Consider the following 72,089-nt stretch of genomic DNA (forward strand, 5'->3'; position numbering starts at 1 on the left):
TAAAAAGTTGATTATTCTATTTTACTTGTATGTATGTGTGTCTGATTGCACAAATTTATGGGCACCACATGTGTACAGGTGCCCAGTGAGGACAGAAAAGCATCCTGGTTCCTTTGGAACTGGAGTTCCAGGTGACAGTGAGCCACCTAATGTGGTAAGAGCTGTAAGCACTCTTAACTACAAAATCAGCACTCCAGCCCCTCAACATACCCCTTGAAGATGTCATCTTGAGCATTTTATCAGCACATATTAATTATAGTAGATTTATATATAATAAATTATGATATTCATCCTCATTACCATCTCTTGTTCTTCCCCACTCCTGCTGATCCCCTTCCGTTACCAACTGCCCCTCTTCTTCTATCTTATCTTTTGTGAGGAGTGACCCAATGAGTTCCATTAGGGTTCCTCCCAAGGGCATGAGTGAGGAGTTATTTACAGAAGCATTCGCAACTTACCAGTGGCCACACTACTGAAGAGAACATTCTACTTCCTACAACCACTTACTGTCTATATGTCCTCAGGGAAGCCTGAGGCCTTCTGAGCTCCTTTGCTGTCCAATCTTATACAGGTCTCCTGTTGGTACTCACAACTTCATTGTGTTCCTGAGCAAAATGGTCACAGTATATCTTTTTCTGAATGTAAAGCTCAACCAACAATGGGCTAGTCAAAAATTTCTCCTTAGACATGTCAAGTTTCTCTAAACTGGGACGAACATCTGTTTTCTGGGACCATTGCTCTGAGGACATTGAAATATCTCTAAAATGGGATAAATAACTTGTGCAAGGTTTATGCATAGTAAAGAAAATTATGGTTGTAACAGCTTGAATAGGACATGTCACAGAGCTGAGTCTGATGTACTTCCTACAACCACTGCCTACAGGTCCTCAGGGAACATTAATGGATTCGTCTGAGTCACGGTCACAGGTAAGACCTTGTAACTTCTACAGGGAAACAAGCTTGGGAGAAGTTGATTTATTCAAGATTGTACAGCAAATTCCTAACAGCCATAAGAAGTTTCCCTAAGGTCTTACGCCAGAGTTCTTCCAGGGTTTTTTTTGTTTTGTTTTGTTTTGTTTGCCATGTCTTTAGTTAAGCCCATGTGCTCTCTGACAAGATGAAGCTTAAGTAGGGGCATAAAACCACCTCACAAGATGCTCCCCAAAGCAACAATATGCTCAGATGACAGCTCTGGAGACCAGAATAAAACAAGGAATCCCCAAAGCACTATTGCGTGGCAGTGTCGTAATGCTGTTGCGGACTATCAGGATCATAAACTTAAGTTTCTAACTTTCCCCAGTCGCCCACTTTTGGAAAAGAAAAAAAAAAAGAAATTTGAGCACATTTCATGTGGCTGGCAAGAGCTGGCTAGCAAGACGGGACCATTTTACTCTATCAGACTCAGCTCTGTGACATGTCCTATTCAAGCTGTTACAACCATAATTTTCTTTACTATGCATAAACCTTGCACAAGTTATTTATCCTTTTCCTGTTCTTATCCAGAACTGGGCCTCATTCAGGACATCCATGCTAAAGCCCTCATTGCTGCCTGAAGGTTCTCACTTCAGTCATTGCCTGAGATAACCTGCAAACTCTTCTTCCATCACTTACTTTCTGAAGGGGAAGTAGACCTCTCAGTTTCGATGATCAATTTGGACCATCAGGTAAGATCTCCTACATATCCCCAAGATGTCCTCGCCCTCCCAACATTCTCAGATTTGAATGACTTCCTATCAGGTCTTCAGTGAGAAAGGGTATAACTTTTTAGAAGCAAATACCAAATTCCTAATGCACTCAGATCACTGGTATGGACCACAGGGCTCAGGGCTGTGTTTTCTTACATTGTATATAGCTAAGACCACACCATGACTTTTGCCACATAAAATAAAAAGTTTACACATAGAAATTGTGCAAAATTAAGGATACCTTTTGATTTTACCTTCAGTGTTCTTTCCCATGTATTTTAGATATTCAGACTTATCTTTTTTGCCTGTAGTCTATGAAAATCAAAAAAGTACTGGCTGAATTTATGCATTTAAAACAATTGCCAGGTACTTACGCTGTGCTGTGTTCATGTTTCTGTTTCTAAACACATCAGCCATCGTTTAAGAGCCATCCAAGTTAGTCTGAAACATTTCTTATGATCTTACCTTCTCTTGGTTACTAGTCAATGAAACACAGACAAGTTATGTGAATATAGGAAGTACAGTCTGGAGTAAGGAACCAAGAAAATCAACAAGGCACTTCATGGGTATGTGTATCGGTTGGGGACCAAGGCAGCTGACTGTAACAGGAAGGTCAGTTCTTTGCCTTCAGGTGTGGATGTCTTGCAGTATTCTGAGAGATAGGCATCTGCAAATGTCGATCATAAATAAAAAAAATGTTTCAGACAGGGAGCATTCTTTAGAAAGCCAGAAGTGTTGAACTGCATGTGAATCCGTGGACAGCAAGCGGTTTGGATCACAAGATAAAACTTTCATTAGAATAGCAGGCGGTGTCCACAGGAGTCAACTGTCAGAGGAATCAGGCTAAGGGATGTGGACATTTCCCTGCAGCATTGACTTTGGGAAGGATGCCTCTGGCAGTACTTGAATCAGAGAATACCTGTGAAGGCCAGAAAATGGATAAAAACAGACATTTAGATCAATAATTCATATCTCAAAATGAATACATATCCCCAAAAGCTTGTGTGTTTATCATTAGGTAGCCTTCAACCAGAGTGCCATGAATCAGGATGGAAAATGAGTGACACCTCTAGCATATGATGCCAGGAAAATTATATTCAAATGCAAAAGAATGAACTTAGACTTTTATCTTATATCAAATCCAAATGGATTCCAGATTTAAGGCTGAAAGCATACAATTCATGTATTTAAATGTATGAGAAACTTTCTTGACTTTGATTATAGTAATGGCTTATTGGATGTGACCCTAGAAGCACAAAGCAAAAGAAAAAACAGCCAGGATAACATCAGACTGACAGCTTCTGAACAGCCAATGAAACAATCAATAAAATGAAAAGACTATATAATGGGAGAATCTTGCACGCGCCCAACTGGCCAGGAAGAATGACGCTGCAACAGGATCCTTCCGCACACATTTATTGGGAGAGCTTGATTGCAGAGGAGAAGTGACCCCAAGCCCAGAACTGGTGCTGCTTATATAGACCTAGGAGAGGCGTTCTCTCTCATCTGATTGGTTAACTTGTCTCTCATCTGATTGGTTAACTTGTCTCTTATCTGATTGGTTAACTTTGGTTAATTCTCAAAACCTCATCTTGGCAAAAGAACCTTTACTGCCTATGCATGTGTGGTGGCCAGCAGTAGCCAACTGCCACTCTGCAACTGCCACTCTGCAACTGCTACTCTGTAACTGCCACTCTGCAACGGCTTCCCACAGGAGAAATATTTACAAAAATATAAATAGATAATATTTTTAAAAAATCATCCAATTCAATAACAAAACCATAATAATATGATTAAGGATGAACAATGAACATCATTGGTATTTCTCTATGAAGGACATTCCATGGTCAAACTGGTGTCTAAAAAGGTCAGCTTCAATCATTGGGAAAAGGAAAGTCGTCTTTCTATTGCTGATCGTCTTACATCCGTCACACTTCTACTTGCCAGAATGACTTATTAAAAAGATGATAAAATAGCTAATATTGGTTAGGATGTGGGAAGAAAGATATATGTACAGTGTGGTGAGAATCTTAACCAACGAAGCATTATTCATAGTAGTATAGAAATGTCTGACAATCAGGTAGATTGCCATCTGACCTAGCAACCACACTTTGGTGTCCTTCAGATCCATTCGAATTGAATACTGCACTTCCATGCTCACAGCCCAATAAGTGAGACATAGAAGCATGTAGTCACCTGGGTGAGTGACTACATCAACCACACATGCAGAGATAATGGGAGATTATTCAGCACTAACAGAGAAGGCAAGTCTTGACTACTAACAAAGTGGATGAACCTGGAGGATACTTTGTTAAGCAAATTACACCAGAAACAGAAGGACATAGAGTATATGACATTATCTATTCAGTGCTTCTACAATAGTCAAACTTGTAGAGACATTAAATAGAGTGTTGATTGACAAGGACTATGGGACAGACAAACAAGGACACATTACCCAAAAGGTACCATATATAATGATAAAACTATACAAGTCTCAATGGTCTATTGTATAATATAGTGATTATCGTTAACGGTGTTGTATTATATACTTGAAATACTCTCAGAGGGCAGATTTTATGCTGTTGTTATTAAGCATGCTAATAATAAATAGGAAGGTAGGGGAGGGAATTTTGGATGTGATATCAGACATTTGTGATACTTCCAGGTAAATGCTTATCTCTAAGCATATCCACTTAGATGCACTAAAGATGTACAGCTGTTTGTCAACCCTGACTCAGTAAAGCGACCTTGCAAAGAGCTGTATAAGGAGACTTGTCAGTGTTTAGAAGAGCTGCATGAACCAGAACAACGGTGTTTTCTAGAAGACTGACTCGCGCTGTGATAAACCTGAACAGTTCTTTTCTATGGATTCAGATTTTTCAATACAGGAAAATCTTTAAGAAATTACTACTTGTCAACTTTTGATATAAATGAAAAGAAACATATTGACATGTGTGTGAAAAGGCTAGCAAAAACAGTTCTTCCTCCCCGCCCCAGCTCTGTATCTGCACTAGGCTAGCTCTGGCAGTTAAGACTACTTATTGGGGTGGGTTAAACAGTGAAGCACATAGGCTTCACCTGTCTTATTTCAAGTCAGGCAATAGACTGCAAAACTGCAAAGCACTCTTCACATTAACTTTTTATGAAGAAAAAGCAGGCTCTTTCATAAGAGCATGCTATTTATATTCACACTAATGTAAGGGATTCATTTGGTGTTATTTTAGAGAAATTGGTAAGTAAATACATTTAAAATTTGGCTTCACTTTCTAATGTCAAAGTACTGCCAACATCTTTTTTTTTTAATGTATTAGAAGCTTTAAACAATATTAAGACCTTAACGGCAACCTGACACTAAAATTTTTGAAATAACCAAGGTCAAGGCATTCAAACTTGTTAGTGAATTACCTTCCTGTCCTGACAAAATTGAGTTTAGAGGTTTTCTTCTCAGAAAAGTACACTGGAATATGAAGAGGGACAAGCCTTTTCTCCTATCCTGATACCAGGCCTTCTCATTCTTTATATTCAAGGGGACTCTAGGACATGCAGGTGAATGAATACACAGGCCATGTAGACAAGCATAGCTTCTTGCTGCAAACAGCTACCCAGCATCCACTATCTGCAGCTACCTAGCAGCCTCTCTCTGGACCTAATTTTATGCACCTTACAACAATGTTCCATTTCAGAGAGAACCACGGGGCCCTGGAGGCAGACTGAGGGCCCGCATCTTTTTTGTTTGTTTGTTTGTTTTTTGTTTTGTTTTGTTTTGGGTTTTTGGTTTGTTTTTTTTTTTTGATACAGGGTTTCTCTGTATAGCCCTGGCTTGAAACAGGGTTTCTCTGTATAGCCCTGGCTGTCCTGGAACTCACTCTGTAGACCAGGCTGGCCTCGAGCTCAGAAATCTGTCTGCCTCTGCCTCCCAAGTGCTGGGATTAAAGGTGTGTACCACCGCCCAGCTGAGTGCCCTCATCTTATACCAAGTATTTAAGTCTGTTTTGATTCTAATCCAAAGGAAGGTAGCAACAAGTGTTTACTGGGAAATGGAACCTAATTGAAAAGTGCAAAGCATTCCAGGAGAGTGATGGAGATCATTCCCTCCACCAGCAAACCAAAATGGAGAATGTGTTAAAACAACTCCTTCCAGTCTTTCCCTGTACTGATCCAAAGTTTGAAATATCAAGGAAGATATTTGCTTCCAACGTGCCCTCGCTGTTAGTCCTCTCTGTCTGCCGTATTTTCGTAAAAGAATGTAAAGAGGAATGGAGGTATCATCTGAAGGCTAATAAAATGGTACCAACCCCATTCATTTGGTCACCTATTCTATTCTGAAGTTTGTCACTGTTGCCAGGAAGTGATAAATTAATTACTTACTTAATTAATTCAGATGCAACTAAAAGCAATGGAATGCAATGTTCCTTTTTGCACATTTTCCTCTCTCCTTCCATGGACTCTTCCCCAATTCAGTCACCTAAAACAAAGGTAAACTCCCCTCTTCCCTCTCCTGGCTTGTTTGATTTTTATTAGCAGCACATATATAGTTCTTTCTATTATTTCTTGCATGACTTTCTCATCATTGAATTATTAACTAATAGGACAACAGCTGGTTTTATGCTTTGGATCCTCCATGCATTGGTGTGTAATGGATTTCCAGTGACTCTAGTAGTGACAGATGGATAGGAATAGTAGTGATGGGGACATCATTGTGTATGAAATGGCCTCAAATCACTGCTCTTGAAAATGTCCCTTACCTTTCCTGTTTGGCAAATACCTGTTCATCTTTCAGGACTCAGCTTAAGCCCTTTGTCTTCCTCTGGTGCCATTCTGTATCCTCCATACTCAGTGGCCCTGGGTGAGTTATGATACAATGATGCTTTATTCAAAAGCCTTTTGGAAAAAATACTTGAATTTGTATAATTAATTAGAAGTTACAGCTAGATTGTGTGTGTGTGTGTGTGTGTGTGTGTGTGTGTGTGTGTGTGTGTGTTTATGGTATGGTATATGTGAAGGAAATGCATGCATATGAATCCATGCACACCCATACAGAGGCCAGAGGAAGATGGAGGGTGTCAATTGTCTCCCTGGGGTTACAAGTATGTGGCACTATGTCTGGCCTTTTTGTGGTTCCTGGGTGACAAACTCATGTTCTCATGCTTTCTGGCCATGCCCTCTACCCGCTGAGCTCGTGAGCCTGGAACTTTCTTCTTTTTTACATTACTATGGAGTTGTTCTGTCTGCTATGAGAAGGCAAAGCTTTCTTGGTGCGTGCAGTTCCTTGATAATAACACATCCTAAAATGAAGATGTCTACATCTAAACTTCCATAATATGAACAACGGAGAATGCAGTGCCCCTGTTAGAGACAAGTCACAATATCAGGGAAGGAAAGATGATTCATGGTGCTCACTCATCCTCTGCCCTGGAGTGATGCTGTTGTGGAGCCGGCCCGTCTGTGTCACCACACCAGTTGGAAAGAATCACATTTCCTGAGAACCATAATAACTGTCGCTTACTGCATACCCACTATGCTCACGCGCTGTCCCAAGAATTTTAAATGTATTATCTCTACCTCTACTCACCATCTAGTCTCATAAATAATAGTTCCTCGTGTAAAGACACAACAACAACGAATCAGTGGTAAGGTTATAAACTGAACTATAAACTGCAGTAGACATTAATGTGCATATGAATCCGTATGTCCAGATGTCTGAGGAAGGGCACCCAGGGGATGAGCTGAGCACAAAGTCTTGGCATTTAAATTTTTGATGGTGCCTTCTGAATGAAGGGTTGTGTAAAGTCAACACACTCCAGTGAGTTGAGCTTGATTTTTTCCCACAGACCCTGTTAATATTGTGTATTGTGTCTAAATTGTATACTTCAGTGTTCCCAAGTAGACAGGGAAGATGATACCTGTACTGGCTGGATTTGTGTGTCAACTTGTGACAGGCTGGTGTTATCACAGAGAAAGGAGCTTCAATTGGGGAAGTGCCTCCATGCCATGAGATCCAGCTGTGAGGTATTTTCTCAATTAGTGATCAAGGGTGGGTGGGCCCCTTGTGGGTGGTGCCATCCCTGGGCTGGTAGTCTTGGGTTCTATAAGAGATCAGGCTGAGCAAGCCAGAGGAAGCAAACCAGTAAGTAACATCCCTCCATGGCCTCTGCATCAGCTCCTGGTTCCTGACCTGCTTGAGTTCCAGTACTGATTCCCTTTAGTGATGTACAGCAGTTTGGAGGTGTAAGCTAAATAAACCTTTTCCTCCCCACCTTGCTTCTTGGTTATGATGTTTTGTCCAGGAATAAAAACCCTGACTAAGTGTGATTGTCTGTATATTCTTGGACCAGGGAGTGGCACCATCTAAAGGTGTGGCCTTGTTGGAATAGGTGTGACCTGGTTGGAATAGGTGTGTCACTGTGTGTGTGGGCTTAAGACTCTCACCCCAGTTGCCTGGAAGTCAGTCTTCCACTAGCAGCCTTTGGATGAAAATGTAGAACTCTCAGCTCTGCCTGTGCCATGCCTGCCTGGATACTGCCATGCTCTCACCTTGATGATAATGGACTGAACCTCTGAACCTGTAAGCCAGCCCCAAGTAAATGTTGTTTTTTATAAGACTTGCCTTGGTCATGGTGTCTGTTCACAGCAGTAAAACCCTAACTAAGACACTAAGATAACACCCTATAAGGAGAATTTAATTTGCATTTCCTACATATGAGGTTTAGTTACTCCTTAGTGTACATTGAATATTTAGAATAATTTTTCTCTTGACGTCATTTTCATTTGAATTGTCTGTCAAAGAGAAACTGACTTTGTCAAGTACTTATAGGCTTATTTTTTTTAAAGCCAGCTGAAAGCAATCCAGGTTTCCATCAATAGGTTACAAGTTCAGAGCTTGCGGTCCACCCATACAATGAGATACCATGATCTGAGTGTTGGCAAAAGGAGACAAATTGCACAGTTTTGACAAGATGCCAAAGATACAGCAAGTGAAACAGCAAATGTTGCTATACACTTTCATCTTAGCAAGTTCATCGAATGTAATCAGACAATGCTTCAGATACACAAAAATGGCCTAGGGAAAAAGAGTTAAGTTTCACTTCTCAACAATGACCACGTATACAATGACGATGATGATGATGAACTTTACGTGATTGCATTGTTAAAGTAATTTGCTTCTTAGGAGACACAGTAATAGGCTAGTCAGACTCCATTTTCTACATCATGTAACCCCCTAGGCAAAAACAATACATTTTTCAGCAATATTAGATTTCCAAGGGCAGGCACTGACATTTTTCTGTCAAGGGGAAATCTCTGTCAAAGCCTCAGGATGGTGAAGTGGGAAGCTGAGCTGAGGAAATACCTGAGATCCACCTCCACATAAATCGAGGAAGCTGCCTTCGCTTCCGCTTACTAACAATGATAATACCAGCTTTCATCATCTGACTACACAGAGGCTTTCACCACCTTTTCAAAGCTAAGGTCAAGGTAACTCCAGCAGGGAAGAGCAGACCCATAGCAGAAGACAAATCCCCAGAAAGGAGACACTGCTGGGAGCAAAGAGAAGCCTTTGTGGGCAGATGATTCAGCAGACAATCACCCAGGGGAATGTCCCAACCACCAGAGGCTCCTGGCTGCGTAGGGAACAAGAGAGTTCAGAGAACCACTCCAGCGCCTCAAGAGGCAGGACTTGTGCTATGCCGACCTTGCCCTTGAAGAATCCCTATTGGAAAATGCACTTCCCTAGAAATTTAAGATCGTGTATTTGTTTAAAATTGACACACATTTTTTTTCTATTTTCTAACCCATCCGTGTTGCTCATATCTGAACGATCGTTTTTATTCCCTATATTTACAGTAATATCTGCTATGTCATTGGAAATGAACAGTATATGTCTTAAATGTTTTCAGTAGCTCCTGGGAAGAGAAGTATTCTTGTTGATGTTATTTAGTCTTTTCACTGGAACTTCCTTAGCTGGAAAAGAAAAATCATAATCCCATCACTTTGGAGTTGAGTGACAACTAAATGGGGCAGGGGCAGGAAGGTATGAAATGTATCCTGGTCCATGTGACATGATAAATGTTGATTTAAATGCTAAATTTCCTCCTTCAAAGCTGTTTTACAACATGGAAAAAAAAAACACTTCCAATTTTTAGTGAAAATTATTTTTCTTCTATATGCCAAAGGAAGCAAGACAGAGTTTTTCCAGAAATTTGAAGCATCAATGTTCAGGGCAGTTATGGAAACAAGTCTCTGAAAATTACTTGTTTCTGTTCTACCATCTTCACTACCTTGTTTCCTGTTCAAGCTTGCCAAATGATCCAGTATGGTGACTTTATGTTTTCTTTCCTGACGGCTACCATATTTAAAATTCAAGAAGAAGGGGAACACAGAGGGGAAGTGCTAAAGGCCAAATCTGGGGAAGATCTTTGTCTGAAGATGGTTCCGGAGGCTTCCTTGGTAGTCAATCTACCTTCAAAGTTGACTGCACTGTCTAAAGTTTCAGTTGAAAAATGATGTTAACATGAATATGAGGTACTGTTATAAGAGCACAAAGAATTAATCTTGAGTGGGCAACATAGTAATCTGCTCCAGATATCAACGTTAATATATTAATGTCCAGCCTTGGGGAGTGCACACTTCTGGGCTTATGATGTAGGTAGTATCTTGCCCATGATTAATCTTGATTGTCAAGATGACACTTTATAAAAAGTAGCATGAGCTTAAGAAATGTTCCTCTAACAAAGCTAAAATATCAACAGAGAAGGCCAGCAGTGAGCTGCCTCCTGTTTCCAAAAATAGAAACTCTCATACATCATTTTAGTACATTTTTAAATAGAATAAGAAAGGCGAAGTTGGAAAAAATGAAATGGTCAATGGTCTGACAGACTTGGGATCCCAGTAAATCTCGAGTCTGGAGACATCAGTTTGAGCTGAATTTTTACTGACTTTTTGGTTCATCAAAATATGAGCTTCAAACTTTTATATCACTGCTACTTTTCTCTTCAAAGATAAACTTCTGGCTTGAAGGCACATTATATATAATATAATATAATATAATATAATATAATATAATATAATATAATATAATATAATATAATATATCTATTTTTTATTATTACTATTATTCCTGGGTTGCCTACTTTGGGACAAAACTTGATTCTATTCAAAACTATAGAGACAAAAGATAGTAAATGTATTCTTACCCTCAAAGATGAAATTTGGAGCCATGGTTTATAAGCAATTCACCTGCAATGCAAAGCAAGAAATTCACTTTATATTACACATCACACTCCATGAACATACAACACATTCAAACTCCCACAAATCATTTCTAATTCTCACCATATATAATGCACTAGTATTTTCATTTGTCCTACAATTTATTAACTGCCTTTGAATGTTGAATGTCACCAATAAAATTATTTTAAGACATTAGTAAGTTGGTGTGCATAGCATTCATCTGTAAAAAGGAAAGGGCAATTAGATAGATAAAACCATTGTAATGTGGGATATGTTAAAAGTCACACAATGAGCTCTTTGGCCTCGAAGAAACAGACTAACTCTTTCTGGGAGATGTTGGCTTAGGCTACACTTGTGTGAACTATGACTTGGTCCTTGAGAGATGAGAAAGAAATCATCAGGCATGAAAACTGAAGAGCATTCTTAACAATGGAAAGAGCGTGTGTGCTGGCAAGGATGAGGGAGAATCGTCAGAAAGTCAAGCAAGACCTGCTTATCCCAGGGATGGGAGGGAAGCATCCAGTATTCATTGGGTGGAGAACTGCCATGCCATGAAATAAGCTAAGGACTCTTCCAAGTCTGGGAAAAGCTGGGTCACAGTGGTGAGTTTCCACATTTGCCAACAGTGGGCACAAGGTGCCTAATAGAAGATGCCTGTGGCCAATCTTGATTAACAACTGAGTGGATTGTAACATCCCAGGAGGTTAGTGAAGCACAAGTCTAGGTGTGTCTGTTAGGGGGTTCCAGAGATGACTAGCATTAGGAATCAATGCAAGGGCTTAACTCTCCTTAGAGTATGGGTAGCACCATTCCACAGCCCTGAGGTCTACATGGAACTTTAAAGCAGAAGGGGAGAACGGTTGGCGATTGGATCTTAGCATCTCCTGAGCAGCTGAGTCTACTTCTGCTACCTTTGTCTGCGGGCATTAGAGGGCAATTTCTTTAACCTTTCAATATGGATGTATTCCATCAACTCTCCAGGGAGCTTGCAAGTATTAGAGATGGAGCCAATGGTCCATCTTTACATTCCTACTGGTTTCCGTGGCTCTGTATCATGATGCTGGTCATTGTAGGAGTATACAACCTTCGCTTATCAAAGCTATTCTTATAAACACCAATTATGTATTTTAGACATACATATATAATTATGTTAGTTCTATTATTATTTAGAATCAGTGGATATTGGACTTAGTCCTTATATTCTGTGCCATGGTCACAGAAAAGAGATAGTCTTGGTGATGACTCTCGGAGAGTCAGTTTTAAGAGAGTAGACACAAATGACTTGATGCCATATGAGTAGTTGTGTAATGAATGGTGTCTGCACAATGCAGGTGGACAGAGGAAATAATGATGTGTCCTAGTTGTAGCGTCATGGGCATATTCAAGTGTGAGAAACATGTCAAAGAACAAATAGGATTTTAGCTTAAGGGTCAATGGTTGAGAGATGGACAGCAAGTTACAGGGCGGATGAGAGTCTCAGTTACTATGCTATGAAAATGAGGTTAGTCACATGCTTCCACAGACATAAAATGCACACTTGGATAAACACCTTCACTTATAGGAGGCTCTCTTAAATATCTGATGATTCAATGAGCCAAAGCACCATCCTGGTGGCTCTTCACATCTTGATGATGGTGCATTAATCAAATGCCAAGTATACCTAAAATTTATCTCAGTCTTAACTGTCTCTCTTAGACAAATGCTAACTGGTACCATCCAACCCAGTCTCAGCTGGCGCTGATATCACCCAGTGGGATGGTGTGTGTGCATTGCAGAAAAGCCTTTAGCTTCTTATGAGAGTTTAAGGAATGGGAAGAGAGGCACAAAAAGAAAAGAAAGAAATGCAACCATCTAGGAATTAGAATAATACAGGGTCAGTTTAATAAAATGCAAGAGAGCCAGAGCCGGTCATGTAAATGGCATACCAATAAAGATATGGCTAATACCAGAGAGAAGACTTCCAGAGGGTGTAGACATAGACATGAAAATCTTAAGGGGTTCTTATTGAAAATACCACAGGTAACATCTGGATATCAAAGTATAAAGATGAAACCTTCCTCCAAACCATGCAAAATATTGAATGGGATGATTCATTAATTGGTGTGTGTGTGGGGGGGGTTATGTTGTATGTGTCTGTATGCATATGTGATCACCTATGGACGTGTGCATAGAGGCACACATCTGGTGTCTTGTTCTGTCACTCTCTACCTTACTCTTTGAAGAAAAGTTTTTCACTGAGCTCGGAGCTGTTTCAGCAATGCTGGTGGGCTGATGAGCTTCTGGCATCCAGATGTTCCACCTCCCTAGCACTGAGATTACAGATGTGCACCACATGTTAGGCCCTGACTTTATCTACCAAGTCATCTCACCAGCTGCTCAAGTGATATATTCTCATAATACAACATTTGTGTCCATTGACTGTCATAGAATAGAAAAATGGGAAACTAGCATTTAAAAGTTGATATGTAGAATGATCCAGTGTTGAACAGAATATATTTATACTTAAGCAGGTGGGAAATTGTAAAAAAAAACCATAGAAAATATTAATAGTTGATGCAGAATATTTTAACTTTAATTTTTGTAGCTTTCATGTTGCATATGATTAATATCCTTTCTGAATTGAGACACTGTGCATGTGCACATATGTATCTTGTCTACAGGCTCATTGCTCTATGTAATCACATGTGGGGGCCAGAGATTATCTTTGGGATGTCGTTCCCAACCCTGTCCTCTCTTTTGGTTTTTTTTGAGAGAGGGTCTCCTCATGGCACCTGAAACTAACTGTATTGGCTAGGTGGATGGCCTGTGAGACTCAGTAGCCACCTGTCAAGCTATTAGCGCTGGAATTATAGGCATGTGGCACCATGCCCCTCTTTTATACAGGTGTTGAGAACCCATCCTCAGGCCCCATTGCTTGTATAAAAAACAGTTTATCAACAGAGATACCTCTCCAGGCTTGGCCACTTTGTTTGTTGAGAAAACATGCCTTGCAGGCTGGCATTAAGCTCACTATCCTGCCTCTACCTCCTAAGTGCTGGGATTACAAACGTACACTACTATGACTGGCAAGAAACTTGGTTTTTGTTTTGTTTTGTTTTGTTATTGTTTTTGTTTTTCTTTAAGTAATTGGTTAGACACGAGAACCTACTAAAATATGGAATTAGGACATAATTACAGTTTTTAGCATTCTAAAAATCCATTAGGCTTTGTAAATGTGTTTCACTATTGTGGAAACTGGTGCCCAGGGATCTGGCAAGATAATAACAATTATATGAAAATGGAGCATTGAAGCTTTGTTGTACAAAGTGTAGAATGTGTTATTTTAAAAAGGGTACTGCAGTTAAGTGATTATTTTATCCTTGTTATTCATGAGTAGTAGCATTTGGAAATCTTTTATGTTGATAGCCATCATTACAGCAACCACATTTCATAATAATAATAACAACAACAATAATAATTTGTTCCCACAGCAAACTCATGAGTTGAATAGTGTCCAAGTGTCAGATGGGAAACTTACTCTTGTGATAACAAAGGCAGGTCTGCAGATAGTTGATGAAGTCAGATTATAGGTCCACACTCATGTTTTGGCTCAGCTACGTCAGGGGAACTTCAGATCGTTTATAAGAAGAGAAAAGCAAATGCCTAGATCTAAGCAGATGGAGGCAAGGAGATGAACAGAGAAGTCAACCCTTCCCTCTTCTTGTGTTCTCTAGTGCCAGCTGAGCTGAGAAATCTACACTATAGAGGCATGTATAAGACGCACAAATTACCTTCTTACATTTTTCAATGGTATATTTTCCATTATCCCCACAGATGCTACAGGCATATTTTAGATGACCGTTTCAAACCTAATGGATTGAAATTTTAGTATATTATTTACCTTGGCAGGAGCCGTGCTAATCCCAGCCACCAGCCATACTGTCTTCAGATTTCCCAGCTCTAATCCCCAGGAGTCTGTGACATTTAGCTCTGGCCCACGTGGTGATTGGAGTATTTTTGGCCATGGAAAAGGGATAGAAAAGCATCCTTAGCTCACCAGCCAGAGCTACCATCCAGACAGATAAAGAGCACTTGGACATGACAGCCATTATCCTCTCCTCCTAAGTCCAAATGCTGAATCAAGTGGGGTTTATAAATTAGCCATGGATTTGTGGTTTCTTTTCCAGAATCCAACTGCTTTTCTAGGATGTTCTCCAAATACATCTTACATGGTTCAGGCTTCATGCTTTTCTTCAAGTACTTCCTAGTCACCAAGCCCTAGCTACTGTCCCCTTCCATCAGAAACCACCCACAAGAATTATGATAGGATTTGCATTACAAGTAAGAATTCCATATATATCAGCAACCTCAAAACATAACTCTTTCAACCTATGATCCTTGTTGATGTGCTAGCCTCGACTTCTTGAGCTTCTGGACTATAAGACCACCTGCCAAGATACCCACTATTCTGCTAGTGTGTCTCCCTGAGTGCTCCTGACCAGAACGCTTCTTACATTGATCTCTGAGTCCCTGCAAGATCATAAGAGCTAGTCTCCTTGAAGTATTGCTTTTCTCCTTCTGGTGTTTTAAAGAATTGAGTATGGCAAACTGGGGCAATGAGTTGGAGTTAAGGCATGGCCTTAAATTTCATCAAATATAATTTGAATTGTCACGATGTTCTAGACATTGTGACAAGTCTGTGGGAGTGGAAAATTATCCTGACATACTCTTACCCTAGTTGTATGGAGTTTATGGCTTTTGAGGAAGAAAAAAAAAGTGACTAACTGTAATTTTAAGACAAATTGAAATGAGATATATGGTAGACAGAGTGATGTGGTTTCGGGAAAGAAGAACACATCAAGAAGAATAATGTCCATGGCCATCAATAAGAATGTCAGGAAAGGAAAGGGGATGAGTGGAACTAGAAGAGATTCTACAGACAGATGGAGAAACACCTTCCAGACTCAGATAATGAGTGGGGTGATGTATTCAATAGTGTGTGATAGAGTAAAAGCTTAAGACTCTTAAGTATCTTAAGTATCTTAAGTTTGTTTCATGGTGATGGGGATTAAACTTGGGATTTCAGTGTATGCTAGGCAAGTAGTCTGCCTCTAAGCTATATCTTCAACCCTCTTTTTACTTTCTGAGAAAACTCACCTAAGTTGCCCAGGCTGGTCTTGAACTCACTGTGTATCACCAACATGGCTTGAACTTGTGATAATCCTGCCTCAGCTTCCAAAATAGTTGAGGTTATATTGGCCTGTGCTCTGAAGCCCAGCTGAAGATGAAGGGCTTACAGGGAAACTAAAAAGAAACACCTGGAAATTAGTTCTATGTGAAATCTTGAAGAACCATAGACATCATGGTAGGACACTGGAATTCATATTTCAGCAGAGTCCTTTTAGCTCTAGCACAAAGATGCTTGGAATTCTTGCCTGATTGTTTTCTGTAAGGCCTTTCTAACTCTACAGGTGTAGTCAAGTGACTTGGAGCAGTCAATAGACAGATGTGAGAGAAACTAGAAGTGGGGAGACCATCAAGAAACATGTTATAGTCATCACAGTAAGAGGGAGAGTGTCTACTGGGGAAGAGACAATGGGTTGACAGCTGCAGCCTTAGTGAACAAAGGAATCCCTGCTACCCCCTGCATTCTGAAGTCTGTTCTAGAAGATGCTTCTGTCTGTCTTCCACATAGCTGATTGTACTTATCCAACATCTGACAGGCAATCTCAAACCTAAGGCAGCTTCAATCTTTCAGTGGAACACTTCAGAGGGAGAGAAAACAAAGAAGAGAGAAAGGATATTTATTACTACCTTAAATGGATGACTTATTTTAAGCTATCAGACTAACTGACTTAACGTAGTATGAACTCGAGATAATATTTGGTGGATTTCATTCCAACGAATAGTCTAAGATAAATAATAATTTAATAGTTTCAGTTTTTAAAATGTTTGCTTTTAATGTCACTGAAGTTTGACTGTGAAGACTGTGAAATGGCAGTTTGGCATAAGCAGAGCCTGTTTAGTCCAGATGAGTGGTCCAGCCAATTTTAAGGTAGGGGCAGAAGATTGGAATGCTCTCCACAAAACTGAAACTTCCTAGGAGACATTTTGAGTAGATGAAAAGCCCACTAAAAGCAAAGCCCCACACATCTCTTGACAGCGTGAGAGGACACACCCCAGCCTTCATCCTAAAGATGAGGAAAATATGGACCCAAAGAAACTGTATCAGAAGATTTACTGTTTGTTTCTCTAGACGCAGAACCAGGGTGCAGGAGTCCTTTATTTCCTGATCATGCACAAGTCTGCCAGATGTCACTACACAACCTGCCTGAAGTTTCCCAGGGTCCAACAAACCAGAAAGATAAGAAGGCACACGCTATACAGTAATGCCCAATTGTCAGCAGGCTGAAATAGAAATATAGGCATTGGGGGGTAGGATGGAAAGACTTAAGGCTTCTCTAAACAGACACAATCTATAAATCACTCTTCAAAGTCCCCCTTCATCCACTCTTGTATGAAGACAAGAGATACCCCAAGACCTAATATTCCATAATATTCATATCTTAACTCTGTTTCTCCATTCTCTTCCTATCTTCCCATTAACTTCATGTTCAAATCCCACCCAAACAAGGCAGGCACAAAAAAAAGTCTTCCAATTTAAGAATAATTGCTTGCCTGGAAATTTCTAGAACTCTTCCCAGATTGATAGAGAGCTAAAGTAAGCATTGGGCTAAAGTCTATGTGTTGGCTTTGGAAAATAGTTTAGAGACAACGTAGCATGAAAAGGGAACACGATGACTAGATTTATACATTTTTCTTATGGTTTCATCATGAATTTCCCTACCATAAGTAGAGAGAGGCAACTTGGATATTAATAAAACAGACACACCCCTAATGGTTTTCTGTAGAGGCCATACCTCTGTATCAGTACTTGGTCTGGCACTTATGGTTTTTTGGTGGCTCCTTAGACTGACATCTATGTGAGTGGCCCCATAGTATCATTTTAGACCCCTGTTAAAGCATCTTAATCTGTAGTGATGACTGTCTCCAGTAACATGGTGGGTCACTCAAAAGGCCATGTATTTTCAAAGGTTCTAGCCACACTGCCTGGGTTCTGGACTGCTACTTCCTTCCCATAGCAACAGATTGGCAACTTCAAATATATTATGGGACCTATCCAAAAACAACTGAATTTTGACTTTAAAAGACAACCGTTATGCACGACCTTACATATGACATTCCCATTGAAATTTTGTGGCTTTCCCCTCACTAGATGTGATTAGTTAAATCTCGGGTGTTAAGAGTAAAAGACAAACATACAGGTTCTGGGCACAGCACTGAGTCCTTCCCTTCCACACTCTTCTCACTTTCTGTGCAGACAAGACTTCCTCCATATGAAATGCCTGAATGTGTCACAGGTCCACAGATCCAAAGGAACTGAACTTGAGGAGCCGTGATTAGGAAGCATCATCCACACCTCGACCTAATAGAGATGACATTTCCAGACTTCAAACTGCTGCTATGTGTGGATGAGACTTTCGAGAGAACTTAGGAGGGAGTTGCTGGTAGAAGGGCATAAATCACAGGGAGCTATGAGAGGATGATTTCAAGCCCTCACATATGCCTTTTTGCACAATGAGAATTTTAGAATCATCAGGATTGTGAGCGTATGGAAAGATGATGAAGCAAAGTCAACATGAAAGCTCTTAGTGCATTGGAGACCTGGCTTCCCACAGCTAAGTAGTCACATATTTAAAGCTGACCTTTGTACTGGTTGGTCGAACACCTCATGTTGCTGAAATTCATTCTTGGCATTGTGCTTTTCTTTGGGAAGTTGTTTTCTTACCAGACCTTAGAGATGTCTAATGTAGATGGTTCAGACAGAGGCTCTCTTTCTTCGTCCAGTTGCCAACCCACCCATATCATCCTCATAAGTGGGGAGATTCAAATCCATAACATGGAACTTTCACACACAGTGCTGGGCACCAACCTTACAGTGTTGTTTCTGTACTCTCCACCTTAGCTCAAAATCGCAAAGGAAACACCCATTTGAGCTAGCAGTACGACAGGAGGTCATCCGATTTTAAATAAAGATTTTTTGATTAAAGCAGAGCCTATTATAAAATAGAATTCTGAAAATCTTTCAGGATTTTCCTTTGTGGCTATACATTTTAATCTAATTTTGCCAAGGTTCTTAAAGATCCAAATTTATATATGGGAAAAAATGGAAATATTCAGAAGTAAATATTGTAACAATTATAGCTCCTGCTGTATGTAAAATTATATAAGAGACAGAGGTTGGGAAGGGCTGCTGTAAAACAGTGCTATCCAGACATGGCAGGGCTGTCATACATATGAACTCACAACATCTACAGTTTTCTACGTAAATCCTGCCTAAGATCAAGCCAGATAAAATTCGAGCATGAGTGTGTGTGTGTGTGTGTGTGTGTGTGTGTGTGTGTGTGTGTGTGTGTGTGTGTGTGTGTATAGTAGGGGAGGCTCATGAAACTTCACCCCTAGGAGAGGTATGATTGACAGCCAATGGCTACTGGAGGAAGAAGGGTCAGTTTTCTTCAGGGGTGTGGTCCATGCTAGGTTGTCAGTGCGCTAGTACAGTGGTTCTCAGCCTTCCTAGTGCTACGACCCTTTAATACAGTTCCTCAAGTCGTAGTGACCCACAACCATGCTACTTCTTAACTCTAATTTTGCTACTGTTAGGAATCAATGCAAATATATATTATGTGGGATATCTGAGAAGGGGTCCTGACCCATAGGTTGAGAACCACTGCTCCAGTTGCTTGTTCTGTGGTTCTGTATTCGGCCTCTCCTGGTAGAGAGCCTGGTGGCACACTGTGGCACACTGGCTTAGATAGGGAAAGGCAAAATGTGGAACCTGTGGAGTCTTCAGTCCACCCGTTCCCTCTGGAGTGTCAGACTTCGTTGTATGCCAGACCGAGGAAGGAGAAGTGGAGTCTGAGTCAAAGAGTTCCACAGGGCCCTGGTCTGGCTGGTAATGCCTGTAGTGTTACAGCTCTCAGAGAAGGAATAAAGAGGTTCTGGAGGTGAATGCAGGTCAGGTAGCCAGGATTCTTGTGGCTGTGGTGGCAGTGAAGATGTTGGCAGTCAATGCTCTGATATAACCTCTGTGAGAAATGGGAGCCTGACCAAGCAGGAAGGTCCCATGTCCAATGATGAGTGCTCTTCTCTTCAGGGGAGAAATCTTTCCCGCAAGTGTTATAGCTCAGTAAAAGAAGTCAGACTCAGATAATCCTTGGTGAAGTAACTTGTGTGGTTTATTCCATGTAGACAGGGACTGTATGAACCTTGGGGGGTGAGATGGGATGGTGGGGCAAGCTCTTTCTATTGGCTGAGGAGAAAATTCGGGTGCTGCTCTATTGGATGGGGAGGAATTCCAGGTGCTGTGCTACATGACTGACTGCCTGTGAGCACCTTAGTTGGGGCCAGTAGTTAAGTGCCCTAAAGCAGGTATGGAGGCAGGGAGGAAGTAGCTCTACTCCTGCCATCTCAGATTCTGAGATTTCCTGGCTATGAGCTTGCTCTACCACACCAGTCCCACACCCATTCCTTTGGTGACACAGTCCACATGTCCTACATTGCTCTATACTCTTATACATACAAGAAACATGTATTGAACTCTGTGGCTTGGAAAGTAGAAGACCCCAAGATGGGAGGGAAAGGAAGAGTGTGGTCTTGGAGAAATTGGAGGGAGAAGGTAGAGAGTGGTAGTTGGATCAACTACCAACTTGAGAAGGGAGAGATAGGAGGGGCCAGAGGAGGTAAAGGGAGGAACAGTGATACAATACTACTTCAATTAAAAATATAAAAATGTAGAAAGGAACTACAAAAGAAAAATACATTGTATACACATATAAAATTCTCAAAGAATAAATAAAAATATTTTAGAAGACTTTTTGTATTTCTGTTTTTTATTTTAACAGCAATGTATCTATTCTGGTGATATCTTGAAAAACTAATTTTTGAGAACTTCATACATGACCACTCCATCTATATCACTCCTACCCTTTCCCTCATCTTCAAATCCTCTCATTCCCCCTCCCCCCAATTCATTTTGTGATCTCTGTTTAAATTATTATTAACAGATACGCATATACAACTGACTGAGGCCATTTAATCCGTTAGGACAATTCATGTACATGTGTCCAGGGCTGACCAGTTGGGTTAGGATAATCTATGTGGACACTCACCCCTATAGAAAGCTCTTTTCCTCTCTTTTACCAGCTACTAAGCAGCTGTAGCTCTTTGTCTAAGGGTGAGCCACTGTAGAATTTCCACATTGGCTGATTAATTGGTATTGTCATTATGACAGTCTTGTCTAGTATTGTCTGGCATATTGAAGGAACACTAGCAGCAGGTATCCCAGACCTCTGGCTCTTACAAACATCAACCCCCATTTCCTGGAGGAGAAGCTATAGGGCTCCATTACAAATCTATCAATTGTAGTTGAGCACACTCCAGTCACTTGTTTTCTGTATTTTTGCCAGCTGAGGAGGGCAGAAGTTTTAATAATCTCCATCTGGTGCAAAAAGAAGCTTCTTTGATGAGAATCAAGGGCTACACTTACTTACCTGTGAGTATAAGAATTAAGAATAAATTTAGAAATTGTATTGGTTTAAGAAAATGGCAGTAGTGGGCCCTCTTCTAGGGTCTATAATATCTCAAACCACAGATAGTTAGCTAGGCATACAGTACTAGCCATAAACTCTCTTATTGCTCAGGCCTTAAGCCCAATCAGATCCCTGATAATTACCCTCAAAATACCCTCTTGAGCCATTCTGGAGAGCTTGCCAGTCATTGTTATATTTCACAACTTTACAGATCATAGGATTATTGATTGCTCCTTTCCCTTGACAGCCTGTACAGCAGCCTCAGATACTATGTCACCAAGTCCTTAGGAGGAGGCTTCCAAGTCAATTCTAGATCAATTCCTTCAAGTTTCATTTCTGACCTGTGTGATATCTTCAGCAATAGGGCCTCACCTTCAAATTCTAGAAGAAAACTGAGGGCAATTGTCACAGCCCATATTGTTTGGAAAAACTTTATCTATTGATAACAGGCAAGAAATGTGACTAAGATACTGTAAGCGGACAGTGATGTGGAACTTAATGACCCACCATTTAGTTGCCGGTGTCTGTAAACTTCAGAACTGAATGACGAATACTAGAGAATACAATGTATCAAGAACAGATAGTATCACTAGAAAATACAATGTACAGGAACACATTTGTACAATGAGTTTTGATCATATTCACTTCTCCTCCAACTCCTTTCATTGTACAAAAGTGTGCCCAGTTTCATGGGGTCATTTTCACACCCGATATTCCATTGTAGCCTCACCATATTGTCGCAAAGGTTGAGAGTAAAATTGTATGAGGACAATAACCAATGAGGTTAAGAAATGATCCTGAGATATTGCGGGAATATCTATACTGCATCCACTCCTCGACTAGCTCAGGGATCATTGCAAAAGACAGGGTAGAAAGACTGGGAGAGACAGAAACACTGAATGAATACAAGGAGACTGAATTCTGGACACAAGATTGCAGCAGCAATCTTGAATATGAATGAACATATGAATTCATAGTGATTACAAGAGCAACTACAAGCCCCATGCAAGATGAAACCAGTCCAAATTCCATCATGGAAGCAGGATAAGGGCATGAAGCCACACTTTATCCCATTCCCCAGATGAGGAGCTATTAGCAATTCATGGCTGCTGGGAGATGGAGTGATAAGAGTGATAGGTTGCCCTCTCTCCAATGGAAGGCCACACATCCATAAATATATGGAGAGCACAAATTGGACTTCATGGAGATAGGGGGCACAAAACATGAAGGGGGAGTGAAGTAGAAATTTCTAGTTCATTTGGAAACTCGGTTACATCATATGTTTTGCTGGGGCAAACAGGCGAAAGCATGTTTTGCTGAAGCAGTCACATGAGAGTACATGTGATATTTAGAAAGAGTATAAATATGACCCCGCAGAGAGTAGGAGGAGGCTCTGGCATTGGTTCACCTTGCTCTGCCTCAGTAGTCTTCGCTGACACACTCTTGTCTTGGTTCTCCTTGCATCATGTTGCTGATCTTCACTTACAGTGACTTTGTAGCGAGTTACTCAGCAAAGAACTTCTTGTGATATTCCAGTGGCTTTTTGACACTTCCACAGGCTCAGACTGATTGAAGGGGCCTCTTGGTTTCTTCTGCATTGAACTACCATTGCTGATTTGTGAGTGGTGACTGCCAGTGGACTGGACTATTGACAATGAGAGTTGGAAGATCCCCAAAGAACTATCTCTAAAGAGGTCCACCATACCCGTTTTTTATTAACCTTTATTTTCCACTACTTCTTGTGGGTGGTGGGCTAGAAGGTAGGTTGATGTGTTTAAGAGCCCTTATTAAAGTAGGTTTTGGAAAAAAATCTAAGCCTACAGGGGAGGGGATCTGATAGGAGTTGGAGGAGAAGTGAATATGATCAAAACTCATTGTACAAAATTCTCAAAGAAATAATAAAAATACATATATTTTTAAAGACTGGACTACTACATTTCAAAGAGGAAATTCAGTACTGTGTTTGACTGAAAATTTTCAAGTTTTTGTGTCCAGGCACTAGATCAAACTCTCGGGAAAGATTACAGTAGTAAAACATATTTAGAGATAGTGACATGGCTCTGGGTAGAGGCGCTTGATGCCAGCCCTGCTGACCTGAATTCAATCCCTGGAATCCACGTGGTAGAAGAAGAGAACCAACTCCAGCAGGTGTCCTCTGGTTGCCTCACATCACCATTACCTCTTCTACTTTCTCAAACATCCTCAAAAATCTCTTAGAGTAGAAGCCAACATTCTTCTGTGACTACCATCTTAAAGATGTCTACCTCAAACTGGTCTTGTTACTTAGACCATACCAGCTATCTTATTATTCCTACCACATATAATAAGATGAACTTATGTCCAGATATTCACATTCTTACTCTTTTTTGAAATTACTCCTCTTCCAGGTGTATCTAGATGATTCTTTCTCTTCTCTCTTTCTGAGTGCACAAGTGTGCACTCTTTAGTGGGGCCCACTCTGAACACCCAATTTGAGACTAAACTCTACCTTTTGCTGTTTTGTTGCCCTCTATTGTGTTTACAAAATACAGTTCATAGGGGTCCCAGCTGGGGCAGGTATTGGGATAAGGGTCTCACCTGTGTCCCTGGTTACAGTAGACCTCCTGGGAGACAGGCTGTCTCTGGACTGTGGGAGAGGGGCAGAAGAACCTGATCTGACGAGAAGGCATATTTCACCTTTAAAAAAAAAAGTTATCAACATTCAAGTCACTCAACTCCAATTTGATACAAGCCTCAAATCAAAGGGATTTCCATATGCATGTCCCCTCATGCATTCTTGGTGCATAGAATGTTTGGTATATGAGTGCTTAATAAACTTTTATTGGATGAATGAACTTTTAAAAACCACTTAATAGTGAATAAAAGTAAGCAGAAATGGTTAGGGAATACTCAACAGAGGCAGGAACCCATAGCCAGACATCTGTTGGATAATGTATATGGATTCTGTTGAAGCAGAAACATTCACTAAAAAATCATACAAGCAGGAAACCGCAAGGACAGCAGTACCAGAACTACTACAGTGTGTTCAGGATCAGGTGTTGAGTACCAAGCACCAGGGTGAGAATTGATGAAGAACTTTTGTGTATAAAATTAAGGTCTATTAATGTTCAGATTGGGGTACAGTGCTATCCAAGGATTTAAAGAAGAGTAGCATGATCTTATTAATCTATTATATCCTAAGAGGGTGATTTTTAAAAATATATTTTAATATGGCTTTCTAAAGTATACTAACAAATGAATAATAATATTGTTTAAAAATAAGGGAAACAACATACATTTTAGCTCTCATGCTATGAACTAGGGTGATGGCAGTGAAAATCCAAAAGGAAAAATTTAACTTGAAAGCCACTGAAGAGAAACAACATTGAGAAATCGGAACCAGGCACAGAGAAGTTCTCCGAAGATTCAGAAAAGAGATGCAGGCAATGCTTAGGTCTTAGAGATTGATACCCTGATGCCCGGATGACTTCATTCATTAGGATGGGAGTGGACAGGTGGGAGAAGAGGTCAGAATGCAAAACACTGAAAGTTCTTGAGGTAAATCCAGAACGGGAGTTAGGATAAAATGGGGGTAGGGCACAGCATTCTGATGAGTCAGCAATGTTCTGATACCCATCCAAGTGATGTCGATCCACTGACTCCCCCCCACCCCCCATTGATGATGGAGATTGAATCACTTGTATGTTTCTAAAAGAATTTTATTGGTTGTCGCTAACTGACTGTCCTTGGGCTGCTTGTAGAAGAACACTGATGTGTAGATCATGGTTTGAATCTATCCTTAATGAGTGCTGACATGATTCTGATGTTGGTAATCCACAGACTACTTGGGAAGTGCCAATTTAGCTAAAACTGAAATTATTAATGATGCCTCAACTCTGGCCATCATCGGGGTACTTTCTGAGTCTTCCCACCAGGGTATACAGCTTCATTTATAAACCCTTTCTGGCCCACTCTTCCTCAATCACAATTAGCATCAACTGATCCATGGAGTATACATTATCATATTGCATTTATTATCTTCCTTTATTCTGAAGTTAAAAGAACCAAGTTCAGAGATTTTCCTAGGATCTCCGATGTGGATCACTGAGATATGAAAATCATGTATTTCAGCTCACTCCATTTCCTCCGTGGAAGTTTTTGTTTAAATCTTATCCATTTTAAAATACCATTTTGGGGTGTTAGAATTCTTTGTATGTGTACTACTAGTGGGTGCAATCCAGGGCTCATGCCTACTGGGAAAGTGCTTTCCACTAAGCTACCTCTCAGATGATTATTTTCAGTCTGTCACCCCATCATGTGCCATCATATAGCCAATTGGTACATACAGAAATTGTGCCTTGATGCTAAATTCTACAGTCACAGGCCTATTCTTCATTTACCTATGCACCTCACAGTGCTTGGCACACATAAGGATGTATGCAGGGAGCTCAGCAAGAATTGTCTTCGATTTCCCCAAGGTGCTGGATGTTCTGAGGAGTGGCTGGACTTCCTGTGAGCTCTTAGGTGACTCACATAGTGCCATCAACTCCTCTTTTACAATGTAAAAATTGTTTTTTTTTTCTGGTACTTGAATCACAGAAGCTTCAGAAAGAACAATTACTGTGGCCAAACTACAATGAATTAAAGCATGGGTATTCATTTGTAAGTAGAATGTTAAATATGAAATATGTTCTTTTCAGAAAAATAGCTTTGTGAATCTCTTTGACAGAAAATTAGTATTCCAGCCTCCTCTAGAACAGTCTTTCTCAACCTGTGGGTCCCAACCTCTTTAGGAATTGACAATCCTTCTACAGGAGTGGTCTAAGACCTTAAGAAAGCACAGATATTTACTTCATGATTCATAACAGTAGCAAAATTATAGCTATGAAATAGCAATGAAAATAATTATAGGGTTGGGGGTCAGCACAGCATGAGGAGCTATATTACAGGGTCACAGCATTAAGAAGGTTGAGAGCCACTGCTCTGGGGAATATGTTACTTCCTTGGGACCAGGCTGGTGCCATATGCTAGAAACTTTTCCTACATAAGGATAGAGAAGGAAGCTGTGAAGAAAGTCCTAGATAACCTGGCAGCAATCTTGCAGGCCAGGATGCTGACACTTCGTTCCCTCTTAGCCATTCTAGGCAGAAGCTTGGAAGATGACATGTCCCATGAGAGATGAGACAAGTGTCACTACTGACATAACCATGAGTACCCATGACATTTTCACTGACGCTTAACAGGGGCCAGCTTCTCAGAAGGTGGTGAGATCAGGGACCAAGATGTTGAACAAGGTAATCTTTTATGAGGTAATCTCATAAAAATGTGTGTGGAAAGGTCAAGCAAATCAGAGAGTTACCATTTTATTTTACACATAAAGAAACAAAAGAGAAGAAAGACTTCTCACCTTTAATCAATCTGTTAAACAGAAAGAAAGATAAAGGCCGACAGACAGATGGCAAAATAAAGGTGAATAAGGTCTACAACACTTAGGCCAATCACACATTCTAGGCTTATGTCAAATGAGAAAGTTTCCCCAAGACCGTAATAAATTGGTAGCCTATATTTTATGGGGTAGTAAAAATAGCAAAGCTTTCTAAAAAAAATTGAATTAATGAGGACTAGCTTATCACAGATCATAGTTTGAGAGAGCCAGTCATGGTGGCACACGTCTGCAATGCCTGCCCTCATGAGATGGAATTCTAGGTCAACTTGAGTTAGCTAAACCTTGTCTCAAAAAAATAAAATAATCAGAATCAGAAGTATAGAAGCAAATAGCTATGTGCTGTGGAGGGTATAAATGTTCATTCATACAAGTGAGCAATTCAGGGCTGGCGAATGGGGAGCAAGATGACAAGGGGAGTTCACCACACCCATGACACAATAAAGCAGGGACTTTTCCTGACCCACAATACTCAAGATTTCTTTTTTTTTTTTAATTAGGTATTTATATCATTTACATTTCCAATGCTATCCCAAAATTCCCCCACATGCCCCCACCCACCCACTCCCATTTTTTGGCCCTGGCGTTCCCCTGTACTGAGGCATATAAAGTTTGCACAACCAATGGACCTCTCTTTCCACCAATGGCTCACTAGGCCATCTTCTGATACCTATGCACCTAGAGACACAAGATCCGGGGAATACTGGTTAGTTCATATTGCTGTTCCACCTATAGGGTTGCAGATCCCCCCAGCTCCTTGGGTACTTTCTCTAGCTCCTCCACTGGGGGCCCTGTGATCCATCCAATAGCTGACTATGAGCATCCACTTCTGTGTTTGCTAGGCCCCGGCATAGTTTCACAAGAGACAGTTATATCTGGGTCCTTTCAGCAAAATGTTGCTAGTGTATGCAATGGTGTCAGCGTTTGGAAGCTGATTATGGGATGGATCCGCAGGTATGGCAGTCTCTAGATGGTCTATCCTTTCATCACAGCTCTAAACTTTGTCTCTGTAACTCCTTCCATGGGTGTTTTGTTCCCAATTCTAAGAAGGGGCAAAGTGTCCACACTTTGGTCTTCGTTCTTCTTGCATTTCATGCGTTTAGCAAATTGTATCTTATATCTTGGGTATCCTAAGTTTCTGGGCTAATATCCACTTATCAGTGAGTACATATCATGTGAGTTCTTTTGTGATTGGATTACCTCACTCAGGATGATGCCCTCCAGGTCCATCCATTTGCCTAGGAATTTCATAAATTCGTTCTTTTTAATAGCTGAGTAGTACTCCATTGTGTAAATGTACCACATTTTTTGTATCCATTCCTCTGTTGAGGGACATCTGGGTTCTTTCCAGCTTCTGGATATTATAAATAAGGCTGCTATGAACATAGTGGAGCATGTGTCCTTCTTACCGGTTGGAACATCTTCTGGATATATGCCCAGGAGAGGTATTGCAGGATCCTCTGGTAGTAATATGTCCAATTTTCTGAGTAACTGCCAGACTGATTTCCAGAGTGGTTGTACAAGTTTGCAATCCCACCAACAATGGAGGAGTGTTCCTCTTTCTCCACATCCTCGCCAGCATCTGCTGTCACCTGAATTTTTGATCTTAGCCATTCTGACTGGTGTGAGGTGGAATCTCAGGGTTGTTTTGATTTGCATTTCCCTGATGACTAAGGATGCTGAACATTTTTTCAGGTGCTTCTCAGCCATTCGGTATTCCTCAGGTGAGAATTCTTTGTTTAGCTCTGAGCCCCATTTTAATGGGGTTATTTGATTTTCTGGAGCCCACCTTCTTGAGTTCTTTATATATATTGGATAATAGTCCCCTATCTGATTTAGGATAGGTAAAGATCCTTTCCCAATCTGTTGGTGGCCTTTTTGTCTTATTGACAGTGTCTTTTGCCTTACAGAAGCTTTGCAGTTTCATGAGGTCCCATTTGCCAATTCTCGATTTTACAGCACAAGCCATTGCTGTTCTATTCAGGAATGTCCCCCCTGTGTCCATATCTTTGAGGCTTTTCCCCACTTTCTCCTCTATAAGTTTCAATGTCTCTGGTTTTATGTGGAGTTCCTTAATCCACTTAGATTTGACCTTAGTACAAGGAGATAGGAATGGATCAATTCCCATTCTTCTACATGATAACCACCAGTTGTGCCAGCACCATTTGTTAAAAATGCTGTCTTTTTTTTTCCACTGGATGGTTTTAGCTCACTTGTCAAAGATCAAGTGACCATAGGTGTGTGGGTTCATTTCTGGGTCTTCAAATGTATTCCATTGGTCTACTTGTCGGTCACTATACCAGTACCATGCAGTTTTTTATCACAATTGCTCTATAGTATAGCTTTAGATCAGGCATGGTGATTCCACCAGAGGTTTGTTTTTTTGTTTTTTTTTTTTTGTTTTTTTTTTTTATCCTTGAGAAGAGTTTTTGCTACCCTAGGTTTTTTGTTATTCCAGATGAATTTGCAGATTGCCCTTTCTAATTCATTGAAGAATTGAGTTGGAATTTTGATGGGGATTGCACTGAATCTGTAGATTGCTTTTGGCAAGATAGCCATTTTTATTATATTGATCCTGCCAATCCATGAGCGTGGGAGATGTTTCCATCTTCTGAGATCTTCTTTAATTTCTTTCTTCAGAGACTTGAAGTTCTTATCATACAGATCTTTCACTTCCTTAGTTACAGTCACGCCAAGGTATTTTATTAATTTATGACTATTGTGAAGGGTATTGTTTCCCTAATTTCTTTCTCAGCCTGTTTATCCTTTGTGTAGAGAAAGGCCATTGGCTTGTTTGAGTTAATTTTATATCCAGCTACTTCATTGAAGCTGTTTATCAGGTTTAGGAGTTCTCTGGTAGCATTTTAGGGTCACTTATATATACTATCATATCATCTGCAAAAAGTGATCTTTTGACTTCTTCCTTTCCAATTTGTATCCCCTTGATCTCCTTTTGTTGTCAAATTGCTCTGGCTAGGAATTCAAGTACAATGTTGAATAGGTAGGGAGAAAGTGGGCAGCCTTCTCTAGTCCCTGATTTTAGTGGGATTGCTTCAAGCTTCTCACCATTTACTTTGATGTTGGCTACTGGTTTGCTGTAGACTGCTTTTATCATGTTTAGGTATGGGCCTTGAATTCCTAATATTTCCAAGAGTTTTATCGTGAATGGGTGTTGGATTTTGTCAAATGCTTTCTCCACATCTAACGTGATGATCATGTGTTTTTTGTCTTTGAGTTTGTTTATATAGTGGATTACGTTGATGGATTTCCATATATTAAACCATCCCTGCATTCCTGGAATGAAACCTACTTGGTCAGGATGGATGATTGTTCTGATGTGTTCTTGGATTCGGTTAGTGAGAATTTTATTGAGTATTTTTGGATCGATATTCATAAGGGAAATTGGTCTGAAGTTCTCTATCTTTGTTGGGTCTTTCTGTGCTTTAGTTATCAGAATGATTGTGGCTTCATAGAATGAGTTGGGTAGAGTACCTTCTGCTTCTATTCTGTGGAATAGTTTGTGAAGAACTGGAATTAGATCTTCTTTGAAGGTCTGATAGAACTCTGCACTAAACCCATCTGGTCCTGGGCTTTTTTTGGTCGAGAGACTCTTAAGGACTGCTTCTATTTCTTTAGTGGATATAGGACTGTTTAGATCAGTCCTATATCTTGATCTTGATTTAACTTTGGTGCCTGGTATCTGTCTAGAAACTTGTCCATTTCGTCCAGGTTTCCCAGTTTTGTTGAGTATAGCCTTTTGTAGAAGGATCTGATGGTGTTTGGGATTTCTTCAGGATCTGTTGTTATGTCTCCCTTTTCATTTCTGATTTTGTTAATTAGAATGCTGTCCCTGTGCCCTCTAGTGAGTCTGGTTAAGGGTTTGTCTATCTTGTTGGTTTTCTCAAAGAACCAGCTCCTCGTTTGGTTGATTCTTTGAATAGTTCTTGTTTCCACTTGGTTGATTTCGCCCCTGAGTTTGATTATTTCCTGCCGTCTACTCCTCTTGGGTGAATTTGCTTTCTTTTGTTCTAAAGCTTTTAGGTGTGTTGTCAAGCTGCTAGTGTGTGCTCTCTCTAGTTTCTTTTTTGGAGGCACTCAGAGCTATGAGTTTTCCTCTTAGAAATGCTTTTATTGTGTCCCATAAGTTTGGGTATGTTGTGGCTTCATTTTCATTAAACTCTAAAAAGTCCTTAATTTCTTTCTTTATTCCTTCCTGGACCAAGGTATCATTGAGAAGAGTGTTGTTCAGTTTCCACGTGAATGTTGACTTTCTATTATTTATGTTGTTATTGAAGATCAGCCTTAGTCCATAGTGATCTGATAGGATGCATGGGACAATTTCAATATTTTTATATCTGTTGAGGCCTGTTTTGTGACCAATTATATGGTCAATTTTGGAGAAGGTACCATGAGGTGCTGAGAAGAAGGTATATCCTTTTGTTTTAGGATAAAATGTTCTGTACATATCTGTTAGATCCATTTGTTTCATAACTTCTGTTAGTTTCACTGTGTCCCTGTTTAGTTTCTGTTTCCATGATCTGTCCATTGATGAAAGTGGTGTGTTGAAGTCTCCCACTATTATTGTGTGAGGTGCAATGTGTGCTTTGAGCTTTACTAAAGTTTCCTTAATGAATGTGGCTGCCCTTGTATTTGGGGCATAGATATTCAGAATTGAGAGTTCCTCTTGGAAGATTTTACCTTTGATGAGTGTGATGTGCCCCTCCTTGTCTTTTTTGATGACTTTGGGTTGGAAGTTGATTTTATTAGATATTAGAATGGCTACTCCAGCTTGTTTCTTCAGACCATTTGCTTGGAAAATTGTTTTCCAGCCTTTCATTCTGAGGTAGCGTTTGTTTTTTTCCCTGAGATGAGTTTCCTGTAAGCAGCAAAATGTTGGGTCATGTTTCTGTAGCCAGTCTCTTAGTCTATGTCTTTTTATTGGGGAGTTGAGTCCATTTGATAGTAAGAGATATAAAAATATGGAACGCTTCACGAATTTGCGTGTCATCCTTGTGCAGGGGCCATGCTAATCTTCTCTGTGTCATTCCAATTTTAGTATATGTGCTGCTGAAGTGAGCACCACTCAAGATTTCTGTTTGCAGTTCCTAAGCAGAGGCTCTGGGAAGTCGGCTCAATGGTAGAGTATTCAATTCCCAGCCCTATAAACTACCCATCTGCTTACCTACTACCTCCCTATGTATTAATCACCTTTATGTTGCTGTGATTAAACACACGACCAAAAGCAACTTACAGGAAAACAATTATTTTGATCTGGAGTTCTAAGAATCCCACGTGATTGGAGGCATGGCAGTAAATGGCAGGCATAGCAGCAGGAGCAGGAAACTGAGAGATCACATTTTGAACTTGAGACATGAAGCAGAGAGATGGACCTGGAGGTCAGATTAGGCAATCCACTCTCAAGGACCTTCCTCAGTGATGTATTTCTCCCATGAGGGCTGCCAACAACTGGAGACCAATTGCTCAAATACTTGAGCTTATGGGAGACATCTTGCATACAAACCACCACATTAACTATCTAACTAATAAATATGTAAGTAAATAGATAAATAAATTCAAAGCATAGTCCCATTTTGTACAATCTGGGGACTGTTGAATATGATTATATCTTAGTAAAACATCATTTAAGTTATTACATACTGTCTTTTCAAGGCTATTGCAAAATCATGAGTCTTAAGCATGGTAGACATAATCCTACTCATTTTTAAATGGAATTCCTGCGTATTGGTTCAGCCAATACATGTCACAGCCCATATTTTTTGAATAAGCACCTTTTTGTCTGGATGTGACCAAAGAAGCAAAGACATCAACCTTGTATATCAAATGAAAACTAATTTTCCTGTGACCAGAACACTAATCCAAGGGAATTAAAGAACATGAAACTCATTTATGTGTGGGATCTAAGCTAGCCAGGATCTAAGATAGTTCCCATGGTCCAGAGTTCTAAGCCTGCTTCATGCTCCAGCGTAGCCCATACTCAGATTTGTTCAAACCACCTCAGGTTTTCAGCCTGCCTCAATGTCAGGTAAGCAAAATCATCAAATTCAACAGCAAGTAAGATATTACATACCACTACCCAAAGTATGGTTTATGGAAAATAGTACACATCATATATACAAACATATAAATAGCATTCTACATTAATGAGGTGAGGACAAAAATAACAGATAATCTAATTAGGTGCAGAAGAAGCACTTGTCAAAATTTAACATCTTTTCATAATAAAAATTTATAACAGATTAGTTATAGGAAAAAAATCTCTTTTTAGCTATGTGCACCAGCACGTACAGGAGCACATGTGTGTCCAGGTGAGTGAGGATGAGTGTGTGCATGCATGAGGAAGGCACTGAGCACAAGTAAGTGCATGCAGGTGGAAGGCCGAGGATAAACTTGGCTCTTTTTCCTCAAGTGCTGTCCACCTCCTCTGAGCTTCTCTCCCCAGAGACCCTTCTGCCTCTGCCTCTGCCTCCCATACCTGGCTTTTAAAACATGGATCTAGAAAGTCGAACTCAAGTATTTACATTGGCAATGCAAGCATTGCACAGACTGAGCTATGCACCCAGCCTGAAAATAAGTTCCTTAACACAATAAATATCGGTGCTTGTTAGTTTTTACCAACTTGAGACAAGCTATAGTCATCCGGAGTGAGGGAACCTCAATTGAGACAATGTCTCCATCAGATTGGCCTGTAGGCAAGTCTACTGAGGAATTCTTTTGATTAATGATTGGTGTGAAAAGGTTTAGCCCACAGTAGGCTGTACAACCCAGGGCAGATGATTCTGGTAGGTATATGAAAGGTAAATGAGCAAGAGACTGGAAGCAAGTCAGCAAACATATTCTTCCATGGTTTCTGCTTCAGTTTCTGCCACCAGATTTCTGCCTGACATCCTTCACTGTTGGATTGCAATGTAGAGGCTATAAGCTAAGTTGGTTTTGGCCAGTATTTATCACAACAGCAGTAAGCAAGCGAATATGGAAATTAGTACAAGAAGTGGGATTTCGATGAAAGAGTTGACCACAGTGTTTTTGAGTGAACTGTGGAAGTATTTAGAACTTCGGGATGGGAGCCATTGAGTTCTTAGATCTTTGAGCTGGGAAGACTAAAATGCTGAGAGCAATACAGATGAGGGAGGCTTTGCTTGGGAAGTTTCAGATGGAAGTTTGAGGGTCACTCAAAGACTCTATCAAGGTCACTAAGAATTAGGTTTAATAATAATTGAAGAGATAAAAGCTGGGAATAATATATCTATATATCTATTCCTACACATATTTCCTCTATTCCAAATAGCTTACATTATTATAATATTTGAAATTTATATTTGTCATAATTAAAACACTGATACATTGTTAATCAACAACAGCCCACACTTTGCATTATACTTCCCTCTTAGTGTTGTACCCTCTATGGATTTTGACAAATGCATAATGGCATGTGTCTGTCCTAGTTTGGTGAATGGAAGTTTCTCTGCACTATAATCTTGTGTTCACCACCACCCCCCACACTGCTTGTCTCATCATTTCTCCCTTCTCCCCCATCTCTTTCAGTATTGGATCTGTTTACTTTCTTTAACCTTTTTTTCTTTTCCAAAATATCACTTAGTTGGAATCATATAGTGTGTAGCCATTTCTGACTAGCATCTTTGACTTATCAAGTTTCCCCCATGTTTTTACACAGCTTGTCAAACCATTCCCTTTTTTAGCTCTGAATGTATTCCACTGCGTAGCTTTATCAGCATCTGTATATCCATTCCCTAACAGGCACACAACTTGTTTCTAGTTTTTGAGTAAATAACCAGGCATTTGGTTGATTATGTGCTGAGAATATTTCTAAGATGTTGCCTGTCAGATCATTAAAACAAAACAGAAGAAAGCTTTCGATTTCTCCAAAGACAGCATTTCCAATCCAAGCTCATCCTTCAACACCCTACCTATCCTCCCTAAAAACCTTAGGCCAAATTTGCTACACACCCACAGCTGTGCCAGGAGGACGTGCAGATGGAGGTGGTGGAGTGGGATTTAGACCAGGCTCCGCATGCTGTACCTGGATATAATGGGGAGAGAAGTGAGAAGTGCACAGGACATGACAGTTTGTAATTTCACCCAAGAAGATAATTTGAATCTGAAGTACTCAAGGACGTCTTTCCCGCCCCCGGAAATTCCAGAATTTGAAAAAGTCTTGGAAGGAGATTTAATTTTCTCTCAGGATATGAAGTGAATGTTTGAGCTGAAGTGCATACTCATTTGGGTGGGTGGAGGAGTGGGCCTAACCTTTAACAGCTGAGCCACCTATCTAACCCACTATATGCCCGCTCTCTGCCATCTTATCCCTTAATCAATCCTGTCTGCACACTGTAGCCAGAGGAATTTATCTAAAACCATGACTTTGGATCTTTGATGTGGTTTTTGGGAACTGTACTTCAAGAATAATTATAAATGCATGCCTTTAGTTGGTCAGCAAACTCAGGGATTTCCTGTAAACTGTAGACTGACCTAAGGCTCCTGGTTGGCCATACAGTGCACTTCTCCCCTCCCTTGTCATCTCTTCAGTCTCCTCCATTCACATCTTTATTGTGCAATATTGCTGCTTAGCACTGAACATGCATACGTGGAACATAATCAGTACTGGACATGTTTTGCATGGAACATACTGACCTCTGAAATAACATAGCAGTTACTGAATTTGCTCAGTGTTGAATGTGTGCAGTACTGAAAACACTTTGCACTGAACTTTCCTAGCCCTGAACGAACAGCCCCGAGAAGCTCAGCAGCGAAACTGCCTGATGTGATTTGCTCTGAACTTCCTTAGCACTGAATATGCTTATCATGGTGCACACTCAACAATGAGCATGGCTAGCAGTGCATGTGTAACACGCTCACCACTGTCCTCCGTGCTCCTCACCTTCTTGGTCCTCCTGGCCATTGTGGATTTGCCTAGAATGGCCTTTTCACTCCTGTTTAGCTGAGTACCACTTATTTATCCTTTCAGATTAAGTTTGGTATCTCTTCTTCCATAATATTCAATATGTGCCCTGAATTTCTAGTCCTCTCTGGAATTTTCATTTCGACGAGACAGTAGGCTTTGGCTTGATTATGCAATGGATTCTGAAGATGTTGCAGCTGTAAACTGGCAGCCCGCCCTCCACTTGACAAATTCTCTGGAAGTGGGATCTGAAAGGCACTCCTCTGTACCTGCCATAGAGACTTGGAAGAAATAATTAGGCAGTTCCCTCTACCAAACAGTGGTTCTTTATGGTGTGGCCCCATTATTTTGTTAAAAATGCTGTGCATTTTCAAGATTTCAGAACAACATATTTTGAAAGTTTCACAAAGAATTATGTACCTTAGCTGTGAAGATTTTGAATATATCTGTTGTTTTCAAGTTTAACTTTCTGCCTCTTTAAAATAGAACATTAAGAGCTAGCTGCCTGTCACTCAATCACCAGCCAAAGTTTTCCACCCACACTGAGCTGAAATACACTCATTTATCTATTCCTTCTTTAATTTCTATGCGTGGGAAATTCTCTTGGGTGTTTGCTTCCTAAAAATGGAAATGCATAATTTTTTTTTCTCCAAAAATTTCAAACTTGAATATTTATGAAAATATGTCAGTATAAGAAATGTATTATTAGCCAGGTTTGAACTAAAAATAAAGATGCTATTTTAACTGATAGATAATATCTCTAAAGGCTCCTACAGAAGGCAAGAAGGCAGCATGACTCCTGGGCACATTTACTTTCCGGCAAAGCGTATAGATGATCTATGTATTCAGATACCATTAGAAAATCCAACGAAGCTGCTTTTCTGTTAGCACTTTTTCCACTTTGTTTTTATCGGCTTTGTTAATAATAGCTATGCTGTATGATACGAGCCAACCCTAAAGCCTTTTTTGTACTTGTGCCAAGTGGTTGCCAATCTTATTGTAAAGAACTAGAGCTAATGGTCTTGAAATCCATAACCCTGGAACCTTGCAAAAGTAATTTTCAATGTGTTACCATATTTTGTGAATAACTTTGGAATAGGCTTGTTTTGTTGAAACAGATATTTTAACACAAAACTCTAGTTCATTCTACATACTCCACAAACTATTAGGGTTGACTGGGTTCATATTAACTGATCTCAAGTTACATATTAAGAAGTAATTTTGAGAATGAGTTTCATGAGCCAATAAAAATAAACCTGAGATGAATTCCTGTCAGAAATATGCTCACACTCTTTCTTTGCATTTTAAAGGGTAAAGAAAGTGGCTTTTCTTGTTGTTAAAATTCATCCCATCTCTCAATATAGTAAATATGAAAAAGTTACATTTATCAATCTCTCTGAATCTTGGCTCTTCTTTTATGCATTCTTTCAATAAATAAATGGTGTCTCCTCCCAGGAGCCACCAAGTCCTGTTCATTTTAGATGCTTCATATATTTTACGTCTGCATCTCCTTTGATATTACCAAGCGAATCCAAAGGAGTCAGCCCCTGTCTAGACTGTTACAAGAACTTTTTTTTTAAAGTCTCACACCTGTTTGCTCTGTAATTTCCACACTGCATAGCCTGAAGCTCAATAAGTTGGAGAATGTCCCTTCCAAGTGACTCAGTTGCTCTAAATATTTTGAGTTGTTTAACTTCCTGCTTGAAGAGCTTCCTTGCAGGATAGGATGTCTCGATCTTAAAGGTAATGATTACACAACACATTCTTCCATTCAGGTGAGTAATTCAGAATGTTTGACTCCTTTATTATGCTGTGAGATCCAAAGCACAGGAACTATCCTCCTATCAGTGAGTAGACACTAACGTGTTTTATACTGGGGTTTCCCATGAGGCAAGTAGCTAAGAGTCTATGGCTCTTAAGTAAACGAACCAATACCCACATTCAATTGTACCTTCTAATTTGAAGAAGGTATATTCTTCTGTGTTTAGAAAAAAAGTTCTGTGGATATCTGTTAGGTTGATTCATAACCTCTGTTAGTGTCATTATTTCTGTTTAGTTTCTGTCTCAATGACCTGTCTGTTGGTTAACAGTAGGGTGTTGAAGTCTCACACTACTAATATGTGGGGTTCAGTGTGTGGTTTAAGCTTTAGTGATATTTCTTTTGCATACGAATGTGTGCCCTTGCATTTGAGGCATAAATGTTCAGAAGTAAGATCATCTTGGTGGATTTTTCTTTTGATGAGTATGAAGTGTACTTCCCCAACTTTTTTGATTAATTTTGGTTTTAAGTTTATTTGATTAAATATTTGAGTGGGTACTCCAGCTTGCTTCTTGGGCCTCTTTGCTTGGAAAACTTTTTAACAGCTCCTTACTCTGAGGTAATGTCTATCTCTGTTGCTGAGGTGTGTTTCTTGTACACAGCAGAATGTTGAACCTGTTTACCCATCCACTCTGTTATCCTGAGGCAGAGGGATTGAAAAGATTGACCTGGGCTACAAAGTTAGAGTCCCGCCCCCCCCCTCCCTGACAAAGCAAACAGAATTTGAAAGAAAGTAAAAATAAAGCTAAAGTAAGCACACCCCCAGCCTGCAGAGCACAGAGAGCTTGCAGCCACAGCGAATGGTATTTCTGGTAAGTTCCAAGTTAGTTTCAGTCACAAAGCCAAAAGTCAGAGCAATTCAGTCTGTCTTTATGATTGAAAGACAATTTCAAGTAAATAAGAGTATGTGGTAGGAGCCAGCACAGTTGAAGAGCAGGTTACTCCTGAAAAAACTCAGCACATTAGCTCAACTGTAAATTTTAACATCTGTAATAAAGTGGTGCACATGATAATTGGTCCAGAACAACAAACAAAAAACAGTGCCCCCAAGCAAGCTGTAATGGGGTAATCTACACAAAGCACCAAAGATGTTAAGGATACAGTTTCCAAAGCCAAACTGTGCTGGATTCAAATTCTTGAGCCATCATTACATTTGGGACCTTGGGCCCATAACTATCTATCCCTTTTCCCCAGATCCTTCACCTGTGAAACGAAGATTTCTGCAAGGAGACAATATTCATAGGAATGCTCAAGTTCAAATTGCATGATGTATACCGGGTATATTAGTTAGTGATTACTTAGAACTACTGTCTATTGCAAGCTATGAAAATTTCTGATGTTAACTAAGTGCTAACTCGGCAAGCATATACCTGCATTCTAGAATAAAGTCTACTAGTGTGTGAACTGGCTATGTCATCTTTGCCAAACCACAGGGACTCCGGGTCTCATTGTTCTCATCAACTTAATAAAATGATGCTAATTAAATGAGTTGGTGTATAGAAAGGACTGCACACACTGTCCAGCACATGTGGGACATTAAATGGTTTTTAATTTCCCCCTTTCCCATCTCTCTTGTCTGCCTTCTGTTTTCTCATGTGTGTGTGTGTGTGTGTGTGTGTGTGTTTATCCCTTTTTAATAGAAGGAAACTAAAACATAAAGGAGTGTATTTTGTTTTTCTACCCTTCCATTTAAATACATTTACTGTTGAATTTGTAAAGCATTGTACTTGGGTCTGTGGTTCCTCTACTCAAGGTAATATTCATTTTCAATAACCTGTCCTTTCTAACTGAAATGACTGCAGCATCCAGAATGATGTAGAGAACAACACTGTGGACCAGCAGTTCTGATTTTGGCCGCACGTGCATTGATTCTTCTTGGAGTTGCTCTGAAATTTAAGCTTCTATGTGTCTGCTTGCCTGGGCCTGCTCTTTAGTATCCTTTGACTGTTTCAAGGGTCTAGGCTCTCTCCAGATGACTCCACACTCATTTCAGCTTCTGCCCTCTTATAAGGTTATACCCAAGTCTCTAATTAGACAATGCCTTCTGTCCCTTTCCATCACTCTCCCATCCTTCTCCACCCTCCAACACCACCCCACCCCGCATTAAGAAACATTTGTCTTCCCTAAATGACTATTAAGCACTGGCAATGGACTGGTTTCTGAAGGTGTAGATGTAAGTTGTGTTCCTTCAAAGTACTCTACTTTCCAGTAGATCCTCTAAAGTTGGGTTACTATATGCCCCAGGCCCATCTTTTCCATTTATCATCCAATTTACAGCAGCAGTCTTGTCCTTTCAGGGGAAAGCAGAACAAGAAGCCAAGCCCACTGCTGCTGGAATGCCATTCCTTTCAGGGCCCTCTGAGCTTTCAGAGCAAGTGTCACATCAACGTACTCAGAAATACTCATCTTACTCCTCCATTGTTGGTGAGATGAGTATTTCTGAGTGCGTTGATATGACAAAAGCTCAGAGGGCCCTGAAAGGAATGACATTCCAGCAGCAGTGGGCTTGGCTTGGGATTGCAAGCTTGTACAACCACTCTGGAAATCAGTCTGGCGGTTCCTCAGAAAATTGGACATAGTACTACCGGAGGATCCCGCAATACCTCTCCTGGGCATATATCCAGAAGATGTCCCAAACGGTAAGAAGGACACATGCTCCACTATGTTCATAACAGCCTTATTTATAATAGCCAGAAGCTGGAAAGAACCCAGATGCCCCTCAACAGAGGAATGGATACAAAAAATGTGGTACATTTACACAATGGAGTACTACTCAGCTATTAAAAAGAATGAATTTATGAAATTCCTAGGCAAATGGATGGACCTGGAGGGCATCATCCTAAGTGAGGTAACCCAATCACAAAAGAACTCACACAATATGTACTCACTGATAAGTGGATATTAGCCCAGAAACAATACCCAAGATATAAGATAGAATTTGCTAAACGCATGAAACTCAAGAAGAACAAAGACCAAAGTGTGGACACTTTGTCCCTTCTTAGAATTGGGAACAAAACACCCATGGAAGGAGTTACAGAGACAAAGTTTAAGAGCTGTGACGAAAGAATAGACCATCTAGAGACTACCATATCCGGGGATCCATCGCATAATCAGCTTTCAAAAGCTGACACCATTGCATACACTAGCAAGATTTTGCTGAAAGGACCCAGATATAGCTGTCTCTTGTGACACTATGCTGGGGCCTAGCAAACACAGAAGTGGATGCTCATAGTCAGCTATTGGATGGATCACAGGGCCCCCAGTGGAGGAGCTAGAGAAAGTACCCAAGGAGTTGGGGGGATCTGCAACCCTATAGGTGAAACAACAATATGAACTAACCAGTATCCTCAGCTCTTGTCTCTAGCTGCATATGTATCAGAAGATGGCCTAGTCAGCCATCAGTGGAAAGAGAGGTCCATTGGTTGTGGAAACTTTATATGCCTCAGTACAGGGGAATGCCAGGGCCAAAAAGTGGGAGTGGGTGGTTGGGGGAGTAGGTGGGGGAGCGTGGGGGGGACTTTTGGGGTAGCATTGGAAATGTAAATGAGGAAAATACCTAATAAAAAATATTGAAAAAAAAAAAAGAAATACTCATCTCCCATCATCGTCTGCACCCGTGCTAAGGAGACAGGCTGTAGCAGCTCCAGCTCTAACCCATGGCTATGTGAGCTATGCTGGCTTCTTGTCCTTGATAACTCAAACCTTAATGAGGACAAAACTAGTTTCCATCACCTGCCACTCGCTGGTTCACTCCTCAGACACACTTATGACAGAGTTACAACTGCTATCCTCACAAACTCCATTGGCTTCTAAGTTACTTGTGTTAGCATCTTCTCTCATGACATTATTTACCATTATCTCATGCATCCATAATAAAAGTGAATGTTCTTGTCACAATGAGCCTTACTGTGACCATAACCACTTCACTTCCCAAAACTTCTTTTTTGGATTTATTAAATCTCACATTTTATTACTCAGTTCGTTAACTATTAAACTCTGTGTGTGTGTGTGTGTGTGTGTGTGTGTGTGTGTGTGTGTGTGTGTGTATACAATTGGTCTATGCCTGCATATGCAATGCACTTTCAAATGTGTGAGTGTTCACGTGTGTGTAAATATGGGCACAAATGCCATGGTATGTATATAGAAGTCAGAAGACAACCTCGAGTGTTCGTCTATCCTTCCATCTTGTTAGAGGTATGGTTGGTCTGTTGTTTTCTTGTACTGGCCTGTGTGCCCATATTATAGTGCCTTATGGAATAATTTTAACAACCTGAAACCATTCTCTGCGCTTCAACTGTTCATTCTTCTCTTCATCTATAATGAACATCTGGTGACCACTGATTCTTTACCTAGCTCTAGAGTTTTCTTGTTTCCAGAATTTAACATAATTGGAATCATACAGCATATGACTTTTACAAAAATACAGTGGGGGGGTCTACTTCTGGGCTCTCTGCCTATTTTATCAGTTTATCCCTATTTTATCAGTTTATGTCTATGTTTCTGCCAATACTGTGGTATTTGAATTTTCCCAGCAGCAAAACTTGACCCAGGGTCTCATGCTTGTTGGCAAGTGCTCTGTTGCTGAGCAACACCTTTGTCCTCCTTTTAAGTTTCAAGATGGGATTCCTCCAGTCTGCCCAGGCTGTCCTTCAACTTACAATCCTCCTGTGTAAGCCCCTAAGAGTCAGGTTCTCAACCTGTGGGCCATGACCTTCCCGGGGTCACTTATCAGCTTTCCTGCATGTCAGATGTTTACATTACAATTCATGACAGTAGCAAAATTACAGTTACAAAGTAGCAGGGATATGACTTTATGGTGGTGAGGGGTCACCACAACATGAGGGACTGTATTAAAGGGTCCCAGCTTTAAGAAGTTTGAGAACCACTGGCATTTATCTGAGAGTCTCCGATAACCAGAATTGCAGATATGTGCTGATACGTCTGATGAAGAATTGTTTTTCAGTGGTCTTTAGTGTAATACACCAACTGTAATTAAATTGTAAGTTGTCTGGGCAGTGAAGAGACACAAAATAAAGACACCTTGTGGCTAACTCTCAGTGCAGCAGCACCAGTGTCCCAGAACTGTCCTTTTCATGCCCTCCTGTCAGATCACCTTCCAAGATCACCATTCCCTTCACTTTCACCTCCATATGTCAGTTTTACCTTTAAATAAAGTCATCCTCTCTGCATTTAGCTTCTGTCACTCAACATGTCATTCTTGGAAGTCTTTTGATGGACAGTCTTTGGATCTTCAGAATTGCCACTTAGCATCACAGCATCGGGTGTTTCCTTGGCTCTCATCTTTGGCCTATTACAACAGTGCTGCTAAGGCATTCCTCTGTGTGCCTTTGAGCACATGTGTGTGCACTTCATTTGAATATGCAGAAGGCATGGAATTGGCAAGTCATGTAGACATATATGTGTAGCTTCAGTAGATACTGCAAGCAGAGTTGATCAGTTGACCTTCAGTGCTCACTGGAGGTTGGGAATGGATGGACCTTTACGGAAGTCCCAGGGTAATTCTCAAGTTCAGCCACATTCAAGAGCCACTCTTAAGAATTTCCTAGAAAGCCCCATTGATTGATCTAGACCCTCTCTCTATCTTATGCAGCTTCTCATAAAATTTCTTAAATTTTTCTCATTGTTTATTGGTCCTTCCAAATATGGAACTATTGAGCTGTTTATACATATCAGGAATGCAGGCATAAAGACACACAAATACCTCCATGATAATGTGATATTCTAAGTTGGCATTTATATCCAGTGATACCTATGCTGTCCCAAGGGCTTCCCTCACACCTTTACAGACTTAGGTATACACAGACAAGGTGTAAATTCTCTTCCTAGCTCAAAAGACAGTTTCCGCTGCAGGTAAAGATGTTCTCAGATGTCCTTGGGTTTGTCAGCAGGAACAGACAGGTCCTGGTAGGGACATATTTGTTTGTATTATAGTTTAAAAGGGCACAGATACAGGAGTGGATAAACAACCATTGATCTTTTGAAAGCAGCATTAGCTTGTGCTCTCTGTGGCTTAGCAACAGGGTCTTGCACACGTGAGAGAAGCAACACATGCAGCCTGCGCCCCTGAGTCTGGAGAGACACCGCTCACAGACCGGAGAAGGAAGGTCAGATGCCACTCAAGTGCCATGCAATAGAATTCTGTTTTGATGGCTGCGTTTCTAAGAATCACGTTCTTGTTTTGCCACAGCTAGAGGCTGATTGGTTTCTCTGAAGTAAAGCAAGCAAAGAGGGGAGCTCTTCTACAGGAAGAGGAAAAGAACAAAGCCCCCACCACAAAGCTTCTTTTTTCTAGAGCTTTTTTTGAGGGGCACCAGATATTGTTTATTACAGGGAGACGTGAATATTTGAGCTGGAAAGCAGTATATGGACTGAATTGAATTTTGTACAATTCCAGAATACTGCCCTGGAGCAAAGCTTCATTAGTTTGGTGGGAAAACACACATGCATTTACACGGTTGTGAGCAACTTAAAGGAGAAAGCCTCTTTTGCCCAGGTTAGACCAACCCATGACACTCAAGAACGCCCTCAGTCTGACGTCACTGCTGGCTCCATCCTGCATTTCTCTTTATCATCTTGACCATTGTGTTATCTCGTTAACTGTTCATTTTAAACCTAAGCAAGCTGGAGAGTTTCATAATGTTGTGGCTTTTTCATGCTACTCATCCCAAATTAGAGTGCTTTCCTTCTTGTTCCTTGTTGCTCATTTTTAATTGTTTGAGCTTTTCGTTTCACAGTAAGCTAAAATGTCCCCTCCTCCTAAAAGTCTTTCCTGTTTCTTACATTCTCTTTGCCCTATGCACCGTCCTACTGCTGTTTGCATGTATTTCATTCTGCCTTATTTTAGTTAGCATGTTTATGCACCCCTTCGTTTCCTGCATAGTTATCTTTTAGAAGCTAGATTCCATCTTGTTTATTTAACACGCTTTTCACAGACCTGGACAAGGAAATGTCTTGAACACAGTCAATATTTTCAACTTGATTTATCCAAGAGTAAACTCAATGGTTTCTGCACCTAGGCCAAGCATCCTAGAGGATTTCTTAAAAGGAGAGGAGAGAAAGAGGTGGGGGGCGGGGGAGAGAAACAGAGACAGGGACTGACTGACTTTAGGCTTTAAAATTGTTTTACAGTTATTTGCATAACCATGTGTTTGTGATCAAGGATTTCAGCTATGCAACAAGTCTCTGACATGGAAACACACACACACACATACACACATACACAGAGAGAGAGAGAGAAGAAAGAGAGACATAGAGAGACAGAGAGAGACAGAGAGACAGAGAGAGAGAGAGAGAGAGAGATGCATGCATACCGATCTCACCACGGCATCTCACAAAAATCAGCTAGTGATTGAATGCCAATTTCTGTCTTTAAAAGAATTGGTTTCATCTACAGATGACCATAGGGAGAGGTGAAGAATTGCCATAGCTGCACCAAAGTGTGATGGGAAGTGACCAAGGAAATTCAGTTTTCCCACAGCCCGGGGAACACAGAGAAGAGAATCGATCAACTGTGTTTTAATGGGCTTTAGATTGCTTTTGTCTTGATTAATTCCTGGAGGAAATGGGTTTCCATTTCTAGAAAATAATTATTCTCTTTGCAGCAGCTGCTACAAGCCAGCAGCTCACACGTGCGAGCTCTCTCACATGGAGGGTGGCCGGTGCCTCCTTCACCAGCCCCCGCACTCTCAGGTGAAGAACTGACACCAAACATCCCGTGGCCTAAATCCATTCTATTTTGTTCCTGAGGATGCTTACATGGTAGACAGAAAATTTCCACTGCATCTGGGTAGATAATAACAAGAGAGGCATCCAGGGGTTTGAATAATTGCTCTTTGGCTTATTTCCTTGAAGGCATGCCTTAATGCCTGCCTCTCTCATAAGTGAGAAGGTTGGGGACAGAAGGTTTTCATGGAATTTGCTTACATGCTGATCTTTTATCTGTTGAGCATCTTCTTATGTATTGGCTGTTGGATTTATATATGAATATTCCCTCTTCGTGTTTAAATTAAATTAAAGCCATTGTTCAAATTACTTTCTCTTCATGAACCTTTCTTCTTTGATTTATGTTAATATTATGTAGATGACAATCCATAATAAGCACATTTATACATATGATTTAAATATATGTGTATGTAACATATATTATATATTTTATGTATTTGTGTATATGCATGTACAACATGTGTACAGGAACCAGTAGACATCAGAAGATGGCATCAGATTCTCTGGATCTAGAGTTGCAGGCAGTGGTAAGCCACCCATATGGAAGCTGGAAACAAAAGTCAGGTCTTCTACAACAGCTGTAAGGTCTCTTAATCAGCAAGTCATCTCCCCAGTGCAACACCCTCCACCCCCAACATACACACACACACACACACACACACACACACACACACACACACACACACACACACACTTGATTCTTAAAGCTCTACAGGTGAGCACCTATAGCCGGGTTCTGCATTGGGCAGGAGTGGTAAGTCTGGGCTCTATTTGACTTCTCCAAGTCTCTTTGTCTGCTTGACCTGTAAGAGAAACTGACTGCCTGAGGTCAGTGTTTCTCAAACATAAGTATACCTTGGAATCTGCTGGGGGATTCCAGCCCTATAGTTTTCCATTTAGCCTATCAGATGTGGAGTATGGAACTTTCTCAGAGGTTCCAGAGGATGTTGTTGTTACTGGAGCAGCCGCCCCCTATTTAGGAAGATTCTGTCACAGCACTTGAGCAGCAGGCACAGCAGTCCCTTCCCATCTCTTGCTCATTTCATGAGCTCTGTAATTCAGAGGAGGGATCTAAATCCTCATTCCTCATCTGGGTGCTGTTTCTCTTTACAGTCCGGGGCACATGTCTGTACCCTGCCCCATCTCACAGCAAACTCTCCCTGTGCTGACTTTGTCATGGCTTCCTGCACACCAGTAGTACTACTTCCATGTGTCCCCTTGTGCTCTTCTCTCTTGCTGGAGAGCTCTTCAAAGTTATTTTTGAATCTTTAAAACTCCAGTCACACTTCTGAGCCCTTTGGCATCCCCTTACCTTTTCCTTTTGAACCTTGTTCATGTTTAGATGATGTTCAGTTAGCTGACTTGTGTTCCAGCCATCACACAAGAGTCTCTTTCTCCATTTCTACCTACCACATTATTCTGAATTATTTTATGTCACTCTTTCTACACTTTTTGCTGACTGTCAGCTGTGTGAACCATAGAATAGTGTCTTATTGATTTGGGGGTAAGGAACGACCATCAAGTATTAATATTAATGAACCCCTGGTGTTTGATAATGTCTGAGGGTTGATATATAGCTTACTCTTCCCTCTTGAAATAAGATGCGGGGTATCAGCAAATGAAGCATGGTGATTAATGGGTGAGAATATGGAAAGGCGAGTTCATGAGATTAGAGAAAATGTTTTGTTTTTAAAAGCCTCTCTGTAAATAATGCCATTATTCATAGATGGAGGAGTTAGAGCAATAAATTTTTATAAAGCAGTGGTAACTGTTAATAAAAAATAGATACTTATTTGGGGTACCCTGGAAAATCAGGGCACGTTAATCTGTAAATGGTCTTCAAGGTAGTTAGGAAACTTCCTGAGCTACATTCATTCTGCTTCAGAAGTTGCCTTCCTACCACCACTGACACAATTTCCAATTACATGATCTCTGGAAAAGAGGCTTGCTAAGTGCTTCAAAAGAACTCCTTGTCTTGGCTTCTTGAAGCCCATGGAAAGGTGGCACGTATAAAATAAAGATGGACGACTTGTAGAGCCCTGCAAGATGGGAGACAGGAGAGGGCAATTTGTCTCCTTCAAACACACATTTAGCAAGATTAAAAAGAACATCACCAGCCTTTTGGGAAATGTATAGCCTCCAATTTTCCTTTTAGTATGGAAGGTGCCAAAGATGTAAACACATTTAAAGGGGGAAAAAATCTCAAAAATTCCCCTCCTAAGAGCACTGAGCCAAGCACTGCAATCCTTGATGGACATTGCATCTTCACATTGGACAGGCACCTACTTACCAAGGGCAAGATGGGAATAGGAGGGGATGGCTGGAGTTTAGGAGGGGTTCTTCTGGGGAAACACCCACATGCAAATATAGATCTACCCCTTCAGTGAGTTACTAGGAATGAAGCGCTCACTGTGGGGTGTCCATTTACTGTGTACACTTTAGTTTACAGTTGCATCTGTGCAGGAAGACCTTGAGAGTAGACTTTAGACTGGAGACTGGAGAACAAGAATCATTATGTAAGGAAAGAGCTGTGGGAAAGATGCTGGTGGCCAGAGGGAAGTGTTCTAACCCAGAACACACCTGTGCCTTCTTCTAGCAGTCTCTAACACAATTGGAAAACTGATGGTGGTGTTGTTGTTGTTGATGATGATGATGATGGTGGTGATAAGACTTCCTCTTGCCTTTTTGATCCAGAGATCTATTTGTATTCCCAAGGCTAGAAAGATAGCTTAGTCATTGAAGTCTAGCTTTCTTCTACATTGTCCCCCATTTTCTTCCTGATACCCATTTCCAGCATAAGATTCTATATAACTTTACCATCCTTTGAGAGAGAGAAAAAAAAGAATCCATCGCAAAGATGTGCTAGTTTCTTTTGATGGGTTAAATTCTGTGTGATAATGAGAGTATTTAGACTCACCTGGGTATTAGAACGGATATGGACTTTATCGTTCATTGAGTCCTCCATACATTTTAGATGGTTTCATAGAGGTATCTAGATAATGACTGCATTTAGCCGGGGAACTTCCTCAGCTCTCTCCCATGATTGCCTTCCATTAGATATTAATGTACATTGACTTGGGAGATTTCAAACCAGAGTGGCTTTCTAGAAAAGGCTGAGGACCATGTGCTGTCCCTGTGGAGTGTTGTTTCCAAACTCCTCCCAACCCTCTTGTTCTTTCCACCAGTGTGGATGGCCCTGGTGGTACTGTAGGATGAAAGAGGGCAGCATATCACTTACCACTCCTACGGGATGCTGGATTTGCCGATGGCTTTGTGAAACTGTCTTAAATGAGCAGCTATTATTGTATCAAGGACACCACTGGCCCCAAATGTGCCCTACAAAGGCAAAAAAAAACTGATCTCAATCTCTTCCCTTATCCCTTGGACTCTGGGTTGAGGTTGTTTAAAAACTTCCATGTCCAAGTGGCTAAGTCACCTGCCATCTGTCTTCCTGACCTTTCCCTTCACGTGGAGTACTCTCAAAATATCCCAAAATGCTAGGCGGCTCTTTATCAGTGCTCCACTTACCCATTAGACTTATCAAAGCCAGATACTGTGGCAGCATCTCTGCCAGATGAGCTGCACTCTGCTCCCTGGCTGGGAATAGGAGTTAGGATAGCTGAGGACCTTACCACTAGGCATGGCAGCACAAACCACCTGACCTCCTAAACTGCCTTCAGTCACATGAACAGAGTTATCCAGAGGTAGTTAGAGATGGCTGTCACTGGGAGCATGGCTGGGGGCCATGCCTGCGCTATCTGTGCTCAGTCAGTTCAAAGGATACAGTTTTGTTATAAAGGAGTAAAAAAGATGGTGGGAGGAAACAAGGCAGGTAAGACACTCTACCATTCTCTTCCTTCTTCCCCCTTTATATATCAGTGATATCCTTCTTAAATCAAGACTCTGTATGTAGGGCAAGAAACTGAGGTGCATCAAAAATATCAATGGTTACCAGGCACACAGTTTGTCGCACCAGCAGGACACCTGTGGAAGCTCACTGTCGTGGGGATGGTACTGATGTGAATTCAGGGAAGGAAAGTGAGCTGAAGGAACCCCTCCTAGGCTCGCAGCTACTAAAGAGCATCATTTTTTTCTTTGCCTGAGGCAAGCCAGTAGGCACTCGGCTCTCTCCCTCCTGCTGCAAGCCTATTTGTCTCTGACTCACAGGATGACTAGGATGAAATTTCATTATCCGTTTGCTTTCCATCTCTTGAAGTTTCTGGCTCTAGGTTTGCAGCAAGCTTCAAGTCTACTAAAGGGTTTTTGACTGATATGCAGCAGCATTGAATCATGGTAGATTTTCACACATTCATAATTACTCTTCTGAAGTAGCACACATTCACTGTTATCTCCGGATAAGAGGAGCAGAGAGAACAACAATGTCATTTTGCTACTTGCTTCTAAGAGATGGAAGCAATTTGTGACCTAGTTTTTTGAGTATCCTAAATTCCCTTGAGGCTAAAGTGAAAAGCAGAGCCTTGAAAGGCTGAGATGGAGACCAAATGAAGAATGATGCCTGTCTCAGTGGCCCCTCCCTACCATATCTGTGAACAGAGAAGCAAGGAAGGGTGGGGTTTTTCCACTGGGCTACACCTAGTGATGTACATAAAAATGGGAAGAACTGCAGATATCAGAGTTTATATGAATCCTGTTATTCTATGACTGAACTTGTAAAACAATCATTTTGGTTTTTAAACTGACTGAGCTCCATGTTAAAAATCTCTCTAGCTCTGTGTCTATGTTAATCATAGACCCAAAACATAGGGAAACAACAAAATTATGTCTCCAGAGGTTGCCACACATCTGACTTTTTTTGGTTTGGGTTTGTTTGTTTGTTTGTTTATTGTTTTGTTTTGTTTTGTTTTGTGGCAGTGGTGGTGATGGAAAATTAAATAGCTTCTCCTAGGCCCATGCTTGACTGGGAATGAAACAAAAAGAGTCACATATTCTGATCTGTGAAGTCCAAGGAGGGCACCTGCAGTGTTTAACAAGCCTTGCCCTGCCCACACTGAGTGACTGTTTCCCATACATCTAAACGCAACAGGCCATTTTGGTCTAGTCTCCAGATACTGTTAGTCCCCCTTCTACTGAGTTGCATAGAAATGCTATCACTTGAAAATACAGAGAAAAATTAAAGTTAGAGGAAGGGCAATATTATTCACCTGAAAACAGAGAGTGCTCTAAAGAAGAGGTGACATGGACTCTTTCTGAATTTATTTGGTTATAAAAGTGAACAAAGCTGGACATAGGGGTGAATGCCTGTGATTCCAACACAGTAGAAGCTGAGGCGGGAGAATCATGAGTTCAAGGCCATAGGAAGACACTATCTGGAAAATAAAATAAAATAAAATAAAATAAAATAAAAGCAGAACGTCAAAGAATATGTACTCCTGGACTTCACAAATGTATTAGCTCTGTATTGATTTCCCTGTATTCAGGGACATTGTCAGCCATTCGTACACATTCTACCAAGACGCGGTCCCATCGTCCATCTTCTAGAACACCTAGAGAGAAGTGATTCCACAAAGATGTCACAGCTCCCCAGACATAAAATTAATTAATTAATATTAATTAATGTTAATTAAAGCTCTTCTGGCTTGTAGTCTGTAGCTATTTTTAATGCATCATATCATTCCTTTGTAGGAGAATTTATACCCATAATGAAGATATTTCTCGAACAGTAGATCCTTTAAACAGTAAAGAAATGAAAGGAAAAACACGCAGAGTAGATTAGTTACAGGGTAAGGGAGAGATATTTGTATTCTGCCTAAACCAACACATTGCAGCTGCTTTCTCACCATCAGGTTAAGTGGGAACAAATCTGGGGGATTCTGACACATGTGTTAGCCCATTTCCTGTCACTATAACAAAATGTCTGAAAATGGGTACTTACAGAACTAAAAAAGGTTTGTTTAGCTCACAGGCTTGGAAACCAGATACCTAGGATTGGACCACTCCACCCTTTTGCCATGACCTTTTTGGCTGCATCACAGTTTGCTAGAATGACAACAAATACAAAGGACAGAAAGAGGCATGATTGGACAGGAAACCAGAGAGTAAAGAGGAGCCAGCCCCCATCTTTCCATAACACAATTCGGTTTTACCAAAACCGACTCATTCAATGCAACACAGCATTGATCCCTTATGAGTGCTAATGCTTTTAATAGTCTAACCATCTCCCACTAGGCCTTACTGTTTCAAAGATCCCACCACCATGCTGGTGGACCCACTTTCTAGCACATGAAATCTTGTGTTAGCATTCTGTCTCTGATCCACTGCACCTTCCATCGCCTGACTGGGAGTGACCTTCAGGCTAACACACAAGGTTACCATTCACTGCATCTGGTGAAAAACTTCATTATATAACATCTACTCTGTCAAGAGTGTAAATAAGTTGGACCAATGTCTCAAAATCAGGACCCTGCACACCTGCTTTCAACTGACTATAGAATACAGGATGTGTAATTTTACAGAAATAAATGCGAACGGCCTGAACTAAGGAGTGGTGTCATGGCCCTCACACATACTCATGACTTGCATATACAATGAGTAGGATAAAAGTCGACGTGAAATGGCAGACCACAGACAACTAGTTATTTTCCCCAGTGATCAGTCTCAGCACTCTCTCCCTCTCCAAACCAAATTTGTTCAGTGTCCGGTAAAGCTAATTTGAGCTGAGTTGCTATGGGAACTGAGAAAGGGGTTCCTGGAAATGTAATCATAATTGCTGTCATCTCAAAGGGCAGCAGCTTGAGACTCCAGTGCTCTCCCATATGTCTGCATTAGGCTAGTGTTAGCAAATGGGTGTCAAAAGTCATTTGCAGTCAAATTGCTAAGAGAATAACCAGCAGTGTTGGGTGTTGCTCAACTAAGCTGCTTTGTCAAAGGACAAATTTGTCATCATTGTTTTTGAGGTAAGATTCTCTTTGCAAGGTCTCATTTCATTGCCTGGAATAGAATCTAAATGTTGTCTGTCACCAGACACAAATCTTAGGACCCGTGAAGGTAAAAACTCTGAGCCGCGAATCTCCTTGGGTTCAGAGGATCTGTTAGAAAACTTGAGAGTTGCTAGACAATCGCTGGATATTCTACCAGGTTTTAGAAAAAAAGATAGGTGGTGTGGGGTTGGTGATTTCATAATTTCAAGATTCAAAAGCCCAGTGGAATCAGGCCACAGACTTGAAATGTGTCCTTGGGATCAGCTGGTCTTTGCTACTCAAAAATGTGAGCCACATACCTGCAGCATTGATGCGACCTAAGAGCTTGTTATATATAGACGCCCAGACCCAGACCCAGACTTGATGATTTATAACCCACCATTCTCAGATGGTCTAGCTGTGCACTGATTTTGGGAAGCGCTACACTAGTGAAATGTCTTAATTTGATAGAAAAAATGGCTGAAATCTTGACTGAAGTCCAAAGAAGTGAAGGAACTTTGCCCAATGTACAGATGGGTCTTGGTAGTAGACCCAGAACCAGATCCTACCATGCCTGAGAGGCAGAATCTTCCCATCACCCCATGGGACTTCTTAAAAGCAGGAACTGAGAAGGGTATGAGAAATTTCATAAGAGATCTTCTTGTTTTATGGCACTCCCAGACATTAAACTTTTTCTGACCTCAAATTGCACTGAGGGGGACAGGAATTCTGAGAAGGATTAGGACAGTAACTAATTGAAGGAGAAACTATTCCACATATCTCTTTAACAAGGCTGAAAGTGAGCCGCCTTCCTAGGGGTTGACTCTTGACTATGTGAGTAACCTGACCCAACTGGAAGATTAGGAGTCCATCAACACCAGAGATTCTATTCTCTTGACCACGTGTTTTCTTAATGAGCCTTTACTGCTGCTCTAAGAACATTTGCTGGCCTCATTCAGGTGAAAATGACCAGCCTTCATGTCTATTTGTGGTGTTCTCTATCACCCTATGAAAGCACCTGGCAAATGTTCACTTGAAAACTGAGAAGACCAGATGACCTTTGACCTGTCTATCTTCACACCATTCCTTAAAGAGTCCTATTGTCACAATCTATAAGTTAGTGTGAATTACTCCACAGTGTAATTTTCAGCCTTTTCATTTTCAGAAAGCTAAAATGTCTTTTTCTGATCATTGGAAGTTTAAAAATGGGACTAACAGGGGGTTTAGGGAGGGTCCAGATTCTGCCCACCCTCTCTGGAATTGCAGAACAGAGCTCTGCTTAGGCAGCAGTGGCTGGTTACCAGTGTTTCCCATGCCAATCATTCAGTGTGAAAGAGTGTGTGTTGTGACTATGCTTGGTACCTCACCCCAAAGTAGAAAATAGTATTCTCTCCACTTCCAGATGCCTGAGAACACATAACATCTAGTGACTACCAGAGCCTGGCAAGAGCTCGCCAGTCCTCCTTTCTCCTCTCTCCCCTTTTCCCTCAGTCACCACTAGATGACCTAGCCAAGCCTCACCTTATCCCATAAGTACAAGTCATTAATTCCTAGTTCTTTACTAATGATTTGATTCTGATACCTACAGTCACAAATCATCCCCTAACTTAGCAGTTTAGCACAAGGGCAGTTTTATTATCTCTCACAGTTTTATCAATGGGCCTGGTCTCTAGCTGGGCATGCCCTACTCTATGTACAGACTGCAAGGGCTGTCGTCTTTGATTGGTTGGAACTATCCGAGATAGCTCATTCACAGGCAGAGATTGAGGTAGAACAAAAACAAACCCGAGAACTTATGCTTGCTCCCTCCCTCCCTCCCTCCCTCCCTCCCTCCCTCCCTCCTTCCTTCCCTCCCTCTCCTCTCTATCCCCCTCCCTCCTCCTCCTTCCTCCCTCCTTCTCATCCCTTCAAGGTGTCCTAAAGCATGATTGATTTTCACATGGCAGCTTCAGGCTCTCAAAATAATAAAAATCAAGATTTCCCCCACTTTGTTAAAGCTTAAACCCAATCTGAGCTAGAACAGTGGCTATGTCCCAGTGTGTACTGTATTAGTTAAAATGAGCCAGTGATTGCCCAGAGGCTAACAATCACAGGATTCTCAAAAAGACCTCCAGGGACAGCCAACTCCTTCATTTTTCTAATTGTTTCCTGTTGCTTGGAGATCACAAGAAAGTCTATCAACATGTAAAAGTATGTTTTTATATCTGTTTTCATACAGATGGGTACTTTCCTGGTGGAAAAAAAAAACTCCCAGATTTCCTTATACTATCTAAGGGATCTGTCACCCACCCGGAGAATTCTACATCACAGGAATGAGTCAGAGAAGATTCTATAGACCATCTGTTCAATTGCTATGTGGAGCTGTGGCGCTTCGGGAAGCGTATGGGGTTCGTAGCGCATCTCATTAGCTGGATTTGGAATTCTGAGACTCAGGCAAGAGCCTCATCTCTATACATTACAAGACTCTTTAATTTTTAGCAGAGTTGTTTAAATAATCAATGTTCTCCATAAGGACGGTAGGCTGATTTATTCTGAAGGATTTACCTGGGTTTGATGTAATAAGACGCAGGCATAGCCATGATTAACATTCTTCCTATAGTATACTGTGTTGCCCTCCAGTAAAAAGCCACCATCAATCTAGTTTGATACCTATCTAATTGGATTGGAATCTGCAGGTCAGTGGAATACATGCTAGTATAATGTTATTTTACAATAAGAAATCTGAAATTTAAATAATTTGTCTCAATAGTTTAGAGGCATTTCAAGTAGAAACTAGGGCTCAAATCCAATTTTCCTGGTTTTGACTCTCCAGGGCTTTGTAACAAGGAGGAGCAAAAATACAAGTACAAACTACCAGCCTTTCTCACAGGATGCTACTAAAATTCAAGGATGGAGAGTGGGGACAGGATTATGATCCATGTTTTATAAGTGATCCAAAACAGAATTTCAAAGTATCACACTTACAATTTAATTAAAAAGTAATACCTCATAATATCTATCAATTGAGTATAATAGTAATGTAAGAATGTGAGCATTTTAATCTATGCACTCAGACCTACTCACTTGACAAAGTAGGAAACAATGATTCAGAAGCATCCAAACTTTTGACAAAATATTGTCAACCTCAAGTATGTTGGACTGTATTCATAGCTACCCTGGGGTGCACAGAGGCCACACCTAGAGATTGTCTCACACCTAAGATAACTGATCCAAAGCAGAACCCATGCAAGGCCTGGTCCATTGACTCCCTGTTCCACCCTGAGTCCACACCTCTCTCTTTCTGCACTGGACAGATTCCCATGCGAAAAATCATCCCCATATATGAGAAGGACCATTTCTAGCCAGCTAGCCATCACTCTGAAAAGACTTCAAGAACTGCCAGTCGGTCTTTTACCTTTTACTGCAAATCTCTGTTCCGATGCATCGGAGGTTGCTGCCTTTCAGTTCTTGTGTCTCTGCCTTTAGTTCTTGTGTTTCTTTATCATTGAGAAGATTAGCTGATTCTTATTAGCTTTCTCCTTCCGTACTTGTTTGCTGCCATTTGGGAATAAGACCCTGAAAGAACTACACTGCTGCCAGTAAAGAGGTCTGTTGGTAACCAGGAAACTAATAAACAAAGAGGCACACAATGCAACAACAGACCCCTCAAGATCTAAAGATTTTTCTTCTTCCTATGCTACACTCTGTGCTAGATCTTGGGTCTCTAAAAACCCCAGAGTTCCTCAACAAATAATCTTTAGTTCCACTAAGTCCATCTATGTGTGCTCTGAGTGACTGGTCACAGAGTAGGGTTTCTGAGTTCCCGGTAAGGCCCAGGAACCCCCTGGGATATAACTCCCTGTGACGTCCCTCAGTGGGAGCCCCTTTACCCCTGCAGTCTCACACCGATCCCAGGTTATAAACTGGTTTCAATTATTACCAAGGAAAGGAAAACATCTGTGACTCAAGGGAACACGGATGGATTTGGAAAAAATGGTTCTTTGCTGAGGGTTTAGAGGTGGAGAAGGTGTCTATAGACTAAAGATTGAGTATCATCCTAGTTTACTACAAATTAAATGAACCATTTCCTCCCAAGATGGAGGCCTCTCCAGTTCACTTATAACAAAAGAATCCCATAAGTCCTTGCTCAAAGTATCTTTCCTATTGACTATGAGCCCATGGGGCTCATGAATGTTCACAATTTTTTTTTATGGGTGGTTCAGGATTTTAGGGACACTTCCTCCATTTTGGTTAGGACTCTACCCCTTCTGAACATTGAGAAAATGAAGTAGGAGACACGCAGTCACTGACATCAATACAGAAATTTGGACCTGGGTTCAAGTTCAGAGTCCTCAGATTAAGAAGTTCACACTAAGACCCCAATATATCCATGCCTTTTCTTCAGCCAGATGCTTATATGTGCTCTCTATCCATGTGTAAATGGATTAATAGTTAAGGCTTAGTATATTATTTGGTGGTATAGTTTCTCAAAGAAATCACCTGAGATCATGAACAAAGTAAAGTGTGTGTATGTGTGGGTGTGCATTTGTACGTGTGCATGTATGTGTGCATAATGAATCTCTAAGGAGTTAGAAGGGGAGTGATGTGGAATCTTTACCAAATTCTCTCCCAGACTGAAGTTGAACATTTAGCTCACAAAGGAACTATGCATCATTAAGCAATATCACTGCAGACTATCTACTGTTAAATTTTTCTATACACAATGCATTAATCTGAAATTAGGAACTGCATGGATTTTCGATGATATTGCATGATATTGCTAATATATATAATATAATATATATAATATAATATATAATATATATATCTCCCTGTCTCTGTCTCTTTGTCTCCCTCTGTCTCTCTGTATATTTTTCTCTGTCTCCAGCTCCGTATCTCTCTATCTATCTGTGTCTCTCTCTGTCTGTCTCTGTCTCTGTCACACACACACACACACACACACACACACACACACAGGGGCATGTGTATTCACATCTATGTGGGTACACATATCTGTGCATGTATGTAGACACCAGAGGTTGATATCTGGTATTTCCCTTCACGGTTCTTTACCTGACACATGAGTCAACATCTCTCATTTGAGCCCAGTGCTCAGCACAGCTAGCTATCTAAAGTACCCAGCTTGCTCCAGGGAGTCCCTGTTTTTGCTTCCTTTGTACTGGAGGGCTGCACACCCACTGAGCAGTTACATGATTGCTGGGGTTCTGAACTCTGGTCCTTGTATTTTCCTCACAATTGCCCAGCAAGCACCGGACCCACTGAGCCATCTTCCTCAACATTGCTTCCTGTAATAGAAGCCCAGCCTCCTTGTTTTCCATCATCTGTCTCCTATGTTGAGCAATGAAGCAACATAGGAAAACACCAATGACTCTAAGCATATGCAGACTACATCTGACTCCTCCTGAACTAACTTGGATTGCTTCTGAGCACCTGGTCCATTTCTGGAAGAACATCAGTTCCAAGAAGTGCAGGACTCGGAGACAGTACTCTCTTGGTTCATCTACGGATGAAATAAGTGCTTTAAGTTAAGAGGCAGCCACAGGCATGAGAGCAAGCACTTCAGCCTGGCTGGCCTTTAATTACCCGCATTTGTTTCTTGTCCGTATGAGAGCGATTTCTGCGTTGGAAAACAGTCTCAGGCTTTTTCATCTGTGGCCTTCTGAGGAATGTCTCTAGTGTTTTCCCCTCTCCTTATGAGCCTTACAGTTAATTAGAGCAAGCCCTTTTCATCAGAGTTGTGGTCTAACTTAGCCATCTAGAGCCTATCTACTGTTTTTCAAAAACTTAGGGGGTAGTGGGGTGGAGGTTGTGAGATAGAGATGTTAACCTTCATCTCATGGACTTTGTATCTTAGTGGGAGGCTCAGAGACACAGAAGAAGAAACCATCAATGCTACTTACAGACCAGTAAAAGCACTCCTGCTATTCCACTTATAAGCAGCTAGTTTGTGCCTTGGATTTAAAACCCTGTAAATCCTAAGAATGATACATGAGCCAGTTATTTCTAAACTCTAGCAGAAAGACAAAAATTAGCAATAGCAAGCACAAAATCTACAAGGAGATGAGCCCCCGGTGGGCTACTTCTGCCTGATGCCCACGCACCTTAGTATAGTCCTAATTGGACACAGTGGGTCAAATAAACAAACATAAAAAGAGGCCATGATATTGGGAGGAATATGTGATGGGAAATCCTGGGAGAGTTGAAGGTAGAAGTGAGAGGCAGATATGACCAAGATATATTGTATACATAGATCAAATTTTCAAAAACCATTTAAAGTCCCACCAGGCTGGGCAGATTGCCTAATGGGTAAAGCACTTGCTACACAAGTGTGAAGCCTTGAGGTTGCACAACCCAGGGTCTTTGTGAACCCTGTCACGATAGTACATCTGTAATCCCGGTGTTTCAGTGGAAAGATGAGAGGTGGAGACAGGGGAATCCCCAGAAGCTCATAGAGCAACCAGCCTGCAATGTACACCCATGATGAGCTTTGGTCTTAATCAAGGTGGAAGGTAAATACTGACACCTGAGGTTGACCTCTGACCTCTGTACATGGGCTGGGATATGGCATGCCTACAAACACACACACACAGCATGTACACACATCACATGCACACACAGAGGGGAATAGGGAAGAGTCCCATTCAACAAATTATTCTAAGGAATGATAACAATTCACAAAAGTTGAGTGTGTATGGTGAATAAAACTTGGCCCCATGGTTCAGATTTCTTACGTTCATGACCTTATATAATTCTCTCCTCTTGAAAGTGGACATGTTGAACCTTTTTTAGGTGCTTCTCAGTCATTCAGTATTCCTCAGTTGAGAATTCTTTGTTTAGCTCTGTACCACATTTTTTAATAGGGTTGTTTGGTTTTCTGGAGTCCAACTTCTTGAGTTCTTTGTATATATATTGGATATTAGCCCTCTATCAGATGTAGGATTGGTAAAGATCTTTTCCCAATCTGTTGGTGGCCTTTTGGTCTTATTGACAGTGTCCTTTCCTTTACAGAAGCTTTGCAATTTTATGAGGTCCAATTTGTCGATTCTTGATCTTTACAGCACAAGCCATTGGTGTTCTGTTCAGGAATCTTTCCCCTGTGCCCACATATTCATAGCAGCCTTATTTATAATAGCCAAAAGCTGGAAAGAACACAGATGTCTCTCAACAGAGGAATGGATACAGAAAATGTAATACATTTACACAATGGAGTACTACTCAGCTATTAAAAACAATGAATTTATGAAATTCTTAGACAAATGGATGGATCTGGAGGATATCATCCTAAGTGAAGTAACCCAATAACAAAAGGACACACATGATATGCACTCACTGATAAGTGGATATTAGCCCAGAAGCTCAGAATCCTTCTTAGAAGGGGGAACAAAATACCCATGGAAGAAGTTACAGAGACAAAGTTCAGAGCACAGACTGAAGGAACGATCATCCAGAGACTGCCCCACTTGGGGATCCATCCCATAAACAACCACCAAACCCAGACACTATGGCAGATGCCAACAAGAACTTGGTGACAGGAGCCTGATATAGTTGTCTCCTGAGGGCCTTTGTCAGTGTCTGGCAAATAGAGAAATGGATGCTCACAATCATCCATTGGACAAAGCTCCCAATGAAGGACCCAAGGAGCTGAAGGTTTGAAGCCCCATAGGAGGAACAACAATATGAACTAACCAGTATCCCCAGAGCTCCCTGGGACTAAACCACTAACCAAAGAAAACACATGGTGGAACTTGTGGCTCTAGCTGCATACGTAGCAGAGGATGGCCTAGTCGGTCATCAATGGGACCTATGTCCTGTGAAGGCTCTATGCCTCAGTATAGGGGAATGCCAGGACCAGGAATGGGAGTGGGTGTGTTGCAGAACAGGGGGAGGGAGGAAGGGATAGGGGATTTTCAGAGGGGAAACTAGGAAAGGGGAAACATTTGAAATTTAAATAAAGAAAATATCTAATAAAAAAAAAGAAAGTGAACCTAACCTACTTGTAACACAATGGAATGTGTCAAAATGAACCTGATTAAAGAAGTTTAAGGTTATAATAAACTGGGCTGCTGAGGTGGCTCAGTGGGGTCAATCACATTGCTATGCAAGGCTGGGGCCCTGAGTCCAGTCTCTGGAACCAACATAATGGTGGGAGGAGAGCCCTGACTCTGAAAAAATCTCCTTGTCTTCCACATGTGCATGGTAGTACTCCTGTCCTCTCATACACACCACATATTAAAAATAGCAATAATAATTACATAGTAATAGAGATTATAATACTCATCCTTCTAGAAGACACCCCTGATGGCTTTGAAGAAACAAGCTGTAGGCCATAAGTACCACAGCAGGAAAGGCACGGAGGGTGACCTCCAGCTCGCCACTTGCAGTAAATATAGCTTCCAGCTATTCTCATGGAAGGAACTGAATTCTGACAACAACTGCCTGAGCTTAAATATGGACCCCCTCCTCACTCAACCCTCTGATAATCCCCTTGGTCCTGGAGATACGGTGACATTCTTGGTTCCTCACAGAGAAGCCAGCTAAGCTGTGTTCCGATCCAACTTAAGGAAGCTAAAAGAATAATCAGGTGTAGTTTTGAGCATCCAGGTGTGTTCTAATTTGTTACATAGCACCAGCTGTGTCAACTTAAGTAGATTAAGAGACCAAGGTAGCAGGTAAAGCGATCCCTAGGTTTGTCCGTGAGAGTGTTCTGTAGGAGATTGATTGAGTTCAAGAGATCGATCCTCGGTGTACATAGGCACTATGCAATTCGTGAGTCCCTGACAGGACAACAACAACCACAACCACAACACCTAAAGGTGAAATAGTTCTGTTTTGTCTTGGAGATGCAATTCCTCTCCTCTTCAGCCTGTGGATAGCAGGACTCTAGGTTCTTCAGCCTTTCTACTGCAAGACATAAGCTGGTGGTACCCCAAAATTCTCGGGCCCCCTTCATTCTCAGACTGAGTTACACCATCACCTTTTGTGGAACTGGGGTCTTTGGAATGGTATTGAGCCATGCAAATGGATACCCTGGTCACCAGTTTGCATATGCTCCACTGGGAGAATTTGCTGCCTCTATATCCATGTAAGTTAATACTCTTCATAATCTCCCATGTGCTCTCTCTTTCTCCACTCTGTCTACCTAACTGTCCATTGCAATGCTCGCCACATGCAGCTTGCTTTGTCAAAGCCAGTAAGGAAAAGAATCTCCTAGAAAGATGACTTTTTACCATCTTGTATTATTCATTATTATTATAGTCTTACATTATTTATTATCTAGTATCGGTTCTGTCTCTCCAGAAAATCCTGGCTAATGCAGTATATCTCTTAAAAGCTAAGGAAGATATTTTTCATATTACCACACCACCACATCTAAAAGTAATTAATTCCTTCATGATATCAGGTGCACAAGTGTTCTCCTTCTTTCAACAATTACAGTTTTCTTTAATAGCTGTTTTTTGGTCAGTTGAGACCTAAAATAGCCACACCTTGCATTTAATTGTACTATGTCTTAAGTTTCCCTTGATTTTCAGATTGCTCTTGTATCTTTCATGACATTTACTTATTCAATCGCTGGGTCCTTTATTATGTAGTTTTCCACTTTCCATGCTTTACTAACCATTGAAATTGATCAACATGACTAAGAATGGCAGCTTGATTCAGAAGCTGCTCAAGTTCTGGTCTCTCTGAATGGTCCACAATACTTCCTACGTGGTCCTGCATACATATGACAATACCGTGCTAGGAAACTTAAAAATCTGGAAATCCTTAGTTCTTGGGCTTGCCTGGTGATCATTTGATCTTATTCATTGTAAGCACCCAAGCCATGAAATTCTTCTTTGACACCCCCCATCCCCTGCCTCTCAATTTTTCAATTGTCTTAATTCTTCAGAGTTCAGATATGTGATGAAATATGTATTTCCCACTTCTCTCCCTCCAACTGCCTTTATACCCTGCCCCAACATAGCTCTTTCCAAACGTTGTCTTCTTTTGGTTCCCTATAACCCACTAAGTCCAGTTAGTATTAGCCATAGGTTCATGTGTGTAGTAGGGTCATTCACTGAATCATGGGCAACATAGCAGTGACTACACATTCAAACAAAAACAAACAACAACAACAATGACAACAACAACAAAAGATTCCCACTCTCCCAACAAATATCAACTGCCAATAAGACTCCAATAATAGGTGGGGCTGGAGATCACCTACCCCAAGTACATGAAAAGATTGAGTGTCTCGATCTTGTGCAGGCCTCAAGCAGGTAACCATAGATGCTGTGCTGTGAGTTCCTAAGTGCCATAGCCACACAGCATTTAGAAGAAAGCATTTCCTAGCTCAACCCTCTTCCCATCCTCTGGTTCCAGCATTCTATCTACCCAGTCTTCCACAATGCTCCTGAGTCTTTGTAGCAAGGGGCTGGGGGTAGTTATTGATACAGGTGTTTTCTTTAGGACTAAACACTCATGATTTTATCCTCAGCATTCTGACCAATAATCTCTCCATTGATTGTTGCCCACTGCAAAATGAAGCTTCTCTAACCATGGTTGAAAGCACCAAGGTCTTTTTATACAAACAGAAGTGCTTAAAAGGCCAGTTGACAGCATGGAAATTTATCAAAATAATAGCAGGCTCTACCCTGTGGGGTGCAAAACCATATAGGGATAGTTTCCCCCACCCCCACCCCCAGTAAGAGTGAAAATCAAGATTGGGTTTCTGTAAGATACTTTAAATTGCTTAGAGAAAGATGCCATGTCAATAGATGTTATATATTTTAGTTTAAAGTAGAATTTGTGTAGGAAAAACAGATTTATCTTCCAAAATTCACATTTTCTCTGAGTATTTTAGTCTCCAAGGCTTACTTAGTATGTGGGGAAATTGTCTCCTTCTAGACTCGGTGATGTCAGCTAGATTACCATGGTAACAACAAGGGCAATATCTTGGATCACAGCAGTTAAAAGAAAGGTGGAATCTATTTGAAAATCATTGAAGTCCATAGCCTTTAAGATTGTAATTTATAGCTACTTCAAACTCCACTGCAAGGTCAGAGGATAATCTAAAATCAAATTAAATCAAGATATATCTCCAGAAGAATATAGATAAAGCATTTCTAAAGGAATGCAGATTTAAAAAGTCAGGATTCTTTGTCTTTCTGGTACATTTACTATTCTGGTGAGTCATACCTCCAAGGCTAAAAACAGACAAAGGACTGCATCCCATTCATTCAATGAATAAAAACAGTTTGAAATAGGTCTCAAACCTCTGTTTTCATTTAAAAAATTATTAAAGGCAAGTACACTAATTTGAATTGAAAAAATTAGCCTACTATGTTTTTTCTTCAATGATTTTATGCATTTCCTAATTATTAAATATTAAACATGGAAGACATCTTCTAACGTGGCATTATAGATTTAGCAAAACCAGAAAGATAGTGACTATGATATGACTATGGTCCCCTCATTCACAAAGACCTGGGTGAGATAAGAATTCAAATATGTTGAGTCATAATTTTCTCTTTCCTATTGTATCAGAGTACTTTATTGAAGGATCCTATTATGTTTCAGCAAAACTCCTCTGTCTTGCAGTAGAAGTGAAAGTGTGACAGAATCCTTTCCAGCTGCCCCACATCCCCGGAAAGCTAAGGAGGAGTGATGGCAGATGTTGGTAGTGTCACAGAAGTGTCTGTAGACGCTTCTGACCTGAGGGAGTCTATTGTTCTTGCTATCTCCCATCCAATGGTCTGTTTACCTTCTGAGATGATGTTTTTAGGCATTCTCTAACTTCTGTTGCCTGGAGACGCATTTTGCCACCTATTTTCCATTATTAAAACCCTTGCAATTTTTTTTTCCTATCCTTTCCCAATCTATTTTCAAACATCTTGTCAAACAGAGATACCAATTTAAGAAAGTTCTCCCAGCTGGAGATGCAGCTCAGTGGTAAACTTGCCCAGCGTATACAAAGCCATGGATCTATCCCCACCACCCTCAGCCCCAGTTCCGCAGGGCGAGTATGGAAGGTCCTCTCTGATCAGTCATCTGGTTAGCCTCACATTCTTTGCAGAATGCACTGCTGCAGAATCTCAGGGATGCGTGTACTCTGGGATTTAGGAGGCTTCGAAGGGACAGAAAAGCTCCTAAAACCTTTCTTCTTGGTGTTTGCTGTCTTAATCTTTAAAACCTCAGATTAGCAGACAGACCCACAAGGGAGCCCTCTGGAAGCTTCCGCTCTTCCCACAATCAGCTGACTGGAAGGAGAATCACAGCAAGCAAAGAGTGGGTCCTGCCTGAGTTCCAAGTGCTTTGCTTTTTACACGTTTCCATCTAGAATTGGTCTCAGTTTCTCGGTCCTTCTTGCCTACGGTCCTGTGTTTGTTAGTCCGTGGTCACCACCGTTCCAGTCTTTCCATCTCATAAGCAACTGAACTGGTTTTTTTTTTCCCCAAGGCTGATTTTTCCAGCGCCCCTCACCTTCGCTAAACCACCTGGTTTTGATCAAATCTCCGTTCCTTGCTGCTCTTCTTTCCCCACTTGGCGAGCAGCTACCCACCTCAATGCTCTTGCTCTTCTGCCAGCAGTAGCATCTCCCACTCTGACGCACTCCCTTGCTTTATCCACTCTCTCAGCTGTGGACTCTCATCTTCACATCTGAAAGGTGGCACAATAGTCCTCCTGGACCCAGCCCCATTCAGCCATGGTGGATGACATTCAACAGTCCTGCTCTGCCTCTCTATTCTCCATCAAATCCCAGTATCCGACTCACATCTAGGCTGGTGGGACTGCCCAGAACCTGCATCTTCACAGCGGCTCCATTGACTCTGAGAACTGACTCATGTAGTTTTGGTCCTTGAGTAACTAGTTTCCCTCTCTTCATGGACTTCAGCAAATATCTGGGGCTCTAGGGACTGTGGACTCACCTCCAGAGCAACCCCAGCCTACAAATCAGCAGACTTAAATTTATCTGATACTCACACTAATGAGCTTCCCTCAATTATGTTTGTTTATTTAACATTTAGTTTTGATGTTCTAAAATTTTCACTTGTTTTATTATAATTTTACATATTTATTTTTATTATATCTTTCTGCCCAACATTAACTAATTTTAACCTCATAATAATTTTAGTCAGAATGTATTACTATTTCAGTTTTTCCTATGAAGAAATTGATTCTTAAAGAGATTACTTGCCCAAGGTCACATAGCCTGAAATACAATTGTCTTTGCAAACTGTAACTGAAATCAACCTCTTATACAACAGGGAGAAAAAAAAAAAAAAGCCTTTCCCGATTAATACTTGAATCTTTGACTCCTGTGACTAATTTATGCAGCACACTTAAATACTTCCAGACTATTGTCCCTCCACTCTTTGTGTGCCTAAACCCCTTAAGTCCCTCTAAAATAAGTATCTTCTCTAAAAGAAATTCATCTTGATCCTTCATAAGACAGAGAGCAGATGTTAAAGAAAATGATACTGACTGACCGATTCCGCCTACCTTCATGGGCCCTAAGCATGAGCTGGAAGGTGGCATGAAATTTCTGAAGAAGTTCAGATGAACCTTCTAGGCGACTTTTCTGATCTGTGATTCAAGCTTCATTATTTAATGAGCACAGTACTGCTCTAATCCCTGTCACCTCACAGTGACAGAGGCACCCCATCAGAACACCACCCACCACTGCTGACTCATTACAGTTTGTGTGAGCACATGCTTCGTGTATCATACACAGGGACATGGTTGGCCCTCGTCACAAAGCTTTGCAGTAGGCAGGCATAGGGAAAAGGAGATTGAGTCCGTAACAAGTAAGCATATGTTCACTTCGTTCAGTGAGGAAGGACAGGATAATTTATCAAGCCCAGACTACCATACTGTCTTGTACCACATGACTGCATCCTACCGGCAGAGGATGTAAGAGGCAGACTGGTGTAAGAAATTCTGTTTCTCAGGCCAGTGAAATAGCTCAGTAGGCAAAGGTGCTTGCTCCCGACCCTGACCAAGCTGAGTTCAATCCCTAGGGCCCACATGGTGGAAGAAGAGGACCAACATCAGTAGTTGTCCTCTGGTCTCCACACATATGCCCCCCACATGCACACACAAACACTCACACACACACAAGTACACAACACTTGTATGCATGCACACATATATGTACACAGGCAAATGCACAAATGCACCCCTATGTGCCCACTCACATGCACAAACACAGAGACAAACCATGCATGCACACATATACACACACACAGACACACACACACACACACACACACAAATTAAATAAATAATAACTAAATGTAATATTTAAAATATTAGATTTCTATTTCTAAAGATAGAAACTCACTTTTGCATTCCCTAACTGCAAATGCCTTTGAGAAGCCCTGGTTGTACCTCAGCCTAAAACCACTTGATGGAATAGACACATTATTTTGCAGTTTGCTGAGTGATTTGGCTATATCAAATGTGTGTCTCCACTTCCCTTATTTCCGTTGGGTCACAGGAATTACACAGACACTAGACGAATGCCCAAGGGCAATTGGTGATTTATAATAATTCAAACACACAATCACAAGGTCTAATTTTAGCCTGTCCCAGGCTGGGGAACATCCTAGGACCCTGAAGTGCTTCCAGGCCGGTTTCTGAGTCTGTAGCTTCTTGTTAATTAGAAGGCTTGGCTTAAAGGTCACCCAGAGCAGTCAGCCCCTTCCTCTGGAATGGTAGAAGGATGGAAGGAGTAAAAATAATTCAAACTGTTGTGTTCATTTTACCTAACAAAGCTCTATAGGTCTTTATGGCTGGTCCTTAACACAGTGTCTCATTTGTTGGCACCAGCGGAAACAAAGAAAACTAATTCTTAATTACAAAAGGAATGAATGTGATTTGGTTCCCTGAGAAGGGGCAGGCAGGCTATTTACAACACAATACCTCCTTCCCTTCACAGTTGCCACTAGTATTCTATTTCTGGTCTTCCTGACATTTGTGAAAAGGTTTCTGCATGGTCCCAAGAACAGCAATGGCTTCTGTGTACTGCAATAACCACATCCCAGACAGTAGGCCTAGAAGCACCTGGATTCACATAGAAAGAAACAATATAAACCAATTCCTTACATGTAGAGGATGCCCTGAGAAAGGGAAGACAGTGAAGAGGAAGGGGTCTTCCATTTCAATACTCATAGAGCTGACCAAGATGGGCACACTGGGGAGAGCCATCTTTTGACAATGATTCATTTAGTGTGTGTGGTTCAGCTCCTATGCTGTTCTCAGAACTGTATGTACTAGGTACTGGGTGAAAATGACAGGGGACCCCACCTTCCCTAACCCCCCCCCCGTCCTCACCTTCATAGATGGCATCATGTAACCAAGAAAAAAAGAAAAAACACACGAGTGTACATTTTAAAACATCATCGTGTTATCTGCAAATCCTTTGGGAGCACAGAAGCAAGAGCAATCAGCTTCCCTGGGGTTGGCTGGCAGAGAGCTCAAGCAGTATTTTAGAGAAGGGGTATCCAGATCTTCACATAGAAACATGAATATCACTGACATAGGCATAGGATAACATTGGGGAACTGGCAGTTCAAACAACAGAAATGAGTGAACAAAATTACTTGTAAGCTCACCGAAGTGAGAATAGCATGATCTTTGTGGGAAATTTTGTAGAGAAGCACAGGGGGTCAGCTTTGTATTTTTGGAAGGGGATTCTGATGGGAACATAGGAAACGAAACAGGAAGAACCATCCACACCAGGGGTAGCCATTTGGCAGCTACTTAAACACATGGAGAAAATAAGACAGCTTGGCCAGTAGCTTCGAGAGACCAAGGTGTGACCAGCAGTTTCATTTAAATTTATTATTTGCAGAACTTGTATATAATAAATCGCTCTACTGATAATTTTGGAATCTTGGTTTCTTTAAAACAAACCATAGAAATGTTATAAGAATATGTTTTCATTTAATCACAGGTATGGGATATGGAGTGGCTGCAGATTGGCTACAGCAGCTGACTATGATTTGCCTCCTGCTCTAGCTGGGGTGTGATTTTTGCCACCTGCAGATGCTTTCTATAATTATGTGAGCTGTGGAATTCTGGGAACTTTTCAGAGAGTATATAAATGCTAGGGCCCCAAGAGTCATCGTTGGTTGTTGTTGGCCATCAATGTGTAGTCATGAACAAAGAAGAAACAACAAGAAGAAATTAGATATCCTGACAGTGAAGATCAAACTTGCCCCCAAGAAACTACACACTCCTAATCAGCAAGAATAGTCTAACCTCTGACTTTATTCAGGGATCTCTTTCCTTTCATCTCTATCCTTTTTTTCCCCTCTTTTATCTAGTTTTAGGGAGTTGAGAGGATGGAAGAGAAGGGGTGGAGAAGAGTGGGAGAAAGAAGAACCCACAAAGTATCCAAAGTCAGCTACAAATCTCTGTTGTTTTTAATCACTATGTTGGTGGGCCTTTGTTTCAGACTTAATGAAACTAACAAATGTAACCATCTCTTATATGATCTCCCTGACTTTCTTCTTCCTTCTCCTAAATGCATCCCCACCAGAGCAGAGGACAATGATGTTGTATAAACTGTAGCCTCTCGCCTCTTTGCTCAAAGCATCCAAGTGGCTCTCCATCTCAATCAGAAGAACATCATATCCAATGGACTGGTCTATGAGGCCTCATATTGCCTGTCAGCATCCTTTCCATTTTCTCTTCTCTCCTCCATGTACCCTGATTCATCCACCTTGCTGTTCCCATGATGTAGTTGGTTCCCTGCTGGGGAAACATTCTCTGTGCTATAGATGCTTCATTTTAAAAGGCAGTAATCTGGCCACCTCACCTGCCCTGGTCCCAATTTCCCCCATCCCCAAGACCCTAATCCTTTAATCCTGGCTTACTTCTTCCTCTACTCCATTGGGTTTGTTTTCCTCTAGCCTACATCTGTCTAGTGTGCTGCATTTACATTTGTTGCCCATCTCTCCTCACTAAACCATAAATCCCAAGAGACAAAGATTCTTTTCATTTCAGTCATTCACTACTTTACCTTAAAGACTTATCCCAGTGGTTCTCAACCTTCCTAATGCTATGAACCTACAGTTCATCCCATGGCAACCCCCGGTAATAAAATTCTTTCATTGCTACTTCATAACTGTAAGTTTGCTACAGTTATAAATCACAATGTACATATCTGATGAATAGGAATATCTGATAAGCAACTCCCAAAGGGGTCATGACCCACGGGTTAAAACCTGATAATCTAGATTAATTTGGGTCACATAGCCACTGCCACTCACAAAGATGCAGCATGCCCTCCCTTCAACTTGATGTAACCTTGAGGTAGATTCTGCGCATCATCTCACCACAGAATTTTGCACTGAGCTGCAAATGGTACCAGAAGTCAAAACCCATGTGCCAGAAGAGCATAAATGCCTCCAAATTACACAGCACAAGGTGTTTTCCCAGAAAAAGGGTAGTCAGAACCCAGAAGAGTCAGCATGTGACTTAGGGTCAAGAGACCAACCCCTCAGGAAGTGTGAGTTCGGGCCATCCTTCGACAATCATGACCTCTATAAGGAGTATTTAAGTTGCAAAAACAGCAGAGATTCCCAGTACTGGAAGATTTCAAAGAAGAGCAGCCAATTAAGCAATTCCAGGGGCTCGTTCCAGACCACTTCATATCCTATAAACTGGCAATGTTCCCCCATGTTAGTAACAATCTGTGCTGAAAAATCTAACACAATTACTTTTGTCCTCCCGGGCTGTGGAGCGCCCACTTGAATCAGATGAAAAGGTTACAATGGGAGCTAAATATGTCCTTTGTCACCATGAGGCCAGTGTTGAGTTTGATGGAGGTGTTCATTGAGGCCGGTTTATTCAAGCTTGGAGGGGGAAGGGGTGTAGGTGACAAAGGTGGCCAATTGGGACACTCAGAAACACCAATTGTCAGAGAACTGGGAACAGGAACATCTGAAATCAATATCCTTTGGAAAATAAATTGTGGCTCATCTCGTTCCTATCATAATTTCCCTCTGCTCCTGCCCTACCCAGGAAGCAGTAATGACAGCTGGAAAACATGTATTTTTTTCATTTCTGCTTTCCTGGTATTTTATTTGGCTGCATTTATTTCCATGCCTTCTCATCTCTGGCTATAAGATGGACATTTGGATAATAAAAGTCAAGGGAAAGCATTTCACTGTAATGTCATCCTTCTCCCTGGGTGACCTCCTGGAAGCTAATTCACAAAAATAAGTGGTGGCTAAGGGGGGAGATGAACTTGAGCAGCAGCAGCCACTTCGTTGGCAAGACCAAAGGAGAGATGCCAAAGAGTCCAGAACTAGGCATTCCCTTTTGGCTAATTTTGACCCAATCAACTCCTTTTGTTTCTATTCTGTTAACATGCAAGGAGTTCCAGCCAGTTGTGGGCACTGGTTTAACCAGCATGGGGAATTTAACGATGGCTATCACACTAGAAAAAATATGGATCTTGCCTCAACATCATTCTCAAATAGAAGGCAACGGATCTTGAGTGAGTAGAGTTCTAGAAAGTTGATGAGTGCTTTTTTTTTAATTCCATGCTTTTATAATGGGACTCACACCACCAACTCAGTATTGTAAGAAGCTAATGAACCATTAATAGAAAAATCCCAGCACAATGAAATTTCTGCTGGAGCTGGAGAAATGGCTCAACCATTAAGTCCTCTTTTGTAGAACCAGAGTTTAGCTCCCCACACCCATGTCAGGGACCTTACAACTGGCTTAACTTCAGTTCGTAGAGATCTACCTTGAAATAACTCAGACACATGTGCACATACCTATATGCAAACAGACAGACACACATCCCCATAATCAAAAATATATCTTTAAAAAAAATAGCACATGCTTTGTCTGGTCCTGAATTTCGCTTTAAGGGCTTCCCATTTATATGCTCATATCTTATATGCCCTTCCTTATATGATCATATCTCTGTAATGCATCAGTTAGAATGTTCATGCAACTGTCCTATAATTGTCTTCTCTCTTCCACTAGGTCTGACGAGTAAGGGCAACTCTATTGCTATAAAGCACCTGGGAGGGCTCATTTCTATGTTAGCTTGACTGGCTATATTAGCCAGAGATTTCAATAAGCTCTAATGTAGGCACTGCTATAAAGTTGCTGGGTGGTCGTACACATTGTCAGAGTATAAGTTAAAGGATTTTCCTGATAGTCTGGGTGGGCCTCATTCTATCAGTTGAGAGGACTGGAGGAAAAAACTTAAGTTGACTCAAAGCAGAATTATGTCAGTGCACTGAAATGTCTCTTGTGAGAGTATCCACCCAGCAGGATACCACTTTGAAGATTTAAGATTTGCCAGTAGGTCAATTATGTAAGCCCATTCCTTAAAATAGCTCCTTTGTATAGATAGATAGAAATGTAGACAAGTCATATGTAGATAATATCAAAGTAAATGATAGAGTTTATGTAGATAGATATTGATACTTATTAGACCAACAAAATTGGCTATAGATAGATCGCCTGTTAAGTCTACATTCTGGGTAGAATCTTCAGGTGATATGAATTATCTCCGACCATTAAGTATTACATAATATTTATTGCAAGTCATTGTTTCAGTCCACTTAGGCCTCTGTAACAAACTAAACTACATCCAGTAATTTTATAAACAGTAAAAATTTATATCTTATAGTCCAGGAGTCTGGGAAGGCCAAGTTCAAAGTGCTAGCATATTCATGGACCTCATGAGGAACCTT

The 72,089-nt window shown here is 40.9% G+C and overlaps 1 non-coding gene across 1 annotated transcript; it reads right to left on the bottom strand.

Annotated features, from left to right (window-relative positions):
• Positions 1–31,936: 31,936 nt before the first annotated feature.
• On the bottom strand, positions 31,937–32,043 carry Gm22114. The gene has a single exon (XR_003949343.1). It is a non-coding gene; the product is annotated as a U6 spliceosomal RNA (small nuclear RNA).
• Positions 32,044–72,089: the final 40,046 nt, after the last annotated feature.

The sequence above is a fragment of the Mus musculus genome, chromosome 1, assembly GCF_000001635.26.
Source record: "Mus musculus strain C57BL/6J chromosome 1, GRCm38.p6 C57BL/6J".
Lineage (NCBI taxonomy): Eukaryota > Metazoa > Chordata > Mammalia > Rodentia > Muridae > Mus > Mus musculus.